Source organism: Coregonus clupeaformis, chromosome 9, assembly GCF_020615455.1.
Source record: "Coregonus clupeaformis isolate EN_2021a chromosome 9, ASM2061545v1, whole genome shotgun sequence".
Classification (NCBI taxonomy): Eukaryota; Metazoa; Chordata; class Actinopteri; order Salmoniformes; family Salmonidae; genus Coregonus; species Coregonus clupeaformis.
This window is the reverse complement of record NC_059200.1, coordinates 36,947,430-37,019,518: the sequence shown is the minus strand read 5'-3', so window position 1 is coordinate 37,019,518 and position 72,089 is coordinate 36,947,430. Positions and strand designations below refer to the sequence as shown.

The window sequence follows — 72,089 nt, the reverse complement described above, 5'->3', positions numbered from 1 at the left end:
TCTACAGATGTCTGAAGTTTTGAGGGAGCGTGCAATTGGCATGCTGACTGCAAGAATGTTCACCAGAGCTGTTGCCAGAGAATTTAATGTTAATTTCTCTACCATACTACGCCTCCAATGTCGTTTTAGAGAATTTGGCAGTACATCCAACCACCCTCACAACCGCAGACCACATGTAAACACACCAGCCCAGGACCTCCACATCTGGCTTCTTCACCTGCAGGACCGTCTGAGACCAGCACCCGGACAGCTGATGAAACTGTGGGTTTGCACAACCGAAGGATTTCTGCACAAACCTTCGGAAACCGTCTCAAGGAAGCTCATCTGCGTGCTTGTCATCCTCACCAGGGTCTAGACCTGACTGCAGTTCAGCGTCGTAACCGACTTCAGTGGGCAAATGCTCACCTTCGATGGCCACTGGCACACTGGAGAAGTGTGCTCTTCACGGATGAATCCCGGTTTCAACTGTACCAGGCAGATGGCAGACAGCATGTATGGCGTCGTGTGGGCGAGCGGTTTGCTGATGTCAACATTGTGAACAGATTGCCCCATGGTGGCGGTGGAGTTATGGTATGGGCAGGAATAAGCTACGGACAACGAACACAACTGCATTTTATCGATGGCAATTTGAATGCACAGAGATACCGTGACGAGATCAATCAATCAATCAATCAAATTTTATTTATAAAGCCCTTTTTCCATCAGCAGATGTCACAAAGTACTATACAGAAACCCTGCCTAAAACCCCAAACAGCAAGCAAGCAATGCAGATGTAGAAGCATGGTGGCTAGGAAAAACTCCCTAGAAAGGCAGAAACCTAGGAAGAAACCTAGGGAGGAACCAGGCTCTGAGGGGTGGCCAGTCCCCTTCTGGCTGTGCCGGGTGGAGATTATAACAGTACATGTGTCAGAAGCTGATGTGGATGCGGTGATGGAGTCAGGCGCAGGACACAGAAGCTTAGTCGAAAACGACTTTAATTGTCACAAAGACAAATACAAAATAACGGGCCTCAAAACACAGGAGGCGAGCGATTACGCAAACAGTGCGTAAAACACTAACAACTAGAAAACAAATAACATTCACCAGCGGACAGGCGGACAACAACACACAACTGCAAACAAAACCAAAGGAAACTTATAGGTGACATAATCAATACATAATACGAAACAGGTGCACCAACAAGACAAAACCAAACAAACATAGAGAACATCAAGCGGTAGCAGCTAGTACTCCGGGGACGACGAACGCCGAAGCCTGCCCGAACAAGGAGGAGGAGCAGTCTCGGCGGAATTCGTGACAGTACCCCCCCCCCCTTGACGCGCGGCTCCAGCCGTGTGCCGACCCCGGCCTCGGGGACGGCCAGGAGGACGTGGAGCAGGGCGCGTAGGATGACTACGGTGGAACTCAGTCAGGAGGGATGGATCTAAAATGTCCCTCCTAGGCACCCAGCACCGTTCCTCCGGACCGTACCCCTCCCACTCCACGAGATATTGTAGACCCCCCATCCGACGTCTCGAATCCACGATGGACTGGACTGAGTACGCCGGAGCCCCCTCGATGTCCAGTGGGGGCGGAGGGGTCTCTCTTATCTCACTCTCCTGGAGTGGACCAGCTACCACCGGCCTGAGGAGAGACACATAGAACGAGGGGTTAATGTGATAGTCATTAGGCAGTTGCAACTTGTAACACACCTCGTTCAATCTCCTCAGGACTTTAAATGGCCCCACAAACCGCCGGCCAAGCTTCCGGCAGGGCAGGCGAAGGGGCAGGTTTCGAGTCGAGAGCCAGACTCGATCTCCAGGGGCGTATACTGGACCCTCACTGCGGTGGAGATCGGCGCTCGCTTTCTGCCTGCGAATGGCCCGCTGCAGATGTACGTGTGCAGCGTTCCACGTCTCCTCCGAGCGCCGAAACCACTCATCCACCGCAGGAGCCTCGATCTGGCTCTGATGCCATGGTGCCAGAACCGGCTGATACCCTAACACGCACTGAAAAGGGGTCAGGTTAGTAGAGGAGTGGCGAAGAGAGTTCTGAGCCATCTCTGCCCAGGGGATATACCCCGACCACTCCTCCGGTCGTCCCTGGTAATAGGATCTCAGAAACCTACCCACAACCTGGTTCACTCTCTCCACCTGCCCGTTACTCTCAGCGTGGTAACCCGAGGTAAGGCTAACCGAGACCCCCAAGCGTTCCATGAACGCCCTCCAGACTCTAGAGGTGAATTGGGGACCCCGATCAGACACTATATCCTCGGGAACCCCGTAGTGCCGGAAGACGTGGGTGAACAAAGCCTCAGCGGTCTGTAGGGCAGTAGGGAGACCCGGCATTGGAATGAGACGACAGGCCTTAGAGAACCGATCCACAACGACCAGAATAGTGGTATTCCCTGAGAGGGGGAAGGTCCGTGACAAAGTCCACCGAGAGGTGAGACCACGGCCGTTGTGGAACGGGCAGGGGTTGTAACTTCCCCCTGGGCAGGTGTCTAGGCGCCTTACACTGAGCGCACACCGAGCAGGAGGAGACATAAACCCTCACGTCCCTAGCCAAAGTTGGCCACCAGTACTTAACACTAAGGCAGTGCACTGTCCGGCCAATACCAGGATGTCCAGAGGAGGGTGACGTATGAGCCCAATAAATGAGACGATCACGGACCTCGAGCGGCACGTACGTCCGACCCACTGGACACTCTGGGGGAGTAGGGTCGGTGCGTAACGCCCGCTCAATTTCCGCATCAACCTCCCATACCACCGGTGCCACCAGACAAGACTCCGGCAGTATGGGAGTGGGCTCAATGGACCTCTCCTCTGTGTCATACTGCCGGGACAGGGCGTCTGCCTTACCGTTCTGGGACCCTGGGATGTAAGTGATCTTAAAAACGAATCGGGTCAGAAACATGTTCCACCTAGCCTGACGAGGGTTCAATCTCCTAGCTGCCCGGATGTACTCCAGGTTACGATGGTCAGTCAGAATGAGAAAAGGGTGTTGAGCCCCCTCAAGCCAATGCCTCCACACCTTTAGGGCTTGAACCACGGCTAACACCTCCCTGTCCCCTACGTCATAATTACGTTCCGCCGGGCTGAGCTTTTTAGAATAAAAAGCGCAGGGACGGAGCTTAGGAGGCGTGCCGGAGCGTTGCGACAGTACTGCCCCAATACCGGCCTCTGACGCGTCCACCTCTACCTGGAACGCTAAAGCAGGGTCCGGGTGCGCCAGCACCGGAGCCGAAGTGAACAGGTCCTTCAGTTTACAAAACGCCCTGTCCGCTTCAGCCGACCACTGCAAACGCACCGGCCCCCCCCTTCAGCAGGGAAGTAATGGGAGCTGCCACCTGTCCAAAACCCCGGATAAACCTCCGGTAGTAATTGGCAAAACCCAAAAACTGCTGCACCTCTTTAACAGTGGTTGGGGTTTGCCAGTCACGCACGGCTGACACACGGTCAATCTCCATCTTCACCCCTGACGCGGACAACTGATGACCCAAGAAGGAGATGGACTCCTGGAAAAACAGACATTTCTCTGCCTTGACATACAAGTCATGCTCCAACAGCCTACCCAACACTCGGCGCACCAGGGCTACATGCTCGGCTCGTGTAGCAGAGTACACTAGGATGTCGTCAATGTACACTACCACTCCCTGCCCATGCAGGTCCCGGAAGATCTCGTCCCACAAATGATTGGAAGACTGAAGGAGCATTCATTAACCCGTATGGCATGACAAGATACTCATAATGACCTGAGGTGGTACTAAATGCCGTCTTCCATTCATCTCCTCCCCTAATGCGCACCAAGTTATAAGCGCTCCTGAGATCCAGTTTTGTGAAGAAACGCACTCCGCGTAATGATTCAGTCATACTCGCAATCAGAGGAAGAGGGTAACTGTATTTCACAGTGATCTGATTGAGACTACGGTAATCAATACACGGGCGCAACCCTCCATCCTTCTTCTTCACAAAAAAGAAACTCGAGGACGCAGGGGAAGTGGAGGGCCGTATGTATCCTTGTCTCAGGGACTCAGCTATGTATGTCTCCATAGCCGCCGTCTCCTCTTGAGACAGAGGATACACATGGCTCCGCGGGAGTGCCGCACCTGTCTGGAGGTTTATCGCACAATCTTCCTGTCTATGAGGTGGCAATCGCGTCGCCCTCGTCTTGCTGAACACGAGTGCCAAATCCTCATACTCAGGGGGAATGTGCATTGCGGGCACTTGGTTCGGACTCTCCACCGTGGTCGCCCCAACGGAAACACCTAAACATCGCCCAACACACTGGCCAGACCATTCCATGAGAGCCCTCTGTTGCCACGAAATGGTGGGGTCATGGGTGATTAACTAAGGAAGCCCCAGCACCACGGGATACGCAGGAGAGTCAATTAGGTACAACTGAATAATCTCCTCATGACCCCCCTGCGTCTTCATCTTTAGTGGCGCTGTGACCTCCCTAATCAACCCAGATCCCAACGGGCGGCTATCTAGGGCATGGACAGGAAAGGGTGCATCAACGGGCAGGAGGGGAATCCCTAACTTAGAACAAAATTTCCGATCAATAAAATTCCCAGCTGCGCCTGAATCGACTAGCGCCTTATGCTGGGAATGAGATGCAACCTGAGGAAATACTACAGGTATACACAAGTGAACAACAGAGAGCTCTGGGTGAGTGGGGCGCCTACTCACCTGAAATGACTCCCCAGTGCGTGACCTGTTGCCCCGATTCCCTGGAGACCCTCCCCAGCACCTAGCCGCAGTGTGTCCTCCACGGCCACAGCTGGTGCAGGGGACGGCCCCCCTCGGGTTCTCTCTCCTTCTCTCTCTAGCGCCAGCACCCCCGAGCTCCATAGGGCTCGGCTCGGAGGTGCTGGGGGATGGAATGGACGGCCCCAACTCGGGACGTCCGCGGGTGGCCAGCAGGGTATCCAGACGGATGGACATGTCCACTAGCTGGTCGAAGGACAGATTGGTGTCCCTGCAGGCCAGCTCTCGATGAACATCCTCACGCAGGCTACACCGATAGTGGTCGATGAGGGCCCTCTTATTCCACCCCGCATCCGCCGCTAGAGTCCGGAAATCCAGGGCGAACTCCTGTGCGCTCCTCTTCCCCTGTCGGAGGTGGAACAGACACTCCCCCGCCGCTTTACCCTCAGGAGGGTGATCGAAAACAGCCCTGAAGCGGCGGGAGAACTCCGCGTAGCTGATGGTGGCGGCGTCTATTCCCCTCCATTCGGCGTTGGCCCACTCCAACGCCTTGCCGGAGAGACAGGAGATGAGGGCGGAAACGCTCTCGTATCCCGAGGGCGCCGGGTGTATGGTGGCCAGGTAGAGTTCCACCTGAAGGAGGAACCCCTGACACCCGGCTGCGGTGCCATCATACGCCCTCGGGAGCGAGAGCCGAATTCCACTGGATTCCGGAGCTGGTCTGGTGGGGCTGGCCGATGGTGGTGGTAATGTAGGAGGAGGTGTGGGCACGCCTCCCCTTTCCCATCGGCGCAGGGTGTTCATCACCTCCTGCATGGCGGAGCCGAGTTGCTGGATCCTGGCGTCCTGGCAGCTGACCCGATCCTCCAGCGACTCGGTCGCTGCCGCTGCTCCTGCTGACTCCATAGTATGGTGTGTTGTTCTGTCAGAAGCTGATGTGGATGCAGTGTTGGAGTCAGGCGCAGGACACAGAAGCTTAGTCGAAAACGACTTTAATTGTCACAAAGACAAATACAAAATAACGGGCCTCAAAACACAGGAGGCGAGCGATTACGCAAACAGTGCGTAAAACACTAACAACTAGAAAACAAATAACATTCACCAGCGGACAGGCGGACAACAACACACAACTGCAAACAAAACCAAAGGAAACTTATAGGTGACATAATCAATACATAATACGAAACAGGTGCACCAACAAGACAAAACCAAACAAACATAGAGAACATCAAGCGGTAGCAGCTAGTACTCCAGGGACGACGAACGCCGAAGCCTGCCCGAACAAGGAGGAGGAGCAGTCTCGGCGGAATTCGTGACAACATGGCCATGAAGGCCAGATTTTTCTCCAAGATGTTCAAACGTTCATAGATGACCAGCAGGGTCAAATAATAATCACAGTGGTTGTAGAGGTTGCAAAAGGTCAGTACATAAGGAGTAAATTTCACTTGGCTTTTCATAGCCAGGCATTTAGAGGTTGAAATAGCAGGTGCGGTAGAGAGAGAGAGTGTTGAAAACAGCAGGTCTGGGACAAGGTAGCACGTCCGGTGAACAGGTCAGGGTTCCATAGCCGCAGGCAGAAGTGGAAACTGGAGCAGCAGCACGACCAGGTGGACTGGGGACAGCAAGGAGTCATCAGGCCAGGTAGTCCTGAGGCATGGTCCTAGGGCTCAGGTCCTCCGGGATGGGAGGGAGAGAGGGAGAGAGAGAGAGATAATTAGAGGGAGCATACTTAAATTCACACAGGACACCGGATAAGACAGGAGAATAACACCAGATATAACAGACGGACCCTATCCCCCCGGCACATAGACTATTGCAGCATAGATACTGGAGGCTGAGACAGGGGGGGTCAGGAGACACTGTGGCCCCATCCGACGATACCCCGGACAGGGCCAACCAGGCAGGATATACAGTGGGGAAAAAAAGTATTTAGTCAGCCACCAATTGTGCAAGTTCCACTTAAAAAGATGAGAGAGGCCTGTAATTTTCATCATAGGTACATGTCAACTATGACAGACAAATAGAGATTTTTTTTCTCCAGAAAATCACATTGTAGGATTTTTAATGAATTTATTAGCAAATTATGGTGGAAAATAAGTATTTGGTCACCTACAAACAAGCAAGATTTCTGGCTCTCACAGACCTGTAACTTCTTCTTTAAGAGGCTCCTCTGTCCTCCACTCGTTACCTGTATTAATGGCACCTGTTTGAACTTGTTATCAGTATAAAGACACCTGTCCACAACCTCAAACAGTCACACTCCAAACTCCACTATGGCCAAGACCAAAGAGCTGTCAAAGGACACCAGAAACAAAATTGTAGACCTGCACCAGGCTGGGAAGACTGAATCTGCAATAGGTAAGCAGCTTGGTTTGAAGAAATCAACTGTGGGAGCAATTATTAGGAAATGGAAGACATACAAGACCACTGATAATCTCCCTCGATCTGGGGCTCCACGCAAGATCTCACCCCGTGGGGTCAAAATGATCACAAGAACGGTGAGCAAAAATCCCAGAACCACACGGGGGGACCTAGTGACTGACCTGCAGAGAGCTGGGACCAAAGTAACAAAGCCTACCATCAGTAACACACTACGCCGCCAGGGACTCAAATCCTGCAGTGCCAGATGTGTCCCCCTGCTTAAGCCAGTACATGTCCAGACCCGTCTGAAGTTTGCTAGAGTGCATTTGGATGATCCAGAAGAGGATTGGGAGAATGTCATATGGTCAGATGAAACCAAAATAGAACTTTTTGGTAAAAACTCAACTCGTCGTGTTTGGAGGACAAAGAATGCTGAGTTGCATCCAAAGAACACCATACCTACTGTGAAGAATGGGGGTGGAAACATCATGCTTTGGGGCTGTTTTTCTGCAAAGGGACCAGGACGACTGATCCGTGTAAAGGAAAGAATGAATGGGGCCATGTATCGTGAGATTTTGAGTGAAAACCTCCTTTCATCAGCAAGGGCATTGAAGATGAAACGTGGCTGGGTTTTCAGCATGACAATGATCCCAAACACATCGCCCGGGCAACGAAAGAGTGGCTTCGTAAGAAGCATTTCAAGGTCCTGGAGTGGCCTAGCCAGTCTCCAGATCTCAACCCCATAGAAAATCTTTGGAGGGTTGAAAGTCCGTGTTGCCCAGCGACAGCCCCAAAACATCACTGCTCTAGAGGAGATCTGCATGGAGGAATGGGCCAAAATACCAGCAACAGTGTGTGAAAACCTTGTGAAGACTTACAGAAATCGTTTGACCTGTGTCATTGCCAACAAAGGGTATATAACAAAGTATTGAGAAACTTTTGTTATTTTCCACCATAATTTGCAAATAAAATCATTAAAAATCCTACAATGTGATTTTCTGGATATTTTTTTTCTCATTTTGTCTGTCATAGTTGACGTGTACCTATGATGAAAATTACAGGCCTCTCTCATCTTTTTAAGTGGGAGAACTTGCACAATTGGTGGCTGACTAAATACTTTTTTCCCCCACTGTAACCCACTTTGCCAAAGCACAGCCCCCACACCACCAAAGGGATATCAACAGACCACCAACCTACTACCCTGAGACAAGGCTGAGTATAGCCCACGAAGATCTCCTCCACTGCACGAGCCCGAGGGGGCGACAAACCGGACAGGAAGATCACGTCAGTGACTCAACCCACTCAAGTGATGCATCCCTCCTAGGGACGGCATGGAAAGCACCAGTAAGCCAGTGACTCAGCCCCCGTAATAGGGTCAGAGGCAGAGAATCCCAATGGAGAGACAGGATCCGGCCAGGCAGAGACAGCAAGGGCGGTTTGTCACTCCAGTGCCTTTCCATTCACCTTCGCACCCCTGGGCCAGACTACACTCAATCATAGGACCTACTGAAGAGATGAGTCTTCAGTAAATACTTAAAGGTCGAGACAGAGTCTGTGTCTCTCACATGGATAGGCAGACCATTCCTTAAAAATGGAGCTCTATAGGAGAAAGCACTGCCTCCAGCTGTTTGCTTAGAAATTCTAGGGACAATAAGGAGGCCTGCGTCTTGTGACCGTAGCGTACGTGTCGGTATGTACGGCAGGACCAAATCGGAGAGATAGGTAGGATCAAGCTCATGCTTTGTAGGTTAGGAGTCCTGAGGCTCATTAGATCCTGAGGCCCATTGTTGTGCCATTCATCCTCCACCATCACCTCATGTTTCAGCATGATAATGCACAGCCCCATGTCGCAAGGATCTGTACACAATTCCTGGAAGCTGAAAATGTCCCAGTTCTTCCATGGCCTGCATACTCACCAGACATGTCACCCATTGAGCATGTTTGGGATGCACTGGATCGACGTGTACGACAGCGTATTCCAGTTCCCGCCAATATCCAGCAACTTCGCACAGCCATTGTAGTCTCCCGAGTGGCGCAGTGGTCTAAGGCACTGCATCGCAGTGCTAGCTGTGCCACTAGAGATCCTGGTTCGAATCCAGGCTCTGTCGTAGCCGTCCGTAACCGGGAGATCCATGGGGTGGCGCACAATTGGCCCAGCAGGATGTAGCTCAGTTGGTAGAGCATGGCGTTTGCAACGCCAGGGTTGTGGGTTCGTTTCCCACGGGGGGCAGTATTACAAATAAATAATGTATGCACTCACTAACTGTAAGTCGCTCTGGATAAGAGCGTCTGCTAAATGACTAAAATGTAATTGAAGAGGAGTGGGACAACCTGCATTCCACAGGCCACAATCAACAGCCTAATCAACTCTACGTGAAGGAGATGTGTCACACTGCATGAGGCAAATGGTGGTCACACCAGATACTGACAGGTTTTCTGATCCAACAGATGAATATCTGTATTCCCAGTCATGTGAAATCCATAAATTAGGGCCTAATGAATTTATTTAAATTGACTGATTTCCTTATATGAACTGTATTCTATTCTACTGTATTTAGTCAATGCCACTCCGACATTGCTCGTCCTAATAATTATATATTTCTTGATTCTTAATTCCATTCTTTTACTTTTAGATTTGTGTATTGTTGTGAATTGTTAGATACTACTGCACTGTTGGAACTAGGAACACAAGCATTTCGCTACACCCGCAAAAACATCTGCTAAATATGTGTATGTGACCAATAAAATTTGATTTGAAACCTGTTGGAATCGGCTCTTTGGCTGATAAACGTATGTACATTCCATGCGGACAGCTCGATTTGTTAAAACCCCCTAGAGTTGATTTCTGCGCCCCCGCTGAAAACTAAATTAGCATAATACACAAATCCCCATCAAAATCTGTCCGTTTAAGTTAGAGATATTCTCACGAAATTGTCTGTAGCGTCGAACGGTTTGACCTAACTATTATGACCCTTCTATGGAAAGGCGAAACTCTCACAAACAGTATGGTGTCCTCCGTTTTTCTCTATGACCACACAAGCGTCTTGGGACTCATCTGAATTCGGTACAGCCGATCTGCCAATTTATATCTGTAGCGTACGAACAGTTTGGGCTACACACTAATATGACCCATCTGTGGAAAGGTGAGTCTCTCACGAGTCTCTGTTTTGCTCTAGGATGCCCACAAGCATCACAAGACTTGTCTGAAGGTCCCCCATACCAGTTTAAAAAATGTATGTTGTATACTGTATATGGAGATAGTTTAGTGCCAAAAATAAGGGTTTAAATACATGTAAAAAAAAATATCTGTATAGTTTCCTGATCTTATATCTCTCAGATATAGGACAGACATTTCAGAACAAACTTCCTACAGTTGTTGTCGGGTTATGAGTAAAGTAGGCAATTTAACATGGGAGTAACGGGAGTACCCTATGGCTGTACCCTCCTCGGGGGCATGCCTCGCTGTGTGTATCTATGGCATAATGGATGGACTGGCAGACATTTTGAGTGTACCAATGCCAAGAAGTAAAAGCTAGGTAAAAAAAATACAAGGTGAAGACAACATAATAATTCAATTCGAAAGCGTTAGAAAATAACAAATTCATGGGACCAGCGCCATTGATCGCAAGGAGTTATGGAATATTAGAACCCTGTTGTCTTAACCTTGTAATCTTGTATTTTTTCTGGCATTATTTTAAAATGCTATTTTTTTCACCAACCTTATGATCTGCTTCAGACAGCTTGCCTTCTGCCTAGGCAGCGTAGCTACAACGCTTGAGCTGGTCCTATGGTTGATTCAGAGCGATAGAACCTCTGCATTACTGTGATGCCGTTGTCTTAACCTTCCCATCTTCAACCTAGAGTAAAAGCAGGACATGTACCTTTCAATCTGTGCTGTGATTTGTTGAGTCAACTCAACTGACATTACAAAAAAGACATTCCATTGCATGAGCCACATCAGTTAGCATCATTTGAATGAACATTCTACATTACCATGGCAATCCAGCATCAGTTGATAGAACATTTCAAATTACCATGGAAATTATTGCATCACAATACCAGGCAGCCATTGAAAACAGTTAAAAACAGGTTCAGCCCCTGGTTCGACTGTGATCTGGCAGAGTTACTCCACCTCAAGAATTCCATTTGGCGAAATGCTCGGCACACGCATACTCAGGCTGACTGGCTCTCGTTCAGGCAAATGAGAAACAAGTGCACTCAGGTTATCCGGAAGGCCATTGTTAGTTACTTTAAGGAGCAGTTCTCTCTCCGTGGGTCTAACCCCAAGAAGTTCTGGGAAACGGTTAAAGACCTGGAGAATAAACCCTCCTCCTCACAGCTGCCCATGTCCCTTAATGTTGATGATGTGGTTGTTACTGACAAGGAGCACATGGCTGAGCTCTTTAATCACCACTTTATTAAGTCAGGACTCCTATTTGACTCAGCCATGCCTCATTGCCCGTCCAACATGTCCTCATCTCCCAGCCCATCTGGGTCAGATGGTTTAGATCCTTTCTTCTTTAAGGTTGCAGCCCCTATCATTGCCAAGCCTATCTCTGACCTTTTTAACCTATCTCTCCTCTCTGGGGAGGTTCCCATTGCTTGGAAGGCAGCCACGGTGCATCCTTTATTTAAGGCCAGGCACCACAGGCCAATAGGGATTTTTTTCCCTTTACTCTCATCAGACTGAAACTTTACCAGTTGAAAGTACACATAAATAAAATATATTTTTATATTACAAGTTGTATTTATTTTAAAATTAAAATATGCAAATGAGGCAACACCTCCTTAAATATGCTCTAATGTGCATATTGCGTGAATCCGTTTTTTCAACACATTGCTTCAAGGCAGAATGTTTATTTATTTATTATTATGATAAAACAGTCACTGGTCAGACTTTTACAGAACAGTTAATCAAATTATTAAGTCATTCATGTATGACAGATGCATATTTTGCATATATTTACAGATAAAATGACACAAGATATTTAAAAAAAAAGCCTCTGTATTAGTCTAACTATAAGACCTAAGAACCTGTGTGTGGAATAATGTGAATGTACGTCCTTTGAAGACTGAGAAAAATGAATTGGCACAGGTGGAACATGTCATTTTGAGAAAATGGCTGATAAAGATAGGCTAATGCAATTAAAATGTACTTTCCATAAATATGACCGTTTGTCACATTAATCTCTTATTCATATATCACTTCTAAACTGACAAATAAACATAAAATATACCTTTTACAAATACATCAGCACGTTTAATACATTTGTTTCAAGCAATAGAGCATATGCTTTGAATACTGGTCTGTTGGGCAAATATGCAGTTTTGGGCAAATTCTCATATCATTTTGCTAAATTTGTCACATACAAGGCTTTTTGTATGGCTGTTGAAGTGTGCAGAACATGAATCAGCTATGCCTGCCCCATATGTAAGGCCCTCTTTGAGTTGTTGCTGGTGCCGCTTTACTTTCTTGACTGTGTCATGGGACCTGCACCTACGCTTGGCACACTCCATTGAAGCAGCATCAGCTCTCACAACACGCCTTGCATCCTCCTCTCTGATTGCTTCCAGTGTCACCAAAGTGCTGTCAATCCTCAATTTGTCCATCACATTTGATATAGCAGTGGCTCCCTCATTGAACGAGGCTACTGCCATACTGGCTGCTGCGTCAACGCGGCTTTTGCCCACATAGACAGTTTTAGGGCATTCATTTGCATTCTGGGTTCCTCAGTGTTACATTCTTTTGAGGAGGTAACCTCTCTATTCAAAAATGTATGGCCTCCATGGTTTTTGTGACTGGGTGGATCTTCACCATTTTCTAGGGCTCACTGGTACCAGCACCAATGCACACACAGCTATCCCCTTGTTGGAAGTGAATCCTCTTTTGTGCCAAGTGCCATCAAATGATACATGAATGTCTATGATGGCATCCTCATCCTCCTTCAGCAACTCTGCTATGTCTGTGTCTATTTCTGCGTATGCTCTTCTAATTAGCTTTGCCGCACTCTCCATTGGCTGTAGCCCTCTCTGAATCTCTGCTACTAAAGTGGGGGGAGAAAGTACTTATGTCTGTCGACATTACAGTCATAACTGCAGGACTAAATATCAGCATGTTACCCTATTTAAATATCAGCATGTTACCCTATGTAAATATTAGCATATCTGCATGTATTTACTTTATGTAAAGCTAATTTCTCAGTAATCACAGTAGACTACAGCCCTATGACACTGTAGGCCTATGTGACAGTCTCGTTGTATACTTATGTTTTCCTATCACTCTGTTTATTCACGTTGAATACATTTGCTGGAGCAAGGAAATCAATATTTATGCACAGCAAGTCACCTGACAATAATGGGCTACTCTCCCTTTTTATTTACCTGTCACTCTCCTGTCATGTCTCTGATATGAGCTGAGACGCAATGAAGGAATCCCTAGGACTTTGATTATTTTCTTTAGAGCTGCATAACCAAGTCCAAGTTCGTGGGCTAGAAGAACCATCCTCACATTTATATCAAAAGCCACATCTCCCCTGGAGCACTCCTGCAGCCTGGAGGAAGTGTAAACACTCCTCCTAAATGCATCACGATCACCTTCACAGTGTGCACATTCAATCATGACAGAATTACAGAATCCCTGGTTGGTGGGGTCTATGGTGATTTTCAGTCCAGTGTTTAGACACTTATGGAAAATCAAATCATGTACAAGTTGGTTTATTTGTGACGTGGAATAAAATGCACTGTTGGCTGGCTAGCTGTCTGCTGACTGGTTGATCGCTGCTAGCTGTCATCTTCATCTCAACTAATTTGCGTCTCGAAGCGCTGCTGCCGGCCTCCTCCTTTTCCTCCTCTACCTGTACTGCCACTGCCTCGATCGGCTGATCAGGATAATTTATTATTGAATTCACTGCTTTTCTCGCATTGGTTAACCTCTTAAGGATCGGACCCTTTTTAAAAATGTTAGCCTAAAATGACATACCCAAATCGAACTGCTTGTAGCTCAGGACCTGAAGCAAGGATATGCTTTGACGTTTGTGGAAATTGATGTAGGAGAATATAACACATTAGATCTGGTTAAAGATAATACAAACAAAAAAACATGAGTTTTCTATTTTTTGTTTTGTTCCATCATCTTTGAAATGCAATTGAAAGGCCACAATATAATATTGCAATATAATATTGCAGTTTAGGCGCAATGTAGATTCTGGCCACTAGACAGCAGCAGTGTGTGTGCAAAGTTTCAGATTGATCCAGCGAAGCATTGCAATACTGGACTATTTTGTATCAAGTCTGCCCAAATGTGCCTCAAACAATAGCATGGTATTTTTTCACTGTAAATTGGACAGTGCAGTTAGATTAACAAGAATGTAAGATTTCTGCCCATATAAGACATGTCTATGTCCTGGAAAGTTTGCTGTTACTTACAACAGTCATGCTAATCACATTAGCACACGTTAGCTCAACCGTCCCGTATACGGGACACCGATCCCGTAGAGGTTAACTGAGATCGCCTATTCTTATTCACATACTATAGGTATATTCTTCGAGATTTGCTCATTTTGTCTCTCTTTACGTGGATTCTTCGCGGGAGATATTTTCAAACAAGGAGGGATTTTCAAACAAGTGAGGCATTTTAACCAATCAGGTTGCTGTAAAGGGCCTTTAAATGCCAGTAACCAATCAGATGTCAGGAAATTACTCATCTTTCAGCACAAAGCACTACGTCTACAAAGAACATAGCCATGTATGGACTAGCTAACGATATGCTCCGGAAAACATGCTTTTGAATGATGTATGATTCAACATGGAGAGTTTTAAAAATAGCAGTTGAAGTTTTACATGAAACATGCTAACAAGAACTAAATTTATGCTAGGTGTAGTTGATGGAGATGGGATAAAATGATACAAATCAAGTATTTAAATACATTATTGCAGATTTATTTGTACATTTTATGAAAGTATGGAAGTTATAGTTGCAAAATATCCCAAAATCTGAAAATTGACAGATGTAAGCAAAATCACAATATTTGCCTGTGGTGTCTGGCCTTAAAGGGGGAGATCAAGCTGATCCTAACTGTTATAGGCCAATTTCTATTTTGCCCTGTTTATCAAAAGTGTTGGAAAAACTTGTCAATAATCAACTGGCTGGCTTTCTTGATGTCTATAGTATTCTCTCAAGTATGAAATCTGGTTTCCGCTCAGGTTATGGATGTGTCACTTCAACCTTAAAGGTCCTAAATGATGTCACCATTGCCCTTGATTCTAAGCAATGTTATGCTGCTATTTTTATTGCCTTGGCCAAAGCTTTTGATACGGTAGACCATTCCATTCTTGTGGGCCGGCTAAGGAGTATTGGTGTCTCTGAGGGGTCTTTGGCCTGGTTTGCTAACTACCTCTCTCAAAGAGTGCAGTGTATAAAGTCAGAACATCTGCTGTCTCAGCCACTGCCTGTCACCAAGGGAGTACCCCAAGGCTCGATCCTAGGCCCCACGCTCTTCTCAATTTACATCAACAACATAGCTCAGGCAGTAGGAAGCTCTCTCATCCATTTATATGCAGATGATACAGTCTTATACTAACTGTAAGTCGCTCTGGATAAGAGTGTCTGCTAAATGACTAAAATGTAATGTAAAATGTTATACTCCGCTGGCCCCTCCCCGGATTTTGTGTTAAACGCTTAGTGTCAACAAGCTTTCTTTGTCCTTAACCTTGTTCTGAACACCTCCAAAACAAAGGTAATGTGGTTTGGTAAGAAGAATGCCCCTCTCCCCACCGGTGTGATTACTACCTCTGAGGGTTTAGAGCTTGAGGTAGTCACCTCATACAAGTACTTGGGAGTATGGCTAGACAGTACACTGTCCTTCTCTCAGCACATATCAAAGTGGCAGGCTAAGGTTAAATCTAGACTTGGTTTCCTCTATCTAATTGCTCCTCTTTCACCCCAGCTGCCAAACTAACCCTGATTCAGATGACCATCCTACCCATGCTAGATTACGGAGATGTAATTTATAGATCGGCCATCAGATTTGCCACCAATGCTCCTTATAGGACACATCACTGCACTCTATACTCCTCTGTAAACTGGTCATCTCTGTATAGCGGTCGCAAGACCCACTGGTTGATTCTTATTTGTAAAACCCTTGTAGGCCTCACTCCCCCTATCTGAGATACCTACTGCAGCCCTCATCCTCCACATACAACACCCGTTCTACCAGTCATATTCTGTTAAAGGTCCCCAAAGCACACACATCCCTGGGTCGCTCCTCTTTTCAGTTCGCTGCAGCTAGCGACTGGAACGAGCTGCAAAAAAAACACTAAAACTGGATAGTTTTATCTCCAGCTCTTCATTCAAAGACTCAATCATGGACACTCTTACTGACACTTGTGGCTACTTCGCGTGATGTATTGTTGTCTCTACCTTCTTGCCTTTGTGCTGTTGTCTGTGCCCAATAATGTTTGTACCATGTTTTGTGCTGCTATCATGTTGTGCTGCTGCCATGTTGTGTTGCTACCATGTTGTTGTCATGTGATGCTGCTACCATGCTGTGTTGTCATGTGTTGCTGCCATGCTATGTTGTCGTCTTAGGTAGTGTTGTGGTGTCTCTCATTGTGATGTGTGTTTTGTCCTATATATATTTTTTTTAATCCCCCGTCCCCGCAAGAGGCCTTTTGCCTTTTGGTAGGCCGTCATTGTAAATAAGAATTTGTTCTTAACTGACTTGCCTAGTTAAATTAAGGAAAAAATAAATAATAATACCATGTCCTTTCTATTTCTGAACAACAATAGTTGCTTGGCAAATGAGGACATGTGCATGCATCCGAAAATGAAAATAAAATGTATCTTCTACTCATCTTAAATGGGTGAGTCAAAGATACTAAAGTTCCTTGTATAGTGTTTGACACAGGATTAGCTTTTTTTAAGCAAGCATCTATATAAATCTTGTCATCAGCAACCGACAGCCAGATGTTTTTTTTAAATGTAATTTAAAATGTTTAAGCCTCTTAGTCTTAGCTAGTTAATAACACTCAGATGTCAATTGTCCTTTCAAAGCTCCATCATTTCTCTAATGATACCATGACAGTCTGAATGACACAATACAAATACAAAAGTAGTAGGTTTAAATTTTCTTTAGAAGTATATATATATATATTTTTTTACTTGCATTCATCACACACAAAGTCACTGCAGTCCAATGAAAGTGCAAGGCAACACATTTTATTTCAAAGGCCTAAATGGCATTAAGGTACAGTATATAAATACTGGTGAATCCAGAGACAGTTGCTACAGGATAACACAGACCATTCTTTCTTTTACACACGTTACATTCATGTTGACTTAATGAGACATTTCAACTTAGCGCAGATGTGCTACAAACATAAGAAAAGCCTAGTTGAGAAAACTCAACTCCATGTACAAGTACAGTGATAAAAGAAAAGCCACGTAGAGTTATACAAAATATGAACATTTTTCTTCGATATAGTGCTATCACCTTGGGTTATTCCTACCACAGAGAATACCGGTACGCACACCTGAAGGCAAACATATTTCAGTTTATATACTTTTTGAGTTACATACAGTAGTAGTTAGTGTTGTAGAGACATTTGATTCAGTACTTAGATTACTGAACATTGTAATTTACATCCCTGCACATGATGGGTTTTTTAAATCTTCAAAATAAATAAATAAATAAATAATCATACAAATATCAGAATGTTGTAAAACCAGATTGACATTTGTGCCATAGTTACACCCCATAACGAAAGTCTCCATGTTGGATCTAACAAAAATTCTCTAAAAGGGTGAGGACTTCAGTAATTGTTAGTTCCATAAGCTTAGTGCCATAACATAACCCCAGTCGGTTAGAATAGTGTTTGTTTTTTTAGCACTTTTGAAATCGGTGTATCAAGAAAGCCCCATCGGTACTTGTGGGGGAAGACAAAAGAAAAGAAAGCATCCTGCAACAACTTGTGCACAGATTCTATAGTTCCTCCTCACCTTTCCACCCAAGCCATGTAATATCAGCAATCGCCACCATTCAAAAACACACATCCAAACCTATATTTTCAGTCAGAAGAGTATTTAAGCAACAGCACACAGGCAAAACTGAAACTTGGAGATGTGGTTATAAGTACAGCTTTGATAAAGTCCTCTCATTTCTATCCTGTAGCATATTCTTCCTTTTCTAGTATTTCACCTTCCCATGGACTTGCACATTCACTCCACTGTAGTCCACCATGTACATGGGCCATTGCTACAAGGAGAACGAGACAAAGCAATAGAAGGATCATTAGAGAGCGCATGAGGGAGACTAGTTATGCTGTTGCAGAAGGAAATTACGGTCCATCAATTACACAACCTTATTAGTGCCTTTTACAAATGTCTTTAATACCTACAAATATAATATACATTTATAAATATAAAGTAAACTGCATCAAAGTATCAAATCAGAGCTTTTCAGTTATGTATTTTTGATCATGATTGAGAATGATCACTTAAACTGTTATATAACAGCTTTGTTATTACCACGTACCATCACTGGAATCTGATTGGTTGATACCCCTGACTCAGAGGGTAAGGACACTCGGCTGCTCTCCAGGACTCTTTTGCGTTTGCGTCGATTGGTAGAAACTTCTCTCTTTTCTTAAAACACAAAAACAATAAAGCTGTTTTGAACATACTGTTAAAGCACGTGTCCTTATAGACTGCATTGCTTTAAAAAAATAAATAGGCTACCGTAGAACAATCCTTACCTGTGTTACATGTTTGGGTGCATATTTCTGCAAAAGGCCTATAGAAAAGAAAATTAATTAAAGTTGAATTTCAGTTCTGTAAATGACCAGAGGTGAGCCTGGCTTTGCCCAAGATTGAGTCTCTCTACTAGAATTTCAACGTGTACAGTTCTTTCATGTCCTTTCACATTTTAGACTTTGTATCCACAATCCGGGATATTTCCACAAACTCCAGATTGACACAATTATCACAATGACACAAACACTCACTGTAGCTGGCTTTTGATGTTGATGTTGATCTCATCTCGGGCTTGAAGGATTTTTTCTAGGCGGACTATGTCGTAAGTGTTGGGATTTCGGAAGGGAATATCGTCCGGAAGGCCACTAACCTCCACAGAGTCGGGACTGGCACGGATCACCTTGTATGGGACCAGGACAGAGCAGTCCAGGCCCAAAGCGTCACCTGAACATTAAGCTTTTCAGTCAGTTTTGGGCGGATCTTAACTCCCACTTAGGTAGAATTTTCACTAAGTCATGCATTGATATAGTGAATATTCAATTTAAGTGTAAGTTAGGATAATTTTTTTCACTAAGGCTTGTATAGATAAAGCATACAGTATGAATGAAGGATATACACTGACCATATTTCTGGTTGAAGAGTTCTTTCACTTGCTCGCGAAGGATCACTTTCTCACCGATGCGGTTGACCTCCTCCTCATCTGTCATTTCAGGAGGAGAGGAGTCAAACAGAATTGGTGGGAATATAGAATAAATACATGTATGCAGTTGACTCTGATAAGTGCACTGTTTACTTTGTTTTTACTTGCGCTGGGTATCTGCATGCTCCCATTTACTGCATGACAGTTTCCAACCAAGTGTTCTTACTGCATCAAAATGAACAGGCAACACAATTAGAATGCTCACCACTTATTGAGGCGTAGGCCTTCTTCAATAAAGTGATCCGACGAGGTGCTAAGGGGGAGACAAATGTAATGTCATTGTACAACTGAGTGTACAAAACATTAGGAACACCTGCTCTTTCCATGACATAGACTGACCAGGTGAAAGCTATGATCCCTTTTTGATGTCACTTGTTAAATACACTTCAATCAATGTAGATGAAGGGGAGGAAACAGGTTAAAGAAGGATTTTTAAGCCTCTAAACAAAATATTTAAGTGCCTTTGAATGGGGTATGGTAGTAGGTGCCAGGCGCACCGGTTTGAGTGTGTCAAGAACTGCAACGCTGCTGGGTTTTCCACGCTCAACAGTTTCCTATGTGTATCAAGAATGGTCCGCCTCCCAAAGGACATCCAGCCAACTTGACAACTATGGGAAGCATAGGAGTCAACATGGGCCAGCATGCCCCGACGAATTGAGGCTGTTCTGAGAGCAAAAGGGGGTGCAACTCAATATTAGGAATGGGTCCCTAATGCTTTGTACACTCAGTGTTTATTACTACTACACTATCTACGGGTTCACAGATGACACAGGACATATCCTAACAAATCATGCACTTTAATTGAAAATTCAGAAATATTAATTGAATATCTGCTTCATAAAATATATGGAGTGTTACCTGGTTTAGGAATGAGTCCTTGGAAAGGTCTACAAGAGACAAACAAAGATGGAATCTTAACATCAATCAACCAACTACCAGGGAGAAAAGAGTAGCAATAGTTTGTCCCGATGGCCGGTAGAACATCCCTGCCTTATTTCCACAACCCCATGAAAACGTGAAGGAGAACTACCCACCTGGTGATTGTGAAGCAGATCTTGTCAGCAACCGCCAGGATCCTCTCCAGGTTCTGCGAGCCAAAGGTACAGGGTTTTCTGAAGGGGATGCCAGGGGGCAGGCCCTCGATGATCACCGAGCCCGGGTTGCTCTTGATCCTCTTGTAAGGCACTTGGACGGGGTATTTGATGCCAAGTGCCTCCCCATACCTCCTGTTGAACAGGTCCTGGACCTGCTCTCTCAGGGTGTTGGCCAGGTCGATCCTAGACAGCTTGGCCTCTAAGCTATCTGTCAACAGAACCATATGACGACATCAGATGAATGGATTAGTTTTGTTTAATTTATTTCATATACACCTTTGCAGCTTGAAGCTGAATTGCAGCATATAAATAGCACTTCTCATTTTAGAGAAAAAATGAACAAGCAAGAGGAAAAACCAATCCTAACCAGGCTCCATACAGTGAGGGAAAAAAGTATTTGATCCCCTGCTGATTTTGTACGTTTGCCCACTGACAAAGACATGATCAGTCTATAATTTTAATGGTAGGTTTATTTGAACAGTGAGAGACAGAATAACAACAACAAAAAATCCAGAAAAACGCATGTCAAAAATGTTATAAATTGATTTGCATTTTAATGAGGGAAATAAGTATTTGACCCCTCTGCAAAACATGACTTAGTACTTGGTGGCAAAACCCTTGTTGGCAATCACAGAGGTCAGACGTTTCTTGTAGTTGGCCACCAGGTTTGCACACATCTCAGGAGGGATTTTGTCCCACTCCTCTTTGCAGATCTTCTCCAAGTCATTAAGGTTTCGAGGCTGTTGTTTGGCAACTCAAACCTTCAGCTCCCGCCACAGATGTTCTATGGGATTAAGGTCTGGAGACTGGCTAGGCCACTCCAGGACCTTAATCTGCTTCTTCTTGAGCCACTTCTTTGTTGCCTTGGCCATGTGTTTTGGGTCATTGTCATGCTGGAATACCCATCCACGACCCATTTTCAATGCCCTGGCTGAGGGAAGGAGGTTCTCACCCATGATTTGACAGTATATGTCCCCGTCCATTGTCCCTTTAATGCGGTGAAGTTGTCCTGTCCCCTTAGCAGAAAAACACCCCCAAAGCATAATGTTTCCACCTCCATGTTTCCACCTTCACGGCGTAGTGTGTTACCAATTGTTTTCTTGGTGACTATGGTCCCAGCTGCCTTGAGATCATTGACAAGATCCTCCTGTGTAGTTCTGGGCTGATTCCTCACCGTTCTCATGATCATTGCAACTCCACGAGGTGAGCTCTAGCATGGAGCCCTAGGCCGAGGGAGATTGACAGTTCTTTTGTGTTTCTTCCATTTGCGAATAATCGCACCAACTGTTGTCACCTTCTCACCAAGCTGCTTGGCGATGGTCTTGTAGCCCATTCCAGTCCTGTGTAGGTCTACAATCTTGTCCCTGACATCCTTGGAGAGCTCTTAAGAGTGTGCTCCTAATCTCAGCTCGTTACATGTATAAAATACACCTGGGAGCCAGAAATCTTTCTGATTGAGATGGGGTCAAATACTTATTTCCCTCATTAAAATGCAAATCAATTTATAACATTTTTGACATGCGTTTTTCTGGATTTTTTTGTTGTTATTCTGTCTCTCACTGTTCAAATAAACCTACCATTAAAATTATAGACTGATCATTTATTTGTCAGTGGGCAAACGTACAAAATCAGCAGGGGATCAAATACTTTTTTCCCCTCACTGTAGGAACTCCACTATGTATTACTCAAAGTATTGAGGGCAAAGTATAGAGGGCAAATTAATGTACCGATATTGAAAAGTATTTGGTCTCCTTATTACCTGGGAAGCTTGGTCTCTGCAATGCAGCCCCTACATCTTCAGTCAAAGCATCTTTGGAGTCCAGGTCTGTGGAAAAAAAGTCTAAACTTGCAGTGAATATAGCCAGTTCACCAGACCTATTTAAAAGCCACACTGAGAAATATGGATCCAAACCACTGACTTAAACGTGGAATTACCAGCACATTCTAATTAATTACAGAGTTAATTCTAATTCTATGGGCTCAACATTTTGTAGGGTAATAGTTGCTTTAAAAGGGCCTAATGGTAAAGGACACAGTGGAAAACATTATAAGAGGGCTGGGCCCATTTACACTTAGTCAATTCAGTTTTGAATCGACATTGAACCAAAATTCGAATTTATTTGAAGCTATTAAGATATTGGCCATTATGTTCAGTGGAGATGTTTAGTCTAGTTTGAAAACTTACTTTGTGTTTTTGAATGTTAAATCGTTCAATCAACTGTGATACAATCATTAAATCAGCTGGCATTTAGGATGAAGATGTATTTACCTGAATCACAGGATGGGAGAGGAGGCGGTTCTAGCTTGACTTGATCCGTTAACAGTTCTGGCCTGGATAGGAAACCACAACAAAAAGAAAGAGAAACTTGCACACAAATGCTGCTTTGTGCTTCATTCCTGCACCAACGTATACAATGTTTTACCTATATCCTCTTTATACAACAATAATAATATACAAACAAGGATCGTGTTCCAGGCTGACTACATTGCAGACGCCTTCCATATCTCACAACGCCTGGATAAGTGTTTTACATATCAGTTAACCACATCATATGATATAGCAGTCTGATGCCCGACTGCGCAGTAGATGGTGCAACCGTTGGTTGATGTAATGCAACATCTGCAATGTAGTCAGCCTGGAATGCGACCAAGACCTTAGGTGCGTTCCAATAATCCTATTGAAGTGTGCACTTGTTCACTACTCCCCACAAAAGCATTGGATTGGTGTAGGCATGGGCTAGAGGTTTTCCATATAGCTCCTTTCAAATCAATGAAGGAACGTGAACAAGTGCAAACATCTGGAGAAAGGAGATATTATTGGGATGCACCCTGCCCCTGTGACAATGTATGACCTCTGACCTTTTGATAACAAACTGGATCTGGCTGCCAACGGCCAGGATCTTGCGCAGCTTGGCCGCTCCGAAACAGTTGGGCCTACGGAAAGTCATGCCCTCCGGTAGCCCTGTGACACACAGCTCGTCTGGGTACATCTGAAACTTGGAATAGGGCACCTTCGCAGACTCAGGTAGTCCAAGGGCCTCGGCTACAGAAAGAGAGTGGGATGGGAAATGGAGAGGAATATGGGTGATTCATATTATGCAAAAGGATATTGCTGTTCTGTACTTAAAGTGGCACTCCAGTTTCATTGTCACCTCATTAAACACCCGACTTACTTAACAAAAGGCACTTCTCAATAGGTGGTCCAGGTGAGTCATGACATCGCACAAGTGAGGGTGTGGACCTTTCCTCTTTTGTTCTCCATTTCTCCTCTCAGAAAAACAATTCTAGACCTCCACGTCTGGTTCATCCTTGGGAGCAATTTCCAAACGCCTGAAGGTACCACGTTCATCTGTACAAACAATAGTACGCAAGTATAAACCCCATGGGACCACGCAGCCGTCAAACCGCTCAGGAAGGAGATGCGTTTTGTCTCCTAGAGATGTATCTATATCCACAATAAAACGAGTCCTATATTGACATAACCTGAAAGGCCGCTCAGCAAGGAAGAAGCCACTGCTCCAAAACCGCCAAAAAAAAGCCAGACTACGGTTTGCAACTGCACATGGGGCCAAAGATCGTACTTTTTGGAGAAATGTCCTCTGGTCCAGAGCATATGAGCGGAGTGGAGCGGGAGCGAGCGTGGAGCGTGAGCGGACGGATTTTGAACAGAGCGCAGAGCAGCATTTTTAAAAGGACGGAGCGTCGCCCTATATCCCGCTCCAATTTCGCTCGCTCACACCACAAGTCTGAAGCATGCTCAAGCCTGACCCAGAATCCATCTGTTTAATTTAATTTGTGTCGTCCATGAATTTGTATTTTATAGAGCGAGAGGAGCAGCAGCAGCAACAAGAGAAAAGGGTTGAGGAATTCAAAAGTTTCTTCACTGCACGCAAAGGCCCAACCATAACAAGGGAGAGAAAAAGAGAGCTGGATGTAGCATTTTTTGAAAAGATTTTCATGGACTATGAACCGCTGAGTAAAGGAGAACGCGAAGGGATGCAACACTTCGCCAGCGCAGCTCAACCGGCTACACCCCCCAAGAAACTATGATAAATCAGTACTTTACTTTGTCAAATTTACATCTGAGATGCCCCATTCACATGCTTCAGCTGGCGATCAAAAACGCCGTTAACGAGCACGACAACATTAATAGGCTGTTAGTGAAAGTCGGGCACCTGGTGAAAAGTGTACGCAAGAGCACAGAGGAAACCTACCAATTAGGTGTCCGCCCCACAAATGCCTGCGCCATTCAATGGAGCAGCCAGCTGCGGATGATTCAGTCGTTCATCCGGTTGTTCCAAAAAGACCCGTTATGGCAAAAACAAACTCAAGTCTAATGTTGCTAACATCACCCTGAATCAAGTACGGCAGCTGACGCACCTTGTCAGTGTGCTGACACCACTAGCAGACCTCACAGACAAAATGCAGAAGGAGCTGGGGAACATGGGGATGATCCTCCCTTCTGTCACAGAAATCAAATCCCTGCTCACCGATTACACTCATGCTGCACTTCCAATAGGCATCGCTGCTTTTGCAGAAACATTGGCAAACAACGTGTCAATTCGCTATGGAATATACTATACTGATTAACATCTCATTTTAGCATCAGTGTTAGATCCCCGTTTCAAGACAGAATGGATAATCCGAGATGAGTCTGTATGCAACAAATTCGGGGAGATAAAGTAAGGCTGTGGTTTAAGCTAAAAGTGAAATACATGCAGATTTTGTTCCTTTTTTGGAGTGAGCGGGGGGCGATTTGAGTGGAGCGCGATGCAAACTGCGTTGAGCGCTGAGCGATAATGAGCGGACTGGCCTGATGTGGCTTTGAGCGGGGGAGTGGAGGGGTGAACAGCTCCGTGAGCGAGGAGCTGAGATTCTCACCACTCCACTCCGCTCATATGCTCTGCTCTGGTCTGATGAAACAAAAATAGAACTGTTTGGCCATAATGACCATCGTTATGCTTGGAGGAAAAAGGGGGCTGCTTGCAAGCCGAAGAACACCATCCCAACCGTGAAGCACGGGGGTGGCAGCGTCATGCTGTGGGGGTGCTTGGCTGCAGGAGGGACTGGTGCACTTCACAAAATAGATGGCATCATGAGGAAGGAAATTTATGTGGATATATTGAAGCAACATCTCAAGACATCAGTCAAGAAGTTAAAGCTTGGTCGCAAATAGGTCTTCCAAATGGACAATGACCCTAAGCATACTTCCAAAGTTGTGGCAAAATGGCCAACAAAGTCAAGGTATTGGAGTGGCCATCACAAAGCCCTGACCTCAATCCTATAGAAAATATGTGGGCAGAACTGAAAAAGCGTGTGCGAGCAAGGAGGCCTACAAACCTGACTCAGTTACACCAGCTCTGTCAGGAGGAATGGGCCAAAATTCACCCAACTTATTGTGGGAAGCTTGTGGAAGGCTACCCGAAACGTTTGACCCAAGTTAAACAATTAAAAGGCAATGCTACCAAATACTAATTGAGTGTATGTAAACTTCTGACCCACTGGGAATGTGATGAAAGATATAAAAGCTGAAATAAATAATTATATCTACTATTATTTTGACATAAATTGTACAAATAATTGTTCAAGTTAGAACCCATGTATATTAGTTCATATACAGCACCAACTGGAATTATTCCCAGGATAGTTAAATAGATTTTTAAGAGAATATTTGCTTTCTCTGTGACACCTTAACAAGGCTAGAAAATGATGAGGCTGCGTAGAAACGGTTGAGTAAGTCTGTAATTTATGATTTATTGCTTGAGTCAGTTGCTCTCGCTTGGCCAGAGTCTGAACATTGAGCGTGCAGGTAAGTGTATTAGGCAGCTTACCATACTTAGTGCTGAATAGGCTTTCCACTTGCCTCCGAAGCTGGAGGATAATTTCACCTATGTCCTCAGCTAGATTTCCTTTCCGAAAAAACACAAATGAAGAGAAATGTTCATTAGGGTTTTATTCACAGCTGAAGAAAATGGAATGATTAATAAAGAAGAATGCGATACATGTAAAAGTTACAACAGATTCCAATGCATTAAAACTGCAGTCTGAATCAACAATGTCCTGAAGGGGTAAAACAGTTTAACTAAACTATATTAATCCAGAATCAATTTAATTGATTTAATTAAATTGACGTAAAAATCACAGATTACACCTTTAACAATCAATCATTTGAAATTGATTTGTTAGGCTTTGTCCATTGTAAGCATACAGTGCATCCAGCTGATAGATCTTAGGTAGAGGTTGTCCATCCTACATTACCTTCAGAAGATCTTCTGAGGCCCAGCGAAGCTGGTTTAGATGACAGTGCTTCAGCTGAAAAGAAGACGGCAAAGAGGTGAGCAGGGTTGGCACGTTTAAAAGGTTTCACATAAGTACTTATGGCTCAGGCTACTGTTTTGTCAGGCCAAGATATACTGTTTAAAAAAAAGACAAAGCTCAAACAACAGTAGAACCTCAAAGATATGAACCTCAGAAATACAGCCTGACCGGTCAACCAAACTGGCAATATCAAACCAGGAGGATGTATTAAATAAAAAATAAAAACACTTTTGCAGGCTACCGACAAACGTAAATGTTGCTTACATACATTACAGCCTTATTCTAAAATGTATGGTTGTCCCCCCCCCCTCCCCTCATCAATCTACACACAATACCCCATAATGACAAAGCAAAAACAGGTTTTTAGAAATTTTAGCAAAATAATAAATAAAAATACGGAAATATCACATTTACATAATAATTCAGATCTTTACTAAGTACTTTGTTGAAGCACCTTTGGCAGTGATTACAGCTTCGAGTATTCTTGGGTATGACGCTACAAGCTTGGCACACCTGTATTTGGGGAGTTTCTCCCATTTTTCTATGGAGATCTTCTCAAGTCAGGTTGGATGGGGAGCGTCGCTGCACAGCTATTTTCAGGTCTCTCCCGAGATGTTCGATCGGGTTCAAGTCCGGGCTCTGGCTGGGCCACTCAAGAACATTCAGAGACATGTCCCGAAGCCACTCCTGCATTGTCTTGGCAGTGTGCTTAGGGTCGTTGTCCTGTTGGAAGGTGAACCATCGCCCCAGTCGGAGGTCCTCCGTGCTCTGGAGCAGGTTTTCATCAAGGATCTCTCTGTACTTTGCTCTGTTCATCTTTGCCTCGATCTTGACTAGTCTCCCAGTCCCTGCCGCTGAAAAACATCCCCACAGCATGATGTTGCCACCACCATGCTTCACCGTAGGGATGGCGCCAGGTTTCCTCCAGACGTGACGTTTGGCATTCAGGCCAAAGAGTTCAATCTTGGTTTAATCAGACCAGAGAATCTTGTTTCTCATGGTCTGAGAGTCTTTTGGTGCCTTTTGGCAAACTCCAAGCGGGCTGTCATGTGCCTTTTTACTGAGGAGAGGCTTCCGTCTGGCCAATCTACCATGAAGGCCTTATTGGTGGAGTGCTGCAGAGATGGTTATCCTTCTGGAAGGTTCTCCCATCTCCTGTTTGTCTGGGCGGCCAGTGTTGGTGGTTCTGAACTTTTTCCATTTAAGAATGATGGAGGCTTCTGTTTTCTTGGGGACCGTCAATGCTGCAGAAATTTTTTTGGTACCCTTCCCCAGATCTGTGCCTCTACACAACCCTGTCTCGGAGCTCTACGGACAATTCCTTCGACCATGGATTGGTTTTTGCTCTGACATGCACTGTCAACTGTGGGACCTTATATAGACAGGTGTGTGCCTTTCCAAATCATGTCGAATCAATTGAATTTACCACAGGTGGACTCCAATCAAGTTGTAGAAACATCTCAAGGATGATCAATGGAAACAGGATGCACCGGAGCTCGATTCCTAGTCTCATAGCAACACGAACATAGGCGCAGACACATGCATACACACACAGGATAACATACGCACTATACACACACGTACACATGGATTTTGTACTGTAGATATGTGGTAGTGGTGGAGTAGGGGCCTGAGGGCAAACAGTGTGTTGTGAAATCTGTGATTGTATTTAATGTTTTTAAAATTGTATGAACTGCCTTAATTTTGTTGGACCCCAGGAAGAGTAGCTGCTGCCTTGGCAGCAGGTAATGGGGAACCATAATAAATACAAATACAAATAGCAAAGGGTCTGAATACTTATGTAAATATGGTATTTCTGTTTTTTATTTTTAATACATTTGCAAACATATCTAAAAACCTGTTTGTGCTTTGTCATTATGGGGTATTGTGTGTAGATTGCTGAGAAAAAATAAAATAAAAAAATAAAAAATCTAGAATAAGCCTGTAACGTAACAAAATGTGTAAAAAGTCAAAAGGTCTGAATACTTTCCGAAGGCACTGTGTGAGTATATATATATATATATATTTAAAAAAATATATAAATTCACTTAAACTAAAACGACTAAAACCTGACATAACATATGTAGAAAAGATCATCTTTGAGAACTAATCACCAAAATAAAGCTAGACAGTCAGGGAGAAAATCTAAAAAACAAGGAATTTAGCAGTATAGATTTTGTTATTATGTTTGAGCAAAATAATACAGCATTAGCCATGGCAAAATGCATAGAATTGCAGGAAATTAGCTTTAAAACTGCAACATTTTCTCTCAACTCAATTTGTAGAATTGCAGGAAATTGACTTAAAAATGCAAAAGTTTCTCTATACTGCCAAGATGGGAACCTCTAAAATGTTCTCTAAAATTCAGCCGTGCCGACGGGCTGACCGCACCCCCTGCCACGCCCACCACCTATGCCACTTTGTGATTGTGTCCCTGACATTGTGTCTCACCATTGATCATAGGGCAAAGATAATGTTGTACATAATTTGTTTGTTACATATCTGGTAATATGCTGTAGAAAAAATAGCATGATATTTAAATAAACACTGAAATCTAGTGTATATTTTTCTGCACTTACCCATGTTGATTTCCTTCATGATCATCGATGGAAAAGAAAACTTTAGCATAAAATCAAAGCAACCAAATAAAACAAACAAAATGTCTAAGGATCTAGACACGAGGTTAGCGTGGACACTTGAGTACAATTCCTTTTCTTTCCTCTTCTCTACAAATCTTCAAATATTGCGCCAAACATGTCAATGAGTGACAAGGAGTTGACATGATAGCACAAACAGACTGGTACTCAGGCTAGTATAGCTCCACATCTATAGCACAACTTAGAATTGAGGTTCAAAAAGAGAATGTAGTGTACTCAAGTGTTCTTAGTTAACTTGTGCTACTATACTACAATCAGGGCTTGGGGATGGATGTTTAGGCCTAGGGCGTGGGTGACTAGGGTAGGGGGTTGGGCTGCAGGGGCTGTTGGTTGGGGTTGAGACGAGAAGGTGTGTACGGTGCATGAACTGTACCGTCAAACCTGAGACAGAGTCCAAATGAAAAACATATAGCTTTAGTGAAACTCACAAACTGGACAAAATAAACCCTGTTTTGGTAAATTCTCAAATATATATTTTTTATAAATAGAGATTTTCTATTGCAGTGTTATTATATTAGAAAACTGAAACCGCTCTGGATGTTTGCAAAATGGTGTCATTTGTTCCAATCCCAATTGTTTGAGATGAAGTAAATAGATTTGATTGTGACCAATCTTTCTTTGAGTATGTTTTGTGGGAAAACAGGCTTGACTGTGAAAACTGTGTTTAATCTGAGGTATTTCTTATGGACACCAGCTCAAATACAGGAAATCCATCAGATTCTAAAATCAAAACGACACATTCTTAAAGACGAATTTCCAATGATGAAAGCCAAATTCATCCATACCATAAAAAATGGGAAAAAATAATAAATAAAAAACTGATGGACAGTGTGTGTCCAGAGCAAGCGGCCTATTACTTAGTGTGTTACAGGTTTGGCAGAGAGTAAGTGGGTGGGTGGTGGGGTTTAAGGGATGATACTGGGTACTAATGACTCCGGGTGGAGTACGAAGTGTGAGAGGGGGGAAAGGAGGCAGGGAGTGGGGAGTATCTGTGAAAAGTGGTTTCATACGTGTGCTGGTAATCTAGCTCCTGAACAGAGGGAGAGAGCGTGTTGGCGGTGGTGGGCCCAGTGGCGCCGGGTCTGGGCTGTCCTGGTGCAGCCGTGAGGTGGAGAAGGAAGGCGAGGCTGCAGTTACCTGCGTGGGTCTCCAAGGGGCGGTGGGGAGCAGCCTGCGCCAGGGTGGCCACCGCCAACACTGCTGCTGCAGCCGGGTCAGCCTGAGGCTCACTCCGCTCCTCCACTGAAACACTGGCATCTGGGGGAGGAGAGACGGCACAGAGTTAGGGTACTCATTGAAGACAGACGGCACAGTGTTAGGGTACTGGGTAACTTAGGGACAGACAGCACAGTGTTAGGGTACTGGGCATCTTAGGGACAGACAGCACAGGGTTAGGGTACTGGGTATCTTAGGGACAGACAGCACAGGGTTAGGGTACTGGGTAACTTAGGGACAGACAGCACAGGGTTAGGGTACTGGGTAACTTAGGGACAGACAGCACAGTGTTAGGGTACTGGTACTGTATCTTAGGGACAGACGGCACAGTGTTAGGGTACTGGGCATCTTAGGGACAGACAGCACAGTGTTAGGGTACTGGGTAACTTAGGGACAGACAGCACAGTGTTAGGGTACTGGTACTGTATCTTAGGGACAGACGGCACAGTGTTAGGGTACTGGGTATCTTAGGGACAGACAGCACAGGGTTAGGGTACTGGGTATCAGGACAGTCACGTGAGAGAGGAGAGACAGTACTAGCCTGGTCCCAGATCTGTTTGTGCTCTTGCCAACTCCACTGCTTTCATTGTCATTCAAGTATAAGCACGGTAAGGGGAACAGCCCCACAAGGCATGGGTAACTATTAGAGGTCATTGTAAAGAGGAAATAACTTGTCAGGATCACTACAGGGGCATGGCACAAAATATGGTATGGGAACATAGACGTGGATCAGGACAGAGTGAATGAAACAGGTGTGGAATAACTCTCCTCTTCCACCTCCTACCACCCACACACACAGTCAAATCCAGCGGTATTGGATTCCTCTTAACACACAGCCTCTATTTAGCAACGGTCATCAAAATTGTTAAAAGGTTTTAAAAACAATTATAATAAATGCAACAGTTGGACAAACTTTGAGATATTGACTGAATTATAGTGCATAAAACATTTTACTGGTGGAGTTCAGGTATTCAATTTATTTTCAAATGCCACTTTTTTCTCTCCTTAGAATGCACTCGTGCACATTTTCGAATGGTATCAGGTATTGTTTTTATATTTTGTGTTAAAACAAATACAATTATATGTGTCTCCTTTGCATAAACACACTGGGTATATTTGCCGACATGAATACATTAACATAAAGGGGTGGAACAGGGCTTCAACCACCCATAACTTGTTCTGTCTACCCTATCTGCACTCACCTCCGCTGTCTAGACTAACTTATTACTGTTGTTGTCCCGTTCTCTTGCATAATTCAATAACAGGACACCCTTGGATAAAGAAATCAACACGCTTGGCTCTAGATTGCATCTATCTATATATACTTTCCATTGTTTGCTAGATCAGACATAATATCACTATAATCCGATTGTTCATTTTCGGAAGTTGCTTTCATATCTGCGCATCTAATTTGTAAACATTTCAACTGTATTACATTTTTTTTAAATCAATTCCACAAATAATTAACACTGGTAATGGGGAAAAAACGACAGGCACAAGCAAGAGTATGAAAGAGTCGCAGGAGTAAAATGAACGCAATCAATCCAGCGATATTTAAGTGATTTTGCACCCCTCAAACACAGGAAATAGATAGATGAAAAAGACAGATTCTCAGGTGGGTGGGGCATGCACGTTGCTACTCTATTGCCTCTTAAAACATGAAAAACATTTTCTAAGACCGCCTTTTATATATTTCTCTGCTATATTGACTCGCCGCTCCCCAGATGCTATCTGGTTTAACAGCTAAAGCTATTTCAAAAGTACTATAATGATGGAGGCGCACCACTTACCTGGTACAGTCACCTGGATGATTTCTCCATCTGGGGGCTCCGTTTTAATCTTTTTCAAGGGAATACAATCTCCTGAAGGCCCTTAAAGAGTAAGAGTAAAAACAGTTCATATAGCAGTGCTGCCTCCCAATGGCACCCTATATAGTGCATTACTTTTGACCAGGGCCCATAGGGCTCTGGTCAAAAGTAGTGCACTATATAGGGAATAGGGTTCCATTTGGGACAAAGCCAGATCTTCCCCCCAGAAGGTGTGACATTGGATTTTTATAGATGCGTTTCAAATGCTTTAAGTAGGTATGTTCCGTATCAGATGGCTTAAGTTGTTAATTTGCGAATCCCAAGGGGCGGTTAAAGAGTGGATATGGAACATTAAACTTTTTCTTGAGGTTCGACTACTGTAAAAAGGTGTGCTAACCTCAGAGTTCACGTCTTGGGTTTGCATGAAAGTATTACTATAGCAGGCTATAGCATTGCCTTGTCACTAACCTGCTTCACATTCAGCCAATAGACTCACACAAGAGCTTGTGGATCTGAAAAGGAAAACAAATCTTTTGAATGCACAATTTCAAATTATGACATAAATGAATTGGCATACATAAATTGTGGTGTGTCAGGTTATGTCCTTCTATTACCAAGTGATAGACATGTAGCATTTACTGAATGGATCTATCAATATATCAAAACGGGTTGAATAGTTTGTTTGTATTGTCTTCTGATCTAATTGTCTGTTATTGCTCTGGATGCAGATTGGCTAAATCAGCTGCGGAACAGCTTCTTTCTATATTTTTGTTATTTTTCTATATTTATTTATTTTACCCCTTTTCTCCCCAATTTCGTGGTATCCAATTGGTAGTTACAGTTTTGTCCCATCGCTGCAACTCCCGTACGGACACGGGAGAGGCGAAGGTCGAGAGCCATGCGTCCTCCGAAACACAACCCAACCGAGCCGCACTGCTTCTTGACACAATACCCGCTTAACACGGAAGCCAGCCGCACCAATGTGTCAGAGGAAACATCGTACACCTGGCGACCGTGTCAGCGTGCACTGCGCCCGGCCCGCCACAGGAGTCCCTAGTGCGCGATGGGACAAGAACATCCCTGCCGGCCAAACCCTTCCCTAACCCGGACGACGCTGGGCCAATTGTGCGCCTCCCCATGGGTCTCCCGGTCGCGGCCGGCTGCAACAGAGCCTGGACTCGAACCAGGATCTCTAGTGGCACAGCTAGCACTGCGATGCAGTGCCTTAGACCACTGCGGGAACAGATTTTGTCGGATGATTTCCAATAACATCTTGCGTCACTACACCCTCTACATTACTGACTCAGTCCTAGGATTTGCGTACAGACCTGCTGCTGTGAGGATTGGTGACCAGCTCCAGTGCAGCCGACGGGATGCGGAGGCTGTCAGGGAAACCGTCCTCAAAGGTGGAGTTAATGTCGTGCTTCCCCTCCTCCTTGGCCACCTTACCAGCCGCTTTGTGACACAACATAACAGAATCAATCAGATCAATCAATCAGATTAGCCATGATGCACTGCAAGCTATTACAGCTAAACATCCATGGTATCAGAAGAAAAATAAGGACATGGCATTGCTAAAAGGCATGCTAAGGGCTTCTTTAGAAATCAACAATGCAAGATGAAAAAATACTCGGTATACTCAGTAAAAATACTCATTATTACCTGTGAAAATCCTTTCGTCAAACATTCTGGAATGAGAACAGAGGGTTGTTATTGTTAATAAATGTGATTATTGGTCATTGATAACAGTCAAGTAGCGAGGGCCCCCTGTAGTAAACTGTTGGTGAACAACAGTGCACATGTCAACAACGGAACTGAACAGACAACATCTCAAGAGATTAAACAGACATCTCTGCACGGTCTGCAGAGTTCATATCTGGGCCATCTTGAATAAACAACAATATCAAAAACAACGTCAGGAGTGTATAACTCTTGGATAAAAATATAAGCTTCAATCTGCTCTAATTGTATTAACATTAATGACATGCCCATGTCGCCTTGTGCATGGGCCATGCGCTGATGCCGGTGCTGACTCAAACTAAGCCTGTCGCACAATCTACATTTATTTCATCAAATGGGTTGAATGACTGCAAGACGTTGGCTCAATACGCCAGAGAGCAGGAGGCACCATGCTGTGTGGTGTGCTGTGGTGGTTACCAGTCAGTGGGGCATTGTCTATTGGAGGAGGGCAGGGTATTTAACCGACAGATGGCCGGGGCTGACACTTCTCCCATCATTGATTCAGTTTTCTAAATAGGAAATTATAGATAGATGAGATGCTGTGCATGCTCTTGTAGCTCATTAAACAGTGGTCCTCATCAAACAGGATTGTTTTCATTTGGGCATGTTTCTTATTGGACAACTGCATTAGTTGTAGTTCTTCCCTGTTTCAGTAAAAAAAAAAAAAAAACATTCGGAGACTAATGAACACAACCCTGGTATGATGTATTATGCAGCCCTTATATGGGTGCACTATACACTACAGTGCAATCTCTTATTTTTGGAGGGAAGAATGAGAGAGAAAAATGACAGCTTTTCCCAGACTGATCTCAGATCAGTGTTTACCTTTTGACTAGAAAGCGGACCCCGTGGCGCTCCTCCAGGATGCATTTGAGTTTGGGTACTCCGTAGGTACAGGGCCTCTTGAAGGGGATTTTGTCTGGGATGCCAATGATCTCCACGGCCTCTGGGTCGCAGGCTATCTTCCGGTACGGCACTGGAACCATGTGGTCCAAGCCCAGGGCCTCCGCTGAAAATAAGGAGGTTGTCAGAAATCATTGATGGACTTCAATCATGAGGGCCCTACAATGCTGTCTTAATAAGGGTATAATTGTATAATGTATGGATGGATTTATAAGCAGTAATGACAGCTGGAAACTGACTAAACACAATCATTCTATAGTAAAACATTTTTTCTAAATTGTATAAGGGATGTTTTCCCAGAGAATCTCCATTGAAAATGCTTTTTGGACTAGGGCTAACCTTAATATGGGTCTGGGAAAACGGAAAGTTGTTAAAACCCTAAAAGGGTTTAACTGCTAATGCCCTACAATAGGAAACCATGCTGAGAAATAGTGGTTGACCATCTCACCATAACGACTGTTGAACAGGATCTGTACACATTCTCTCAGCGTGTTGATGTCCTCAGTCTCTCGAATGAACGAGTCCCATTTTTCTGTTGAGCGCAAAAGAGAATAACGTAAACATAAAAAAATGGGTGAAGAAAAGGAGAATGGAAAAAATAAAGTTCTTCAATCTGTATGTCTACTTTCCACGTATACTAGCAGGGTTTTTTTCTAAATCAAAAAGGGGCTTAGGTGGTGGGCATCAAGGTTGGGGTCAATTCCAAATCAATTTGAAATTCCTATTCAATTCTTGAATTCAATCATGAAGTGGAGAATTTACGTGAAAATCGATTCATATTTCAACAATTTTCAAGTTATGGAATTGAATTGGAATTCTATTTGAATGGTAAAAAAATGTAATCATTGAAATTGAATTGGAATTCAATATTTGTATATTTCCCAGTAAATGGAAATAATGCACATAGTATCAATAATTGACTACAGGATTTGTTTTAGATCATTTTAACTTGTATTCCTATATTTCCATTATAGATAGGCTGTCTGAACAGTTACATGATCAGCCTGATGGAATTGAATTTGAATTTGTGGAATTGTTGGGGATAATATTGAATTGGGAATTGAATTTGACCTAAACTTTGGAATGGGATTTACAGGGAGAAGGAATTGAATTAGAATATAATTTGTGGAATTAACCCCAACCCTGGTGGGCATGGCAGGGGGCATGGCACTGGGCGTGATTGGCCCATGAGCGTGGCGCGGGGCTAAATTCGGTCTTCACCGAGGTCTAAGGGGCCTCATACTCCTAATGAATAGTTTTGGGATTTTCGATTCTCTCCGACTGTTTAGCTTTTATTTTGGTGATTGTTAGTTCTCAAAGATTACATTATATAAAAATGTATTGGTCCATTATCTTTTCTACATACTTTCTATCTGGTTTCAGTTGTTTAAAGGGATACTTCAGGATTTTGGCAACGAGGCCCTTTATCTACTTCCCCTGTGTCAGATTAACTCATGGATACTATTTCCTCTCACTGTCAACTGCGTTATTTTCAGCAAACTTAACATGTGTAAATATTTGTATGAACAAGATTCAACAACTGAGAAATAAACTGAACAAGTTCCACAGACATGTGACTAACAGAAATCAAATAATGTGTCCCTGAACAAAGGGGGGGGTGAAAATCAAAACTAACAGTCAGTATCTGGTGTGGCCACCAGCTGCATTAAGTACTGCAGTGCATCTCCTCCTCATGGACTGCACCACATTTGCCAGTTCTTGCTGTGAGATGTTGCCCCACTCTTTCACCAAGGCACCTGCAAGTTCCCGGACATTTCTGGGGGGAATGGCCCTAGCCCTCACCCTCCGATCCAACAGGTCCCAGACGTGCTCAATGGGATTGAGATCCGGGCTCTTCGCTGGCCATGGCAGAACACTGACATTCCTGTCTTGCAGGAAATCACGCACAGAACGAGCAGTACGGCTGGTGGCATTGTCATGCTGGAGGGTCATGTCAGGATGAACCTGCAGGAAGGGTACCACATGAGGGAGGAGGATGTCTTCCCTGTAACGCACAGCGTTGAGATTGCCTGCAATGACAACAAGCTCAGTCCGATGATGCTGTGACACACCGCCCCAGACCATGACGGACCCTCCACCTCCAAATCGATCCCGCTCCAGAGTACAGGCCTCGGTGTAACGCTCATTCCTTTGACGATAAACGCGAATCCGACCATCACCCTTGGTGAGACAAAACTGCGACTCGTCAGTGAAGAGCACTTTTTGCAAGTCCTGTCTGGTCCAGCGACGGTGGGTTTGTGCCCATAGGCGACGTTGTTACCGGTGATGTCTGGTGAGGACCTGCCTTACAACAGGCCTACAAGCCCTCAGTCCAGCCTCTCTCAGCCTATTGCGGACTGTCTGAGCACTGATGGAGAGATTGTGCGTTCCTGGTGTAACTCGGGCAGTTGTTGTTGCCATCCTGTACCTGTCCCGCAGGTGTGATGTTCAGATGTACCGATCCTGTGCAGGTGTTGTTACACATAGTCTGCCACTGCGAGGACGATTAGCTGTCCGTCCTGTCTCCCTGTAGCGCTGTCTTAGGCGTCTCACAGTACGGACATTGCAATTTATTGCCCTGGCAACATCTGCAGTCCTCATGCCTCCTTGCAGCATGCCTAAAGCACGTTCACGTAGATGAGCAGGGGCATCTTTCTTTTGGTGTTTTTCAGAGTCAGTAGAAAGGCCTCTTTAGTGTCCTAAGTTTTCATAACTGTGACCTTAATTGCCTACCGTCTGTAAGCTGTTAGTGTCTTAATGACCGTTCCACAGGTGCATGTTCATTAATTGTTTATGGTTCATTGAACAAGCATGGGAAACAGTGTTTAAACCCTTTTACAATGAACATCTGTGAAGTTATTTGGATTTCTATGAATTATCTTTGAAAGACAGGGTCCTGAAAAAGGGACGTTTTTTTTAAAAATGAGTTTATAATATATGCCATTTAGCAGACGCTTTTATCCAAAGTGCTAGCACATAGCCATAGACTTCCAGTCATTGCGCTAACGCTAGTTAGCAATTGCGCTTGCGCTGGTTAGCAACTTTCTTCAAATGCACGCAGATAGATAATTTTTTGATCCATGAGTTCATCTGACTCTCGTGAAGTAGATAAAGGGCCTCATTGCCAAAATGCGGAAGTAGCCCTTTAAGTTAACACTGAATGCGTTTTACCAACCCCAAAATTTATTTATAAAAATACACTGTATTGCCTTAGACGGCCCACCCAAGAATTTACTGTTTTGGTCCGGCAGCTATTATGTTCCCGCAGCGTGAAGCATACCTGTGCACATGTGCAGATACTCTGTGTGAGTGCACAGTCTTGCTTCGCTCTAATCTGCAACATCTTGTGGCAATGCCATATCACTGAGTCGCAGTTTGACAAGAGAAAAGTTCAGTTTTAGCAGAAACGTTGAGTGCTTTCAAAAGCAAACAATAACCTTTTATTACAGCACCACAACAAAGTGTTATTGAATTAGATGCAGTCAGGTAATCAGGCTAAGGGGTTATGATGCTAAAACCAAGGTCTTGACTCTTTGTAGTGACTGAATATCTCATGGGGTTCTTTCACCGGCACCAGATGTGGGGAGCTCAGGTGTCCTGGCCTTAATAATAATAATAATAATATGCCATTTAGCAGACGCTTTTATCCAAAGCGACTTACAGTCATGCGTGCATACATTTTTGTGTATGGGTGGTCCCGGGGATCGATCACACTACCCTGGCGTTACAAGCGCCGTGCTCTACCAGTTGAGCTACAGAGGACCTTGAGCCTGCTCACTCAGACTGACTAAATTTGCCCCAGTGAACAAGCATATCACTCTGCTACAAAATAGGCTACACCTTTTGTATTTCATGATGGAATTGAGTTTAACATATGTAAGAATTGGACATATTATGTCAAATGTTGAAAATAATATGAAATCAAAGTAAAAAATAATAATATTAATTTCTCAATCATGTCATACAACTTAAAGGAGAGGAGTCTATAGCGTGAGGGAAAATCCATTGGTTGATTGATATGCTTGTTGACATTCCCCTCCCCCTCCCCTTTAATTAACTGCATTGTGGGATTCACATGAAAAAAAGAGCCATTAAGTGAGCCAACAAGTCATTCTCTAAGACTGAGTCCACATTTGAGATATTGTCTATACCCAGATGTGGAGTATATGCATTGTCTGGCAGGGGGGTGGGGTGGGGTGTGCTGCCTAAAGACTCTGACCATTTTCCACACTACTGAGCCAAGCTGTACCTGTTACACATCCACCATAGTCGCTGCAACCATGAACAATGTGAATGGAAAATATCGGCGCCAGCACAAACGGGTTGGGTCAACACGATAGTGAGAAAAGGGTATGAGTATGTGGCTTACAGGTGTGTCTGTCTGTGTACAGTTCCAGTTCAAGCCTACCTGACTTCTCATGTACGATGGAAAACAGGAGGCGCTTGGAGACGTGGATGCTGGGAGGGCTCTGGCCCAACTCCCCTTGGAGTCCTATCCGCCAGAAATTAAACATTGATAAACATACTGACAAGGGTAGCATTAAAGGCCTATTTTAAAGCCTATTTAAAGCCTTAAAGCATGCTTTCAAGGTCAAGCAAATCTTGAAAAATGAAAATCCCCATAATCAAAAGTGATTCTCGAGCAAATAAGTTATGTGAAATGACAGCCAGTAGTAGAACCACTCACAAAAATGACAGGGAGAATAGTAACTACTCCCCTGCACCATTCATTAAATCACAGACACAGAAAATGAATGGTGACTCAAAAAGGTGAAGAGTTTGCCAGGTCGCAGTTGTAATTGAGAACTTGTTCTCAACTGGCTTACCTGGTTAAATAAAGGTGAAAAAAAAAAGTTACCTGGATTTCCATAATCTGCTACCTCAGCAACAGCTTCTTCCTGTGGGGTCACGTTATATCTCTTACCATTGTCAGAACTGTCCTTGGCGGCAGTCCCTTTCTCCGCCCCTGCCACCCAGGCCCCCAGCCGGTCTTTGTCCAGGTTGAGGAGGGTCGTGGGCTTGAGGTCCAGCTTGCCGTCGGGGTGCGGCTGGGAGGACATGGGCATGGCATACAGGAAGCTGGAGAGCATGGAGTTGCTGGCCGAGACTGACGCAGTGGGCGCTTCCTGGGCGATGGCGGAAGGCTTGGAGGCTGGGCCGTGGTTGGCTAGAATCTTGGTGGTGCCCGAGGAGGAGTTGTGGTTGCTGACGTTGCCGGCACTGGACTTAGCCTCGCGCAAGGGCTCCTCTGTTCCTCTATAAACAGATGATGAAGAAGAAGGAAACAGGAGAAGATAAAGCTATGTGTCAACAACAAGACCAGCCCTGGATTAATCCTATTTATGCTGCTATACTTCTACGTCATGGAGTACTGTATGGAGTCAGGTCACCTTTTGACAGTGAAGTAGATGCGGTTGCTCTGCTCCAGGATCTTCATTAAGGTCTTGGTGTTATACTCAGCAGGTTTCCTCAGGGTGATCCCCTCAGGCAGGCCGTGAGCCACCACACAGCTGGGGTCCTTCAGGATCCACTCATAAGGCACAGGGACCAGGCTGTTGCTCTTCCCAACAGCCTCACCTGGGAAATCATCACATATATACAGTCAAATGACTGTAAATGGCAACATTCCATGACTTGTCAGAAACATGCTTTAAGTTGTGAGAAGCTAAAAAATGTCAAATGACTGTTTGACACGTAGACACACACCATCACACATGCACACACACGTTCACCTATAGTATTTACACGCTGCTGCTTCTATTATTATTATTACTGGGTCGTTACACTAATTCGGTGCCTTTTGAGAAGTGTAACTTGGTCATTTTCTTGTTGTTGATTTCACCTAATTAAAACATTCTGCATAAAGAGCACATGTTCAACGTCATAAAAAACTAGGTTTTCCCATCTCAAGAGGTTAAATTAAAAAAAAAATACTATAGTAAGTTCCTATTATAAAGTTACAGGGTTGACAGTAATAAGGTTGACGATTTCATCTTAAATCAGCCATGAAATTAAAAACTTGTGACAGGGGGAATGGAAGCTTGTTGTGTGCAACAGGGAGTGGCAATTGAATGCAAGCTCCACCTGCTTTTACACTATGATTTGACTATTAGATGTTCAATGTTTCTTTTGAAGAAAATATTTAAAAAGGAATAGTTTCACAATAATAAGACGAGAGTTCAGCTAAAAAATGAGGGACAGATGTAAATGAATCACTAATCACATGAAATAACAGCAACAAAATAACTAGGACTTCAAAATGGTGAAAACCTGGATACATTTTGGGGTTAAGTAGGTTAAAATCTTCCTAGAAGTCACAGAGGGTGCACAGAGGAACATGTAAAAATGCAGAATTTTTGTACATTAGCAAGACTTTATCCATAAATAATCTAATTGATTGAATTCTCCCTGTGGTCTATATTAAAGGGCACTTCATTCAATATTGGTGAATAATTTCTACTTAAAATATCAAAGGGCACTCTTTTCGTGGAACGACCCCACCATTATTATTATTTTATTTATCCTGCTGCCCACTTTTACCCCTGCCTACATGTACATACTACCACTGTATCGCTGAACATTGATATGATACTGGTAGTGACCTTGTGTATATAGTGCCTCCGGAAAGTATTCAGAACCCTTGACTTTTCTCCACATTTTGTTACGTTACAGCCTTATTCTAAAATGGATTAAATACTTTTTTCCCCTCAGCAATCTACACACAATACCCCATAATGACAAAGCGAAAACAGGTTTTTAGAAGTGTTTGCAAATTTATTAACAATAAAAAACTGAAATAGATGATTTACATAGTGAGGGAAAAAAGTATTTGATCCCCTGCTGATTTTGTACATTGCCCACTGACAAAGAAATGATCAGTCTATAATTTTAATGGTAGGTTTATTTGAACAGTGAGAGACAGAATAACAACAAAAAAATCCAGAAAAACGCATGTCAAAAATGTTATAAATTGATTTGCATTTTAATGAGGGAAATAAGTATTTGACCCCCTCTCAATCAGAAAGATTTCTGGCTCCCAGGTGTCTTTTATACAGGTAACGAGTTGAGATTAGGAGCACACTCTTAAAGGGAGTGCTCCTAATCTCAGCTTGTTACCTGTATAAAAGACACCTGTCCACAGAAGCAATCAATCAATCAGATTCCAAACTCTCCACCATGGCCAAGACCAAAGAGCTCTCCAAGGATGTCAGGGACAAGATTGTAGACCTACACAAGGCTGGAATTGGCTACAAGACCATCGCCAAGCAGCTTGGTGAGAAGGTGACAACAGTTGGTGCGATTATTCGCAAATGGAAGAAACACAAAAGAACTGTCAATCTCCCTCGGCCTAGGGCTCCATGCAAAATCTCACCTCGTGGAGTTGCAATGATCATGAGAACGGTGAGGAATCAACCCAGAACTACACGGGAGGATCTTGTCAATGATCTCAAGGCAGCTGGGACCATAGTCACCAAGAAAACAATTGGTAACACACTACGCCGTGAAGGACTGTTATCCTGCAGTGCCCGCAAGGTCCCCCTGCTCAAGAAAGCACATATACAGGCCCGTCTGAAGTTTGCTAATGCTAATGCTAATGCTAATGAACATCTGAACGATTCAGAGGAGAACTGGGTGAAAGTGTTGTGGTCAAATGAGACCAAAATTGAGCTCTTTGGCAAACTCTCCAAATACAGGTGTGCCAAGCTTGTAGCGTCATACCCAAGAAGACTTGATGCTGTAATAGCTGCAAAGGTGCTTCAACAATGTACTGAGTAAAGGGTCTGAATACTTATGTAAGTGTAATATTTACGTTTTTTTATTTTTAATAAATTATCAAACATTTCTAAAAACCTGTTTTTGCTTTGTCATTATGGGGTATTGTGTGTAGATTGATGAGGGGGAAAAAACGATTTAATCAATTTTAGAATAAGGCTGCAAAGTAACAAAATGTGGAAAATGTCAAGGGTTCTGAATTCTTTCCGAGGGAAATTGTACAGTGGGCTCCAAAATTACTGGCACCCCTGCCTGGCAATGGACAAACAACACTTTCAAAAATATAAACAATATAATTACAGAAAAACTCAAAATACCAACATGTGAGAAATAATGTACTTTATTAATGTTTCAATGGAACCAACCAAAATCATACAATTATTTAATACAAAATAAATGTCACCAAACTCAAGGTTTCATAATTATTGGCACTCCTCATTTAGTACTTAGTGCAACCACCTCTGGCAAGGATAACAGCATGGAGTATTTTCCTGTAATGTTTGGAGGGATTTTGGACCATTCCTCTATGCAGATCCTTTCAAGATCCTTCACATTCTTGGGTTTGCGCTTATCAACTGCCCTCTTCAACTCAGCCCACAGATTTTCGATTGGATTGAGGTCCGGCGACTGAGATAGCCATGGCAGAACAATGATTTTGTTGTCACAGAACCATTTCTGTGTGGATCTTGAGGTATGTTTTGGGTCATTGTCTTGATGGAAAGTCCACCTACGGCCAAGTCCCAGCCTTCTGGCAGAGGCAACCAGATTGTCAGCCAAAATGTCACAGTGGGTATGAGGTGCCTCTCCTCGTATGTTTTGACGCCAAACATGCAGATGCTGTATCTGACCAAAACGTTCAATTTTGGTCTCATCTGACCAGAGCACCTTCTTCCAGTCATAATTCAAATGACGTTTGGCAAACTCCAAGCGCTTGCGTCTGTGTCTTGGGGTCAGAAAGGGCTTTCTTTTGGCAACCCTTCCAAAGAGCCTGTGGTTGTGGAGGTGGCGTCTTGGGGTCACCAGGTTTCAAAAAGCACCATCAAGGCCTGCAATTCTTTCACAGTGATTATTGGGGATTTTGTTGCTTCCCACACCATCTTCCTCCCTATCCCGGGGGGCAAAATGCATGTGTCCTCTACCCGTGAGTTTTTCTACTGTTCCATATCTTTTTTTAAATTGTATAATTGCCCTGACAGTGCTCAGTGGTATATTCAATCGTTTGTGGATCTTCTTGTAGCCATTACCAGATTTATGAAGGTCTACAACAATCTGTCTCTTTTGAACTGCCAGTTCTTTTGTTTTGTTCATGGTGTTGGATGACAAAGGGATATTGCATGCGTGTTATGTCATTTTTATACCCTAGTGAAACAGGAAGTGATGTAATGGCTCAATATAGTTCCTTAAGACTTAGATAAACTTAAATAAGTGGAATTTAATTCCTGGTTTAATTTTGGTAGATGTTATTTACAATAATCTTTAACGGGTGCCATTAATTGTGAAACCTTGATTTGGAGGACATAGATTTTTTATTAAATCAATAAATGATTTTGGTGGGTTCCATTGGAACATTAATATAGTACAGTATTTCTCACATGTTGGTATTTTGAGTTTATCTAAAAAAAATACAAACAATATAATTATAAAGTATTGTTTGTGCATTGCCAGTCAGGGGTGCCAGTAATTTTGGAGCCCACTGTATATAGCGTACATTCTCGTGTGTTTCTTTTACTTCTCGTGTGTTTTGATTCTTAAATTTGTTTTAGTTTTTTACATCTGACCTAATATTTGAACACTGCAATGCTGAGAAACAGCTTGTAAGTAAGCATTTCGCTGGACTGTTTTACACCTGTTGCATCCTGTACACGAGATAAATAAAGTTTGATTTGATTTGACAATGTAGACAACATTCAATCACGTGTCAGAAATAGGTTTTCAGTTATGAGAAGGTAGAGATTAGAAAAGGAACGTTTCATCTGAAACTTTGTTGCATGTCAAATGACTGTAAATATCAACATTCAATCATGTGTTTGACATTTGATTTTAGTTATGAGAAGGTAGAAATTAGGAAGTTAAATGAGAAAATAAAAGAATTCCGATAGCGCAGGCCTATAAACATATATTTGTTTGGTGAGTTATGTTAAAGCTCTTACTGTAAAGCACACTGAAGACTTCCTCCACCATTTTCCTCAAGACAAAGATGTTAGAGTGGGCATCTGTTGACGCCCTTTGTTTGCCGTGCCCGCCCTCTTTGCCAAGCTTGCTGGATTCACTCTCCTGGACTTTGGCATGGGCATTCACTGTGGTCAGCCCTTGTAGACAGGGCACCCCTGAAAGAATCAAGAATGAGAAACTAAAGGGATACATCTCTACTTTTCACCTTGTCAGTTTCACTCAAAGTTGGGCTATTCTGGTTCTCACTTGCTTTAGAATTGATTGATAGATTTATTTATCAGTAAAAAAAAATACATATTTGCACAGTACATAGATTTTTTTTTTACTTGACCGGGATTGCACAATAAAGTCAGGGACTTACAGTGGGGAAAAAAAGTATTTAGTCAGCCACCAATTGTGCATGTTCTCCCACTTAAAAAGATGAGAGAGGCCTGTAATTTTCATCATAGGTTCACGTCAACTATGACAGACAAAATGAGAAAAAATAATCCAGAAAATCACATTGTAGGATTTTTAATGAATTTATTTGCAAATTATGGTGGAAAATAAGTATTTGGTCAATAACAAAAGTTTCTCAATACTTTGTTATATACCCTTTGTTGGCAATGACACAGGTCAAACGTTTTCTGTAAGTCTTCACAAGGTTTTCACACACTGTTGCTGGTATTTTGGCCCAATCCTCCATGCTGATCTCCTCTAGATCAGTGATGTTTTGGGGCTGTCGCAGGGCAACACAGACTTTCAACTCCCTCCAAAGATTTTCTATGGGGTTGAGATCTGGAGACTGGCTAGGCCACTCCAGGACCTTGAAATGCTTCTTACGAAGCCACTCCTTCGTTGCCCGGGCGGTGTGTTTGGGATCATTGTCATGCTGAAAGACCCAGCCACGTTTCATCTTCAATGCCCTTGCTGATGGAAGGAGGTTTTCACTCAAAATCTCACGATACATGGCCCCATTCATTCTTTCCTTTACACGGATCAGTCGTCCTGGTCCCTTTGCAGAAAAACAGCCCCAAAACATGATGTTTCCACCCCCATGCTTCACAGTAGGTATGGTGTTCTTTGGATGCAACTCAGCATTCTTTGTCCTCCAAACACGACGAGTTGAGTTTTTACCAAAAAAGTTCTATTTTGGTTTCATCTGACCATATGACATTCTCCCAATCCTCTTCTGGATCATCCAAATGCACTCTAGCAAACTTCAGACGGGCCTGGACATGTACTGGCTTAAGCAGGGGGACACGTCTTGCACTGCAGGATTTGAGTCCCTGGCGGCGTAGTGTGTTACTGATGGTAGGCTTTGTTACTTTGGTCCCAGCTCTCTGCAGGTCATTCACTAGGTCCCCCCGTGTGGTTCTGGGATTTTTGCTCACCGTTCTTGTGATCATTTTGACCCCACGGGGTGAGATCTTGCGTGGAGCCCCAGATCGAGGGAGATTATCAGTGGTCTTGTATGTCTTCCATTTCCTAATAATTGCTCCCACAGTTGATTTCTTCAAACCAAGCTGCTTACCTATTGCATATTCAGTCTTCCCAGCCTGGTGCATGTCTACAATTTTGTTTCTGGTGTCCTTTGACAGCTCTTTGGTCTTGGCCATAGTGGAGTTTGGAGTGTGACTGTTTGAGGTTGTGGACAGGTGTCTTTTATACTGATAACAAGTTCAAACAGGTGCCATTAATACAGGTAATGAGTGGAGGACAGAGGAGCCTCTTAAAGAAGAAGTTACAGGTCTGTGAGAGCCAGAAATCGTGCTTGTTTGTAGGTGACCAAATACTTATTTTCAATCCATAGTTTGCAAATAAAATCATTAAAAATCCTACAATGTGATTTTCTGGATTTTTCTCTCTCATTTTGTCTGTCATAGTTGACGTGTACCTATGATGAAAATTACAGGCCTCTCTCATCTTTTTAAGTGGGAGAACTTGCACAATTGGTGGCTGACTAAATACTTTTTTCCCCCACTGTATTTCTACTGTGGTCCCCATTTTTATTTTTTTATATAGATACATTCAGTATACAGATACATGGATACAGATACATTACAGATATACAAACAATAAAAATGGTTCTACACTCTGGATAAGAGCAAATGCTAAATGACTCAAATGTAAAACTAGAGATCATCTTATTTTATTCATTCAAAACCTTTATAGGCTCAGATAAAAACAAAACTAAGTTCAACTCCAAGACAAAAGCAGGATCTGTGAGCAAAATGTTGTAGCGTTTTTGCTCCAAGTGAAAAATCTACACTAATCGTGTTATGTGATTTGGGCAAATTATACCCGATTCAGCATTTTTGCCCAGTACATAGCGAAGCACTCACTGCAAAACTTGTGGAAGTCTGTTTGTATTTCCATCTGTGAATTGAGGAAGGCTCTTCCCTTCTCTGTTCCCACGGCGATCACGCTGTCCTCGTGCACGGTGATGCAAGCCACTTCGGCGTTAAGCTTCGACATGGCCGTACACTGGAAAACAGGTTAAAAGACAAGGTCATAGGTCACCTCTCAAGCAAGACTAAAGCTTGTTCGAATACCCATACTAACATACTGTATATTACATACTTAACGAGTATATACTACATACTATTAGTTAATTTTAGTATGCTAATAACGAACGGTATCCTTTCAGTTGAGTGTACTAGCGCTTTGCCTCTCTACCGGAAGTGGTTGTTGTTGCTATGTAACTTCTTGCTAGCTTGTTAACATAGCTAACAAATTACTAGCTAGACATCTTACGACTTCATTAACAATGTCCATTGAGAACGTACAACGACTATACCACTTAACTAAGCCAAGAATGATGTGAATAATCAAGTCAATAAACGTAGGGTAGTTAGTTAGATAGCATATAGTTATTATTATTATTATTATTATTATTATTATTATAGTTAATATACTGGCAAGTTCGATGTATTAGTAGCCAACTAACATCAGGTAGCTAGCTAACATACAAGCAACTGCTGTAATGATATGCTATGCGGTTCGTAAGGCTAGCGTAGCTAACAAATTGTCAGCCAACATAATGTGTAACTTATTTGAAAAGTCATTACCATTGCTCAACATTTTCTTAACATTTGTAACAATTAGTTAAAGCGATTAATTTGAATCCGCTCTCGTCGGACTTCGGCTGCATATTTTCCTCCATTTTCTTCAAATCTGAAAGTTTTGTGAAGCCACGCGCATTTTCGGAAGAATTGCAATATAACACGGAAAGTGTCCACTGCTTGTATACTTCGTATTTTGGCAAATGTAGTACGACTTTTGGCATACTACCTATATCCATAATATGACCAATAAGCATACTACATACTCAATTTACGTCACAAATAGTACAGTTAGTATGAGTATTCGAACACAGCTTAAAACATTTGCTGTGGGTCAAAGTACACTTAATCAACATTTAGAATATTGTTCAATTCAATTACTCTTCTTCCAGGTCCCGAGGCAGCAAAGCATCCCCAAACCATCACACCACCACCACCATGCTTGACCTTTGGTATGATGGTTTTCGCCAGGCATTACTGGAACCATGTCGTCCAAAAAGTTATACTTTTGAATAATCTGTCCATAGAACGTTCTTCCAAGAGTCTTGATGATCATCCAGGTGCTTTTTGGCAAACTTGAGTCAACTTTTTGGACGAGATGGGTCCCATTATGCCTGGCGAAAATGAAACACTGCATTCCACAGTAAGAACATCATATCAAAGGTCAAGCATGGTGGTGGTGGTGTGATGGTTTGGGGATGCTTTGCTGCCTCAGGATCTGGACGACTTTCCTTAATAGAAGGAACCATGAATTCTGCTCTGTATCAGAGAATTATACAGGAGAATGTCAGACCATCCGTCTGTGAGCTGAAGCTGAAGCGCAGCTGGGTCATGCAGCAAGACAATGATCCAAAACACACAATCAAGTCTACATGAACATTGCTAAAAAGCAACAAATTGGAAGTTTTGGAAAGGCCTAGTCAAAGTCCAGACCTAATCCCAATTGAGATGTTGTGGCAGGACTTGAAAACGAGCAGTTCATGCTTGAAAACCCACACGTCAATGAGTTAAAGCAGTTCTGCATGGAAGAGTGGGCCAAAATTCCTCCACAGCGACGTGAGAGACTGATCAACAACTACAGGAAGCATTTGGTTGGAGTCATTGCAGCTAAAGGTGGCACAACCAGTTATTTAGTGTAAGGGGGCAATTACCTTTTCACACAGGGGAATTGGGTGTTGCATAACTTTGTTTATGAAATAAATATGTAATTGTTGTGTTATTTGTTCACTTATGTTCCCTTTATCTAATATTAGGTTTGGTTGAAGATCTGATAACATTCAGTATCACAAATATGCAAAAGTGGACAAAATTAGAAAGGGGGCAAATACTTTTTCATAGCACAGTATATGTATATATATATACAGTTGAAGTCGGAAGTTTACATACACCTTAGCCAAATACATTTAAACTCAGTTTTTCACAATTCCTGACATTTAATCCTAATAGAAATCCCATGTCTTAGGTCAGTTAGGATCACCACTTTATTTTAAGAATGTGAAATGTCAGAATAATAGTAGAGAGAATGATTTATCTCAGCTTTTATTTATTTCATCACATCCCCAGTGGGTCAAAAGTTTACATCCACTCAATTAGTATTTGGTAGCATTTCCTTTAAATTGTTTAACTTTGGTCAAACCTTCCACAAGCTTCCCACAATAAGTTGGGTGAATGTAGGCCCATTCCTCCTGACAGAGCTGGTGTAACTGAGTCAGGTTTGTAGGCCTCCTTGCTCGCACACGCTTTTTCAGTTCTGCCCACACATTTTCTATAGGATTGAGGTCAGGGCTTTGTGATGGCCACTCCAATACCTTGACTTTGTTGTCCTTAAGCCATTTTGCCACAACTTTGGAAGTATGCTTGGGGTCATTGTCGATTTGGAAGACCCATTTGCGACCAAGCTTTAACTTCCTGACTGATGTCTTGAGATATTGCTTCAATATATCCACATCATTTTCCTTCCTCATGATGCCATCTATTTTGTGAAGTGCACCAGTCCCTCCTGCAGCAAAGCACCCCCACAGCATGATGCTGCCACCCCCGTGCTTCATGGTTGGGATGGTGTTCTGTAGCAAGCATCCCCCTTTTTCCTCCAAACATAACGATGGTCATTATGACCAAACAGTTCTATTTTTGTTTCACCAGACCAGGGGACATTTCTCCAAAAAGTACGATCTTTGTCCCCATGTGCAGTTGCAAACCGTAGTCTGGCTTTTTTAATGGCGGTTTTGGAGCAGTGGCTTCTTCCTTGCTGAGCGGCCTTTCAGGTTATGTCGACATAGGACTCGTTTTACTGTGGATATAGATACTTTTGCACCTGTTTCCTCCAGCATCCTTCGCTGTTGTTCTGGGATTGATTTGCATTTTTCGCACCAAAGTATGTTCATCTCTAGGAGACAGATCGCGTCTCCTTTCTGAGCGGTATGACAGCTGCGTGGTCCCATGGTGTTTATACTTGCGTACTATTGTTTGTACAGATGAACGTGGTACCTTCAGGCGTTTGGAAATTGCTCCCAAGGATGAACCAGACTTGTGGCGGTCTACAATTTTTTTTCTGAGGACTTGGCTGATTTATTTTTATTTTCCCATGATGTCAAGCAGAGGCACTGAGTTTGAAGGTAGGCCTTGAAATACATCCATAGGTACACCTCCAATTGACTCAAATCATGTCAATTAGCCTATCAGAAGCTTCTAAAGCCATGACATCATTTTCTGGAATTTCCCAAACTGTTTAAAAGGCACCGTCAACTTAGTGTATGTAAACTTCTGACCCACTGGAATTGTGATACAGTGAATTATAAGTGAAAGAATCTGTCTGTAAACAATTGTTGGAAAAATTACTTGTGTCATGCACAAAGTAGATGTCCTAACCGACTGGCCAAAAGTATAGTTTGTTAACAAGAAATGTGTGGAGTGGCTGAAAAACGAGTTTTAATGACTCCAACCTAAGTGTATGTAAACTTCCGACTTCAACTGTGTATATATATATATATATATATAGCATTTTGTATATTTATTGGATAGAGAGAGATAGAGGTGAAAGGTAGGAGAGAGAATGTTGAAAGAACAGTGGATCGGATTCAAACCCATGTTGGCAGAACACACCAGGCCACAGGAAAATGTATTGATTCCATGCCAGCGGAAAATATTTTTGGCATCTCAGATTGTTCTGGCAATACTCACATAGGAACTACATTGGGCGGAAGTATGTTTAACAAATAAATCATGATGAAATTGGCTATTTTAGACTCTTTTTAGACCTATACATGCCTCCTGTAAAACCCTATGATCTGTGAACTGTACATGATACAGACAACGGGTGCGTTCGTAAATTCACTCTGGCCATCTACTCCGATTTTAGAGCACTCTCGTCTGAGTGTGCCAGAGCGCAGAATAACTGATTAATTTCCGAACGCTCAACATCCGTTCAATATGTCGGTAAACGTCGGCAAAAAAGCGTAATTAAATTGTTGCCAGGAGCACAGTTACAGTCACCAACGCTCTGGATAACATGAAAACAGCCTAACCAGCTCTGCAAGGGCGAGTAAAATTGTCAGAGTGAGGTATCCTCTCATTTGTGTCTGGAAGTAGCTAGCAAGTTAGCCAACGTTAGCCAGTTAGCTTGGGTGCTTGACTGCCGTATTGAGGTCAGAATGTTCGGATCAACCCTACTCCTCGGCCAGAGCGTCCAGTGTGCGCTCTGAATGCTCTGAGAGCAAAACGCTCTGAATTTACAAACAGACAACCTGACAACGCTCTACCCAGAGCACAATCTGAGCGCTCTCTGGCACTCCAGATTGAATTTACGAACACACCCAACATCTTGGTGTCATTATACTCCTTATAGTGTTCTCTCAAATATGGAGTATGTCTAGATACCCCCCCCAAAAAAATCACATTCATTTATTCAACATAAAAAATATTAATATCTCAAAACTACCCTTTTTGATATTGCTTATTTTTCGACTGGTATTTTAAAAGAGTAACTTTCATGGAAAAAACATGTTTTCACTGAACACATCAATTCTGTTCTTCATTTTGACAGTTCGTTACAAAAGTGATATATTTTGGTCTTTTAGTAGTAAATCTAGCTCATTTTGCCCCTAGCGGTTCAACTCTACCATTGAAATCATGATGTAGAGGCACCTTGAAAAGGTCCCTCTACATCATCTCAAGGGAGGGGTTCGGTATGAAATACACTCTTCTGGGTGGTACCACCTCAAGGCTTACTATAAAAGCAGGTGACAGCGTGCCTTATTTGGCAATGGTCCTGGTAAGTGGAGAGTAAGGCACATTTCCGCATATGACCAAATTCTATGTTTTTGCTTACTGTTTCATATACATTGGTGCTTTTATGAAGAAGGAAAAAACATGTAGGCTATGAGGGTTCTACGTTTATATTCGTAGCTACATCCATCGTAACAAGAAATAGATGACAATGGTGGTCATGTCAACTTGTTGAATTTTTTCCCAACCACTATTACTGATTGGTGGCACAGTCCACTAAGACAGTTGGCTCATAGTTCAATGGTTGTAAATTCTAATCCCACATGGGGCAGGTATTTAGAATCCCTTATTTACAATATTCATCCAGTGCCCACACACTTCTAAAAAGTGAAAGCATACATGTGAGAGGGGTCACCTTGGTAGCAGTTGTAGGTTTTTATACAGCACCCAAAACCTACCTGTGAGTTAATTTGACCATTGAAAAAATAACTACTGCATAAATACTGCAATGTGGGCTGGATTGAATTGAACCCCTAATATTCAAGGTGATGATTGCACTTTTCTTCCCAACACAATACCAAAAATACACATTTCAAAGATTTATTTTGTGCCCCATGGGGGATTCGAACTTACACTGCAAGTGGCAATAGATGGGGCGGCAGCTAGCCTAGCGGTTAAGTCAGTTGGGCCAGTAACCGAAAGGTTGCAGGTTTGAATACCCAAGCAGACTAGATGAGAAATCTGTCGATGTGCCCTTGAGCAAAGCACTTAACACTAATTGCTCCTGTAAGTCGCTCTGGTTAAGAGCGTCTGCCAAGATGAAAATGTAATGTCAGAAACTCGGTCGGTATCTTACCACTGTGAGCTAACTGTCCAGAGCCGTAACTGCTCGCGATGCACATAATTTTATTATCAGAGCGTGCCAGTGGACTTCTAGTAAGTATGCTTTAGTGAGAAAGTGTTGGGATCAGGTACAACTGTTTACCCACCCCCAAAATTAATATTAATGAGCAATTCCCCCCACCCACAACTTCTCACCTGACTGCATTTCTTTTTTTTTTAAGGGGTTGGGCAAAGGCTGAATTTGGGGTTGGGGTAATTACCCTTTCATGATATGACCCATTTTATACATAGAAATTAACATTAACACCAATCACAGCCCTCCTTTAGGATTGCACATTCAGCAAGTCACCAGCAGTGGGAGTTCCCTTTGAATCTATTTTCCCATTCACTGTGTTGGTGGTGCTCATAAAATGTAGCATACTTTCAGAATTAGCAGAGAGCCCACTGGAAATGTGATGTAATTGTAAAGTATTTTGTTCTAAGCAATGTCTTAAAATGAACAAAATCAAAAAGGGTAGTTTTGAGATATTAATAGTAATATTTTTAATGTTGAATAAATGAATGTGACATTTTATTTTGGAATCAAGACATACTCCATATTTGTGTGAACACTATAAGGAATATAATGACACCAAGATGTTGTCTGTATCATGTACAGTTCACAGATCATAGGGTCTTACAGGAGGCATGCGTAGGTCTAAAAAGAGCATAAAATGGCCACTTTCATCATGATTTTCATGATCCATCCTCCCAATGAAGTTTCTATGTGAGAATTGCCAGAACAATCCGAAATACCAAAAATATTTTCAGCTCCCGTGGAATTGCCCAATTTGTTTTTGTAAGGAGTCATTTAAATGACTAACCAATCTTTCATATGTTTTTTCCGTGGCCAAACTAATAACGTGTGTGTGTGAGTGGTCCTACCACTGATTCCAGCGCAGACACTAGGCTGGTGAGGATCTCTTGTCTCGCCGACATTTGTGGGACCCGCAGCTCAGCCCGGGAGTTAGTCCTTATCCCGTCACATCCCGACTTCCTCATCTGTGCCATTCCTCTTCTGAGGGGACACAAAACAGAGGCCTTCAATAAGTTATCAAGAAGATGAACCAAAACGGTCATTTGTGTCTGCCTGTGTAGATTACATAAATGTGGATGGTGCCTCATCTGCATCCCATCAGTCGCTTCTGGGAGTAGGGTGAAGTTGCCCCTACACTGATCTTGGGACAGTTTAGAATTTTCCTAATGGTTAATGTTTTGATTGGTGATCCCAGACTTCACCCCAGAGCTCGGTTCTGAGTAAGACACTAAACAATGACTCAGTTTTACCCCCGTCTGCAGAAAAGGAGGCTGTGTATACATGGTCTAAGTATATGGCATATGCTAGGTAGACAAATGCATGCCCTGCCATTTAAGGTAGATAAAGCCTACAAATGAATGAGCAGTAACCAAATGCACATGACATTGATCTGGAGTGAATACGGTGTCTCTGCCATTCATCGCCCCAATAAAACAACAAGTAGCCCATTTTATTTGACTTTGACAACATGGTTTGGATGCATATTGAATTGTGATACAACATTGCAGTTGGAGGGGGGATGGGGGGGTCATTTGGGTGGAGGGGGAGGTTTCTACTCATTAAAAGGCTTTTAAAAGTGGCGGTAATACCCTCCATGTAATATGCTAATACCCAAATCCGTCACACACATGCAAAAGTAGATCATTACGATAAGCCTTTGTCAGCCAATTAAAGATAGCTCCGATTATGTATTTGAATAATCCCTTCATCCTTCATTTGCTCTCCTTAGAAGGTAGCTCAGCAAATAACTCTAGAGATTGGAATTGTCTAGGAATTGACAGAAAAATGTACCCAAATTCAGTTTGACCCCGATTAGGCCTAATTTCTAATTTAGGGCTGGCACGGTAATTGTATAATTGTGTAACGGGCGATTATAGATGACATTGACATTGATCTGGAGATATAAATGCTTAATTTTATTTTTGAGTATGTGAAACGAACATCTGACTGAAGACGGGGACCTTAAAAATAGAATGGTCATTCTATACTGAGTGTACAAAACATTAGGAACACCATCCTAACATTGATTTGCACCCGCTTTTCCCCTCAGAACATCCTCAACTCGTCGGGGCATGGATTCTACAATGGTGTTGAAAGCGTTCCACAGGGATGCTGGCCCATGTTGACTCCAACGCTTCCCACAGTTGTGTCAAGTTGGCTGGATGTCCTTTGGGTGGTGGACCATTCTTAATACACACACGAAACTGTTGAGCGTGAAAAACCCAGCAGCGCTGCAGTTCTTGACACATTCAAACCGGTGCACCTGGCACCTACTACCATACCCCATTCAAAGGCACTTAAATCTTTTGTCTTGCCCATTCACCCTCTGAATGGCACACACACAATCCATATCTCAATTGTCTCAAGGCTTAAAAATCCTTCTTTAACCGGTCTCCTCTCCTTCATCTACACTGATTGAAGTGGATTTAACAAGTTCCTAATGTTTTGTACACTCAGTGTATATCTATGGATGGGACCGACAGGCATTCGTGCGGTTGAGTCCGTTTCCATGGTAACATAGACTACAATGTGATGAAACATTCTTGTTCTTTGCGGAAACAAGCAAAGTGTTGTAGCAAACAAGTCTATGGTTGCCCCCACATTCAGGAACGGAGGAGAATATAAAATGTGCATATTTTATAAAGATTACCACAGTCATTTGGCTGACAAATAACAGTCATCCAAAATCCCATGACCATAACAGCCCTAAATGTTCAATATCATTTAGAAAATGGACAGCCATGTAGGAGAGAACTCGTAATTTACCCTTCGCTCAGCCCCGCCCCATAATTTTGGCCAACCAATCACAGCGCTCCATTGGATGGAAACTGTTACAAACTGTTAGCTAGCTGCACTGGCCACCATTGAAAATGCTGCTAATGCTAGTTAGCCAGTTAATTGAACTTGTTTTCTCCAAATGTATGTTAGCTAGCTAAGTTAACTATATTATGAATATAACCCTCATCTGCTATCAAAATCAGGATACGATTTGAGAGCACTAATTAGCTCCAAAAGTGGTTAGTAGCTTTGACTGCATGCTGACACAGTGCATTCAGAGTCATCCAGTGGCTAGCCACACTAAAAACATAATTTTACCAGGTTCCCGTGAAGCAATTGTTATGACAGTCCACCACAACATACCCAAGAGGCTCCTGATTAGCAAAGGGTAGTCTGTGTTTTATCTTCATTGTGTATTAAAAACAGTTTGAGATCATTGTGAGGGGTTTTCTCCACTAGTTTGAATGGGGAATTGGGCTTCCCAGAAATGTTTTGTCAGAGGTTGCAATAGGGAAATGTTACAATGACGCTGATATTTAGATTTTTCACTTTTAAAAGTATGCCAATCAAAAACCATTAATTGCAAAGTTAAACAAACCATACAATTCTATGCACACGGACTACTTTTAACGATTTCCACAGAAAACTTTACAAAAACACATTTACTCAATGTATAGTTTGATAACAGAATGACGGTAAACCTCCCTCAGTTTTTTATGTGACCACGTTTTCCAAAAGCTCTTAAATATCTACTCCAAATTAAGATTTAAAGATGTCTGTAGAAAGAATGTCAGCTATGATATGACACCTTGAGTTTGAAAATATATATTTTGGTTATTGAACTACAGTAACTGAAGTGGATTAACACTCAGTAACAGAATGATGGTAACAGAATGACATCATGGGTCCCTGATGTGTACTATACAAAAATGCATAATTATGAATATCATTCTCTTCATGGTGATTTATCGTAAATAGGTGCACAAAAGGTAGAAACATTTTCTATCCTCCTTTGCATGTTTGGGTATTATTCTACACACTATTATTCTAATGAGCTCCGCCCCCAAACAAGACCACATTTGGTTGGTCAGGAACAAATCTGTACCAATGATAGATGTCTGTTTCACAAATTTGGACATCACAGTACAGCACAGTAGAGTTCAGTACAGTAGAGTTTATTACAGTACAGTTCAGTATTATACTGTACTCTAGTGTGCTCTACTGTACTGTCCTATACTCTACTTTTCTTTACTGTACTCTACTGTCCAAACTTGTGAAACAGATGTTTATGATTGGTTCAGATTTGAACTGACAAAATGTCAACTACTTTTAATCGTCTGGTGTCAGTCGGTGCTCAGTGGGTGAGAGGGCTGGTTACAGTATGGAAAGAGAGGGGGCTCATGGGTAGGTGTCAGTAAGAGCCGGGAGAGGTGACATTAACTGGAGAGAGAGAAATAGAAGAGAGACAGAGAGGGAGGAGTTGTCCAGACTGTTTTCACACTCTTGCTTTGACCACCACAGGACAGAAAGAGAAAGAAAACATTGTGCTGAACATAACAGTAGGAAGGGAGGACAGTAGCAGGTGACCCAACTGGTTTGTGACTACTATGAATTCCCATTGTAGCCAAGTCAGTTGCAGTCATTCTGTTATAGATTTCTAAGTCATTATGTTACCGATTGGGTAACAGAATGACACGTTTGAATCACTTAATAAATAAAAACCAAATTGTTTTCACTAAAAACACTATAACTAATAGCTATAGCTACCTTTACTTGTTCCTTCTGTGAACTTTCATTATCCTCCCTCATTAAATATCTTAAAGATATGTAGGTTTTTGGTAACAGAATGACAAGACACTAGGCAATCATTTTTTACCTTACAGAAGGAAAATAATTTCTGCAAAACTAAATATAAAATGTTGATATTCGTTGGCAGGGTCTTTACTTCAACATTATTGTGTTTTGATGTATTTCTAATACACTTTCAGAGTTTTTATGCTAGATGTTTTCTAAGACCACCTTTTCATCTGTTTGACCAGAAATCAAAGCCTTTAATTAATCCACATTTTTAGGATGGCACATTTTTGAAAAGTGTATACAGTATACAGTGGGGAAAAAAAGTATTTAGTCAGCCACCAATTGTGCAAGTTCTCCCACTTAAAAAGATGAGAGAGGCCTGTAATTTTCATCATAGGTACACGTCAACTATGACAGACAAAATGAGAAAGAAAAATCCAGAAAATCACATTGTAGGATTTTTAATGAATTTATTTGCAAATTATGATGGAAAACAAGTATTTGGTCAATAACAAAAGTTTCTCAATACTTTGTTATATACCCTTTGTTGGCAATGACACAGGTCAAACGTTTTCTGTAAGTCTTCACAAGGTTTTCACGCACTGTTGCTGGTATTTTGGCCCATTCCTCCATGCAGATCTCCTCTAGAGCAGTGATGTTTTGGGGCTGTCACTGGGCAACACGGACTTTCAACTCCCTCCAAAGATTTTCTATGGGGTTGAGATCTGGAGGCTGGCTAGGCCACTCCAGGACCTTGAAATGCTTCTTACGAAGCCACTCCTTCGTTGCCCGGGCGGTGTGTTTGGGATCATTGTCATGCTGAAAGACCCAGCCACGTTTCATCTTCAATGCCCTTGCTGATGGAAGGAGGTTTTCACTCAAAATTTCACAATACATGGCCCCATTCATTCTTTCCTTTACACGGATCAGTCGTCCTGGTCCCTTTGCAGAAAAACAGCCCCAAAGCATGATGTTTCCACCCCCCATGCTTCACAGTAGGTATGGTGTTCTTTGGATGCAACTCAGCATTCTTTGTCCTCCAAACTCGACTGAGTTGAGTTTTGACCAAAAAAGTTCTATTTTGGTTTCATCTGACCATATGACATTCTCCCAATCCTCTTCTGGATCATCCAAATGCACTCTAGCAAACTTCAGATGGGCCTGGACATGTACTGGCTTAAGCAGGGGGACACGTCTGGCACTGCAGGATTTGAGTCCCTGGCGGCGTAGTGTGTTACTGATGGTAGGCTTTGTTACTTTGGTCCCAGCTCTCTGCAGGTCATTCACTAGGTCCCCCCGTGTGGTTCTGGGATTTTTGCTCACCGTTCTTGTGATCATTTTGACCCCACGGGGTGAGATCTTGCGTGGAGCCCCAGATCGAGGGAGATTATCAGTGGTCTTGTATGTCTTCCATTTCCTAATAATTGCTCCCACAGTTGATTTCTTCAAACCAAGCTGCTTACCTATTGCAGATTCAGTCTTTCCAGCCTGGTGCAGGTCTACAATTTTGTTTCTGGTGTCCTTTGACAGCTCTTTGGTCTTGGCCATAGTGGAGTTTGGAGTGTGACTGTTTGAGGTTGTGGACAGGTGTCTTTTATACTGATAACAAGTTCAAACAGGTGCCATTAATACAGGTAACGAGTGGAGGACAGAGGAGCCTCTTAAAGAAGAAGTTACAGGTCTGTGGGAGCCAGAAATCTTGCTTGTTTGTAGGTGACCAAATACTTATTTTCCACCATAATTTGCAAATAAATTCATAAAAAATCCTACAATGTGATTTTCTGGAGAAAAAAATCTCTATTTGTCTGTCATAGTTGGCGTGTACCTATGATGAAAATGACAGGCCTCTCTCATCTTTTTAAGTGGGAGAACTTGCACAATTGGTGGCTGACTAAATAATTTTTTTCCCACTGTATGTCCTAATAAAATAAAATAAATAGACTCTTAGCTATCATCTGACACCAAATTTGATGTGCTCCTATGAACTTCACGTTAGTGCTCGTGGGGCTTTTTACATGGAAATGTTCAACAGTAACCAAGGGGGAGGGGTTTAGCAAAGGGTCAATTAGCCTATTTGCAGGGGAGTAGGCCTAACATTTATCACAAACATGTTAACTGGACAATACACAGTACAATCAGTGTCAATACAAAGTCAAGGAAAGACAGGGTAAATAAGAGGGAGGAAAAGAGTGGGGCATAACAAAAAATCCTAATTCCAGGAGCTGCGTTCTCATGGCAACTGCAATCCGTCTCCTTGGATACTAATCTCGAGGCATTTGAACAATGCAGCTCTGGCCTTTAATCTCTCCAGACACTGGGAAACATTATCCTAGCCTCTCCGGGCAGCCCCAAACCACAGACTCCACAGTGAGGGAGGGCAGAGAGAGAGACCAATATGCCTGTCTGAATAGGGCCTCCCCTGAGCCAACAGCAAACATAAGCCCCCTTGAAAACTATTACACCACTGAAATAGATGGCCTCTTTCACTCCTATCTTTAAGACAAAAGAGGCACAAAAAAATTAGAGAAGGGGGGCGCCGTCATTTTGTTTGCAGCCAAAGGAAGCCACCACTAGTGAACTCAAAGGAAGTATTTTAGAAATTGACAAAGCCACTGATGTCGAGTTGGAAAAATGCAAATTACCCAATATGGTTTCGGTTCTAATTTAGCTTCTAAATGTCAAACACAATTATTAATGTAGGTGCATGTGACTGAAAGAGATGTAGGTTTGTTGCTTTGGTAATTTATAATATATAGGAATACAAAAGGGCCATTCTAAAAAAAACATGGCCATCTTTGACTTTGGCAAGGACAAAACAAAAACAATTCAACTGGTTGCAATAGTAGCCTCTCTCGCCTTACAGCAAATAATTTCAGACTGTAGCCCAAATATAGCTTAGTCCTACAAAAACATTTGTGATACCACCAGGCTACAGCACCTAAAATGTTTTGCCTGTGCCTTGATTGTGAGATAAACCAGCCTCTACCTAAGAAACAAAAAGGAACCACAACAGTACGGCTACACTTCAGAACACCTCCCTGGTATGAGAGTACACCCTGATCTTAAAATGATACAACGCTGCTCTGGCTGCCATGCTTAAATGCTCCAGCTAATGACATCCTAACCCATTTGAGTCCCCCCTGGGAAGCCAGCACTGTTATTTTCTTCATGCCATGCAAACCTCTCCAGGCTACAGAGGGCTGAGCTGATCCTTTACTTGTTGAATAATTGCCCAAGCGTGTTTAGCCAGAGTTATTAGGCTACAATGTTCTCAGAAGAAGGGGTATCAGGGTTTTCTGAGCTGGTTTTTCACTAAGAGGCTTGTGGCACTCGCTGCCATTGATACACAATACTTTGCTTATACCCCTTAACAAGCATTTCCGGTCGCAGACCTTTTGAAGACCACAACTGTATCTAAATCGTTAGGCTCAGTGCTGATCATTGACTTTTAATTATGTTGAACTTTGGGCATGCCAGGCATGATCCCAGAGGCTGTAGTAGGCCTACTAGGCTGTAGACATGCATCAGCTAGGCTATTATGCCTGCATTGTGGAATAGGCCTAGCCATTAGTCATTCTAGCCATTCCTCTGCTCAAATGTTGCTGATGCATGCCAGATCTTACAACACCTGGATAGGTATTTTACGCATCAGCTAACCACATCATATGGTATAGTAGTCTGGTGCCCGACTGACAGTCGATGACGTGACACACATTGGTTGTTGATTGCAACGTCTGAGCAGGGGAACGCAGTTTGGAGATCCAGCTAGTTCTGGAATAGTTCAAATACATGGAACAACTGAGGTTCCCAGAGGATATGTTTGAAGCCGTTCCATGTAGTTCAACTATTCCAGAACTAGCCCACCTGATTCAACTTGTCAACTAGCTTAATCATTAAGCCCTTAACCAAAGATGGTGGATAATGAAGATGTTGCATAAAAGCTGTTTACCATTGAAAAGAATGGTCAAGGTTCCGGTCAGTGTAAGTGTAAGTGGGCGTTCCTTCTCTCGCGTGAGCATGCTTTCCCGGGTGAGCTAACGTGGGAAAGCATGCTCAATGATGGTCCCATGAGAGCGGGAACGCCCAGACCGGGTAATGGCAGCTAGTAGAGCTTTTTGAGTTGACGCGATATGGTGTCAAATTCAAGATACAAGAACGATTATAACAGTTTGCTACTACAGCGGATGAAGGAGCGGAAAGAGCGTGGAGATGTGGAAATGGACAGCAAGGAAGAATGTAGAGGGAAGCGGTGTGATGAGGAAGATTGGCTTCAAGTACGAAATAAAAATAAACATACTTCGGTAGCTCAGAAATTGCTTTGCGCTTCGGGACAAGAACTGTGGCTTGCTTTGCTCTCCGAAGCAGGGCGGCGTTGAAAGGGGTGATAACTGGGGTGGTTGATGATCAACGGGTGTTGATGATCAACGGAAATTGAAGATTCCGGAAATTGAAGATTCCCTGTGTCTGTGACGCCCGCAGTTTGATGCGACGCAGACCCGGTGGAGAGCGTTGTGAAACAGATAAGACACAGTCTGTCCTGCTGAGTTTTGATGCAGAGTCTTTACCCAACAAAGTAAAGTTAAGATGTGTCAAAGGAATATGTATTATTGATGAGAAAAGATGTGCGTGTTAACTGTAGGGGTACCCATGTTGCTGGAGATCAGAAGTGTCCAGTGAGAGACAGGCAGGTCGAGGTTGCCAGGGTCAGAGTTGCAGGGCACTACGCTGGCCTTTTTTACAAGGAGCACGTGTGCACCTAAGTTGAAACCTGTAAGCGCATACAAAGACATTTAGGAGCACAATGAAACATATTTGAGGTAATAAACAAGAATCCTTACTTTTTCTAGGTGCACTGGTGCTCCCAAATAATATTTCCAGGTTGCACAGCAAAAATATTCAGCCGTATATGTGAGTAGAATGGTCGCACTGTAGCGCCCCAAGTAGTACAGGTGTCATATGCTGAGGCAGTGAAGAGAGTAGTAGAGGAAGATGGGTCAAGGGAGAGGGATCCTAAGAGGTTCCCTGTGAGTAGGCCGAGGCCAATAGAGTGATAGGAATAATGCGCTTCAGTAAGGTTTCTACTATTTACCACAGCCACAAAGTCAATATTGGCTATATCATAAAAATTCATGAAAACTAAAATGTGGTTTTTGGTCTTCATTTAAGGTTAGGCACAAGGTTAGCAGTGTGATTAAGGTTAGGTTTAAAATCATATTTTAAGAAGAGAAATTGTAGAAATAAGCAGGGTTTATGACTTTGGTAACTAGTGACGACCCTTTAGTAAGGTTGGCTTCTTAGCGTTGATAGCCATGGTTATCAACTGTAATGCAGAAATGGAATGTAAATCACAGAAAATAGATGTTGTGGTGGCAGCTGCAAAGAAGTACTTGGGTGAACGAGATTTTGCCCAATAGCGGCCTCTGGTCTACTTATTTCACCGATCGCCCCACCCGAACATAATTTTTTGGGGCCTGTGAGATCTCGCTATCTCTACCGTCTCTGCCTTAACTATTTATTTATTTTTTATTTATTTCACCTTTATTTAACCAGGTAAACCAGTTGAGAACAAGTTCTCATTTACAACTGCGACCTGGCCAAGATAAAGCAAAGCAGTGCGATAAAAAACAACAACACAGAGTTACATATGGGGTAAAACAAAACAAAGTCAAAAATACAACAGAAATACATATAATATACAGTGTGCAAATTTAGCAAGTTATGGAGGTAAGGCTAGCTAATGCGTAAGCAGCCCATTGGATTCCATGAAAATGCGATGCCTAACATTGGGGTGAGAAGGTGCCGGAAGTGTTGTGGAATTAAATGGTCTGCTTTAGCATTAACTACCTAGTATGAGGACGAAAAAGGCATTTTAATTAGAAACTAGCAGTATTTCAATCTTCTCGATTTGGCGTAAATTGTTGTGGGATAATTAGGAGTACAGCGACACCTTCCATCCCTGGATCGAGGTATGTTTTCAAACCATTTCACTTGAAGTCCACCCCAATGGTGGAACAAGCTCCCCCACGACGCCAGGACAGCGGAGTCACTGACCACCTTCTGGAGACAATTGAAACCCTACCTCAGTAAGGAATACCTGGAATAGTATAACAGTAATCCTTCTACCCCCCCTCCCCCACTATTTATTTTTTTACAATTTTAAAATAGGGTGGTTGTCCCACTGGCTATCCTAAGTTGAATGCACCAATTTGTAAGTCGCTCTGGATAAGAGCGTCTGCTAAATGACTTAAATGTAAAGTTCACCGAGGTGCAAATATTTTGGCATATGGTCGTTTCGACTAAGTGAAATTACAAATGCATAAGGTACACAAATGCACAAGCACAATATCCAGAAAAATATGCATTTTTGCCTTTAGCAAGCAACTTCAATTGTATTGATACAGTTCAAAGCTCCTAGCTAGCTACCTTCATATCAACTACTGGAGAAGGGGTAGGCTATCTAGCTAGCTATAACTCTTGTAACTAGGTGTGATTGGGATCCTTAACGCTAAGAAAAATCCCTAACGGAAAAACTGTTTTTTTGTTTTCCCCCACAAAATTAAAATCACAGTGTAGCTGGCTCACCTGCTCTTTTTCTTTGCTAATGATGCAAGCATTTGTTCAGTCTGTTGTGTGTAGAATATCCTAGCCTATTCATTGATGGTAGGCCCTGCTTTACTGAAGTTGCATGACATGGCAAGCCAAGAAATTGCAAAATACAACATTCCATTGCAAGATACAGTTTTTGATTGCTGATAGATAGGCTTAGTGCACGGTTCTACTCCGTCTGCCTGGTGGCCGACCTGCCTATACTATGCCCCTCCCCTCTCTCTCCGTCCCTCGCTAGCTCGCTATGAAAGATGCAAACGTTTGTGTTCTTGGAAGTATGTCAACTAATCAGTCTCCATTCCAGAAATACTGAATCTTAGGAGTTGATTCCTAGCGGAAGATGTGTTTTCTTTCTACTAAATGTCTTGGTAAGTCACAGTATTTAACAAACATTAAAGTACTTTTTTAGGAGTGGTCAGCTCGAGATTATTTGATTGACAGTTCTGGTCGCCTAGTGATGGACATTAGTCCCGCTTCAGAAGCGGTATTCCTTTACAGAAAAGTAATGAGAATGTGTTCTTAGTCAATTTACCTGGTAAAATAAGGGTAAAAAATATATATTAAAAAATGGTAATATGCACGTTCAGTGGAGCTTCGCAACTATCTCCTGAGAAGGTTTCGTGTCGGCATTTAAAAAGCCGTAGTGTACCCTTACAGACAAACAAACATGCTGTAGCCGAGGCACTTTCAAGAGTATATGACTGCGGTAGATATAACTTAATTGCCCGCCCTAGCAGTCATACATACAGTTGAAGTTGAAAGTTTACATACACCTTAGTCAAATACATTTAAACTCAATTTTTCACAATTCCTGACATTAAATCCTAGTAAAAAGGCCCTGTCTTAGGTCAGTTAGGATCACATCTTAATTTTAAGAATGTGAAATGTCAGAATAATAGTAGAGAGAATGATTTATTTTAGCTTTTATTTATTTCATCACATTTCCAGTGGGTCAGAAGTTTACATACACTCAATTAGTATTTGGTAGCATTGCCTTTAAATTGTTTTACTTGGGTCAAACGTTTCGAGTAGCCTTCCACAAGCTTCCCACAATAAGTTGGGTGAATTTTGGCCCATTCCTCCTGACAGAGCTGGTGTAACTGAGTCAGGTTTGTAGGCCTCCTTGCTCGCACACACTTTTTCAGTCCTGCCCACAAATGTTCTATAGGATTGAGGTCAGGGCTTTGTGATGGCCACTCCAATACCTTGACTTTGTTGTCCTTAAGCCATTTTCCCACAAATTTGGAAGTATGCTTGGGGTCATTGCCCATTTGGAAGACCCATTTGCGACCAAGCTTTAACTTCCTGACTGATGTCTTGAGATGTTGCTTCTATATATACACATAATTTTATTTTCCTTCCTCATGATGCTATCTATTTTGTGAAGTGCACCAGTCCCTCCTGCAGCAAAGCATCCCGACAGCACGATGCTGCCACCCCCGTGCTTCACGGTTGGGATGGTGTTCTTTGGCTTGCAAGAACCCCCTTTTCCTCCAAACATAACGAAGGTCATCATGGCCAAACCATTCTATTTTTGTTTCATCAGACCAGAGGACATTTCTCCAAAAAGTATGATCTTTGTCCCCACGTGCAGTTGCAAACCGCAGTCTGGCTTTTTTATGGCGGTTTTGGAGCAGTGGCTTCTTCCTCGCTGAGCAGCCTTTCAGGTTATGTCGATATAGGACTCGTTTTACTGTGGATATAGATACTTTTGTACCCGTTTCCTCCAGCATCCTCACAAGGTCCTTTGCTGTTGTTCTGGGATTGATTTGCACTTTTCACACCAAAGTACGTTCATCTCTAGGAGACAGCACGCATCTCCTTCCTTAGCGGTATGACGGCTGCGTGGTCCCATATTGTTTATACTTGCATACTATTATTTGTACAGATGAATGTGGTACCTTCAGGCGTTTGGAAATTGCTTCCAAGGATGAATCAGACTTGTGGAGGTCCACAATTTTTTTTCCTGAGGTCTCGGCTGATTTCTTTAGATTTTCCCATGATGTCAAGCAAAGAGGCACTGAGTTTAAAGGTAGGCCTTGAAATACATCCACGGGTACACATCCAATTGACTCAAATTATGTCAATTCAGAAGCTTCTAAAGCCATGACATCATTTTATGGAATTTTCCAAGCTGTTTAAAGGCACAGTCAACTTAGTGTATGTAAACTTCTGACCCACTGGAATTGTGATACAGTGATTTCTAAGTGAAATAATCTGTCTGTAAACAATTGTTGGAAAAATTACTTGTGTCATGCACAAAGTAGATGTCCTAACCGACTTACCAAAACTATAGTTTGTTAACAAGAAATTAGTGGAGTGGTTGAAAAACAAGTTTTAATGACTCCAACCTAAGTGTATGTAAACTTCCGACTTCAACTGTATGTAATAGGACCATTATTCTGCATTGTGAATTGACGTGGAATTTTATGTTTTTTTTCTTGTTGTTTAAACGGAAAACAGATTTTTTTTAAATGGTAGTTTAAACATTAAATGGAAGCTAGGTGAATTACAACAGCATTAGGCTGCATTCAAAACAAATCTCCCCCATCCACCGCAACTTGGCGGAGACTCGCACTTGAGCCTTTTACTTTCGGTTTTGGTCCACCAGCTTCAAACAGCTGTAAAATCTATATTGTTTGTTATTGAAATTGAAAATATATTTTCTCACGTAAACTGCAATTGAGCGAACAGTGTAGAATTTTAGCAACCAGGAAATGACAGAGCGATTTCTACATTGGCAATTTAACCCTAGAGATCCTGGTTCGAATCCAGGCTCTGTCGCAGCCGGCCGCGACCGGGAGACTCATGGGCGGCGCACAATTGGCCCAGCGTCGTCCAGGGTAGGAGAGGGAATGGCCGGCAGGGATGTAGCTCAGTTGATAGAGCATGGCGTTTGCAACGCCAGGGTTGTGGGTTTGATTCCCACGGGGGGCCAGTATAAAAAAAAAGATGTATTCACTAACTGTAAGTCGCTCTGGATAAGAGCGTCTGCTAAATGACTAAAATGTAAATGTAAATGTAACCCGATTTCCCTAGACAACACAGCAATAAAGTCAAAACAGCTTTCCCATTTTAACAACAGATGTCAGCCCAGCGGGAGAAATCAATAGATGAATATCACAAAACTGGCGGGTAAGTAATACTGTGAAACACTATCATTCCACTATTGCTGCAGATATATTATGAACATTTTCTGAAATTACAATGCAAAAATTCCAGAATATCCTATGTGTAGCACCTTTAAGCAAAATTTTCCATTTGTCACATCCCTACTAGTAACATTTACTGAGGTAGCCTAGCGGTTAAGAGCATTGGGCCAGTAACCACAGGTCCTTGAGCAAGGCACTTAACTCTAATTTCTCCTGTAAATCGCTCTGGATAAGAGTGTCTGCTAAATGTTTTTTTTATTTAAGCATGGGATAGGTTACTGTAGCTAGCTTCCTTATATCATGTCTCAGGTAACATCAGAAGACCTTGCACGCATTGGGTAAACTGCATGTGAAGCTTGTTTGAGGTGAACTCAAACAAACTCATGACATGATCGTAAACTAGCTAGCCAGCAGATTACGACCCTACCATTACGCTTGTTTACACTGAGCGGCACTGGGTCAAACACATACCTCAATCCAGGGATTAGAAATTGCATTGTACTCCGAATTGTCCTATTATCCTAACTGTTACACCGGGAAGATTGAACAAATGCAAGTTTTTCCGGAAAACTGCCTTTTCATCCTCATGCTAGCTAGCAGTAGCCACAGCAGCCATTGTGGGATAAACTAGCAGTTTTTCAATCTTCATGATGTATCAGTTTGGATATAGGTCAAATTTGGAGAACAGTGGCACATCCCATCCCTGCATTGAGGTACGTTTTCCGACCTATATCTCGTTCCTGCTCCGCATTGTCTTAATCTAACCATTATTGCGTTCGACCCCAGTGCAGCTCACCATAAACAATCGTAATATCAGTAGGGTCGGAATCTGCTGGCTAGTAAACTTGCTAGCTAGCTACACGCCCAACTCCAGGTTTGCTAGCTAGCTACATTGGGGGAGTTTTGCATCCTGACTGTAGCTACCTAGCTAGCTATGTAGGCTAACTACCTAACGTTAGCTACAGAAGACTAGCTAGTATCAATGCAAAAATAGTGGATGAGATTGGGAAGACAAAACAGTGCATGACAGTTGTGAAAGTGTTTTTCAACCAATGTCAATGTGGGCTTGCTGGCTAGTTCGCTAGATCATTTTGACAAGATTGAACAAAACCCTTGAGTCTAATTTAATTAGCTAGCTAACTAGCTAGGTAGTTACCCAGCAAGCTTTCACTAAAGTAAAATGGTTGACGTGCTCTTGAAAAATGTCTTCATTTATCCTCAACACACAAAATGTAATACGCCATCTGTTTTAGCTAATAACAGGCAACTAAACAATGACCGGATAGCTGGCTAGCTAAATTAGCTTTCTTTCTTGCTAACGTTATCTAAACCATCCATGCGCACACCAAACCAAGACTCGTCGTATATCGTATCATTATGCATTCTGTAGTTGCTCAGTTGGCTGTACACATATCAAATACACAATTTAGCCCATACCATTGTCTGCATCTAGCTAGCTAGCTATGAAAATAGCGAGATGGTTCAATCGAGCTGGCCCATCTCCTCCCCCAGAATTCTAATCTGTAATTTCACAATTTGTACAGTCATAAAGTCACGTGTTTACAAAAGACACGGTTTTATGTTTGAATGTTTATAAATATTACAATAACATGAGGCATACCTTACCAACATCAACGTTTAAATTGTTTTACTGTGTCAATCCCGGAATATGGTTATTCCCCGTTTAATCCAACCGAAACTGTTGGGTAGAATTCCCATCTAAAATCTAGCATTAATATCGGGTTTTCGAAACCTTGTAATCTGAATCATTATTGCACAAAATTCGCTAGCAAAACGTTATCGCCGAGATTATTTTTCAATTTCCCCTGTTTTTTCTATTTCCTTTAACAGTGGAGTGTGTCCGCTTTCTTTGTTCTGTAGCTAATCCATTAAAATTGAAACTCATTCGCCTCTGCTAATCCCAGCCCAACTCAACAACAGCATCTATTGGCTGTAATTTACATATAGCTAGGATTAAGGAACCTCTGGGAAACCATGGGGGAAAACTCGCCTGGAGAGGGACGTGATGAGACAAACAGGATATTTTACTTTTCAGATGTAAACCTGTTGTAAAAACAAACAAACAAATATCACAGTCTGCATTAAACATTTAACTAAATAACTAAATTTTTAGATTTGACTGCACAAAAATTGGTTTTAAAACTAATTGGGACTAATATAATTTATTATAAAGGAGTATTATATATAATGGACAATGTATTATTTGCCAGGTTAATTTAGGTGCTTTTTAGAATTGACTCTCTACTATAGTGAAAAAGAAATACCTAAAATATACAATTTCAACATGTAATATGATAACAATACTTTACCTCTGTATGATATCAAGTTGAATTGTGAACTATTTTGGTCAGCCACTTGAGCAGTGCCCTAACTGTCCCTATGCATGTGATCTGGCTCGCTTCATATACTTGGTGACATTGGCCATGTGCATAAATCATGAATAGCAGCCTACTTTGCCCCTAGTGTTTGAGTGCAGTATTGTACTCTGTCTGGTCCAACTTTTAGAAGTACATTTCTGAACACCTTCACACCATTTGTTGCTGCACTTTTTTTGGCTTCACAGCCTCTATCATGGCAATTTTCCCATGAATGATACATCACTTCCACAACTGAGCCAAATGGTTATTGTGACACCATTAGTCATCAATGGGAGCTAGTGTTAGCAGTGTGTGTGTGTGTGTGTATGCCTGCATGCGGGCACCAAGTAAGAACACTACAAACAGGATTTATTTGTGAGTGAGAAAATTGTAAATGGGTGAATAGGTGTTCAATAAAGGCCTAATCTCAGTTAACCCAGAACTAAAGCCTTGCGTATTTGGTCAGCTGCTCATTACGTAGTCTGCCCACGAGAGATGAATAAAGGCCTAACAACACATCAGAAAATATCATGTCCACATGAAATAAAACACCATAATCCTTTGCCCACATTGTTAACATTTAATGACTCAATCTCTGAAATCATTACAGCAATTAAGGGTATGAAGTGTTTCCTATCTGAAAAAGGCAATATACAATATCCAATGACAATTTGTAGCTTCAGTTACGCTGACCGGAGGCCAGCCCTACACTTTGTCTATGAAATGTCAATCCAAAGTCTTACATTCCACATTACTCACATCAAAATAATGTTCTCCCAAAGACAGAGTCGGCGTTCCAAATGGTGCACTACTTTTGACCAGCAATAGGGCCCTGGTCAAAAGTAGCGCACAATATAAAGTGAGCTCCAAAAGTATTGGGACAGTGACATTTTTTGTTGTTGTTTTGGCTCTGTACTTCAGCACTTTGGATTTGAAATGGTACAATGACTATGAGGTTATTGTGAAGACTGTCAGCTTTAATTTGACTGTATTTTCTTTCCAAATCGGTTGAACCATTTAGAAATTACAGCACTTTCTGTACATAGTCCCCCCATTTTAGGGGACCAAAAGTATTGGGACAAATTCACTTATATGTGTATTAAAGTAGGATTAAGTGAAGTATTTGGTCCCATATTCATAGCATGCAATAACTACATCAATCTTGTGACTCTACACATTTGTTGGATGCATTTGCTGTTTGTTTTGGTTGTGTTTCCGATAATTTTGTGCCCAATAGAAGTGAATGGTAAATAATGTATCGTGTCATTTTGGAGTCACTTTTATTGTAAATAAGAATTTAATATGTTTCTAAACACTTCTACATTAATGTGGATGCTACCATGATTACGGATCATCCTGAATGATTCGTGAATAATGATGAGGGAGAAAGTTACAGAGGCATAAATATCATACCCCCCAAAAATGCTAACCTCCCCTGTTATTGTAATGGTGAGAGGTTAGCATGTCTTGGGGGTATGATATTTGTGCGTCTGTAACTTTCTCACTCATCATTATTCACAATTAATTCAGGATTATCCGTAATCATGGTAGCATCCACATTAATGTAGAAGTGTTTAGAAACATATTCTATTCTTATTTACAATAAAAGTGACTTCAAAATGACACAATACAATCTGAAACACAACCAAAACAAACAGCAAATGCATTCAAGCTTAATGTAGTCATTGTGTGCTATGAATATGGGACCAAATACTTAACTTTTTACTACTTGAATACACATATAAGTGAATTTGTCCCAATACTTTTGGTCCCCTAAAATGGGGGGATTATGTACAGAAAGTGCTGTAATTTCTAAATGGTTCACCCGATTTGGAAAGAAAATACAGTCAAATTAAAGCTGACAGTCTTCACTTTAACCTCATAGTCAGTGTACCATTTCAAATCCAAAGTGCTGGAGTAAAGAGACAAAACAACAAAACATTTGTCACTGTCCAAATACTTTTGGAGCTCACTGTACGTAGGGAATAGGGTGCCATTTGAGACACAGCCAGA

General features: G+C 42.6%; 1 protein-coding gene across 5 annotated transcripts; it reads right to left on the bottom strand.

The window, feature by feature from the left end:
- Positions 1-17,243: 17,243 nt before the first annotated feature.
- On the bottom strand, positions 17,244-70,081 carry LOC121573910 (general transcription factor II-I repeat domain-containing protein 1). Of its 5 annotated transcripts, none has more exons than XM_041886318.1 (27): positions 70,029-70,081; positions 54,214-54,346; positions 47,503-47,644; positions 45,157-45,333; positions 40,624-40,810; positions 40,158-40,489; positions 39,642-39,725; positions 35,682-35,765; positions 35,156-35,339; positions 34,253-34,278; positions 33,919-34,045; positions 33,059-33,102; positions 32,573-32,653; positions 30,705-30,824; positions 26,851-26,904; positions 26,424-26,501; positions 23,452-23,635; positions 22,862-22,923; positions 22,352-22,432; positions 20,533-20,800; positions 20,357-20,385; positions 19,704-19,751; positions 19,421-19,498; positions 19,050-19,242; positions 18,801-18,838; positions 18,581-18,690; positions 17,244-18,301 (listed from the first exon to the last, which is right to left on the bottom strand). In XM_041886318.1, exons 2-27 carry the CDS (start codon positions 54,337-54,339, stop codon positions 18,233-18,235), a joined length of 3,006 nt encoding a protein of 1,001 aa, XP_041742252.1. In that variant the 5' UTR covers positions 54,340-54,346; positions 70,029-70,081; the 3' UTR covers positions 17,244-18,232. The 5 variants fall into 5 exon arrangements, with proteins under 5 accessions (XP_041742252.1, XP_041742248.1, XP_041742249.1 ...); XM_041886314.2 differs by lacking the exon at positions 70,029-70,081 and adding an exon at positions 69,320-69,653; XM_041886315.2 differs by lacking the exon at positions 70,029-70,081 and adding an exon at positions 69,320-69,653 and having other exon boundaries at positions 22,352-22,417.
- Positions 70,082-72,089: the final 2,008 nt, after the last annotated feature.

Bases quoted from the DNA above. Each gene is read 5' to 3' on its own strand.
- LOC121573910 (XM_041886314.2), bottom strand. The intron at 35,766-39,641 runs GTAGGCTTGAAC...TGCGCTCAACAG, and splicing joins CATCGTACATGAGAAGTCAG to AAAAATGGGACTCGTTCATT. The intron at 26,502-26,850 runs GTAATGTAGGAT...TTTTTCGGAAAG, and splicing joins CCTCAGAAGATCTTCTGAAG to GAAATCTAGCTGAGGACATA.